This window comes from Myotis nattereri, assembly GCF_964212035.1.
Source record: "Myotis nattereri genome assembly, chromosome: 18".
Taxonomy (NCBI): Eukaryota; Metazoa; Chordata; class Mammalia; order Chiroptera; family Vespertilionidae; genus Myotis; species Myotis nattereri.
In genome coordinates this window covers 39,254,617-39,325,914 of record NC_138093.1, presented here as the reverse complement: position 1 = coordinate 39,325,914, position 71,298 = coordinate 39,254,617, and the positions used below count along the sequence as shown (strand labels likewise).

General features: G+C 52.5%; 1 protein-coding gene across 1 annotated transcript; it reads right to left on the bottom strand.

Moving 5' to 3' along the window:
• Window positions 1-17,189: 17,189 nt before the first annotated feature.
• Window positions 17,190-45,498, bottom strand: DPT (dermatopontin; the record flags this gene model as incomplete). Its single annotated transcript, XM_081112894.1, has 4 exons — window positions 17,190-18,230; window positions 20,871-20,978; window positions 34,377-34,502; window positions 45,194-45,498. 4 exons carry the CDS (start codon window positions 45,496-45,498, stop codon window positions 18,164-18,166), a joined length of 606 nt encoding a protein of 201 aa, XP_080969020.1. The 3' UTR covers window positions 17,190-18,163.
• Window positions 45,499-71,298: the final 25,800 nt, after the last annotated feature.

Below are 71,298 nucleotides of genomic sequence, written 5' to 3'. Positions count from 1 at the left end.
CGCTCAGCCCTCACCCGTGAAGCGCTCTTCTTACTTGGTCTGTGTCGCCAGCCTGTCTTCCGACCTCTCTCACCCCTTCCCGTTCCTCTGGCAGCGTCCTCTTCCCCATCAGCCCCTTTAGTGGCATTCCACAGGGTCTCCGCTTCTGCACTGAGCTCTCTCTCACTCTCGGCGTCTCTAGCACCACCCACGATATTCTGATACTCTGCTTGTTGATCTGTCTCCCTCACCTGTGACTTCCTTAATGGTGAGCACTAACTAGATTGCCAGGACCTCGCATAGCACCTGCCTGTGGTGGGTGTTTAATGAACAGTTGAGGAATGAACAAAACCATTTATTCATTCATTCTCTTGTCCTACACAAACAAGCAAAACCAATCATGCCTGCCATTGCAGGGAAAGGTCATGGTGAGAAAGGACAGGAGGGTGTCCCCTGGGAGAGTATGTCCCGCTAGAGAGGATGACCAGGTACTCAGGATGGTTCCCAGGGCCTCTTTGACTCCAACCAGGGCAATGATTACATTGTTGCAACTGCTTCACATGACGTGTATAACATGGCTACACCGAGAGAATGTGCTTGGAATTCTAAGCCACCAACTCGGAAACCTTTGCTATACAACATTTTCCTAATGAGTAGTCTGTTGTTGGTCTTGCTCTCAGTGCTTTATTTTGCATTAACTCCATTAGTATTTCTTTCATTCAAGTCCTTTACCCATAATCCATGTAATGTGGCAGGTCCTGGATCAAACGTGGAAGAACTGAGATGAAAGGCACCGGCCCGAAAGCACAGCCTTAATGCTCAGAGGCACCGGGAGACCCGAGCAGGTCCCGCGAGGAGGGAGAAGGCGTGGTGGTGGTGGTGGTGGTGGGGGGGGGGGGGGCGGGAGGGCAGAGGAGGAGTAAGCGTTTGCTGGGCAGAGACCCTGTCTACATCCCCTGGAACCCCCCGGAGAGGAGCGACAGATGGCGGAGTCACTGGGAGAGGCAGATGACAAAATGACGCGGAGAGCCGAGGGGGCATCCACAGGCTTGCGCTCGGGTAGAGGTGATGCTGAATGGTTTCGGAGGACGGCTTGCACCAAGCCACCCCGGGAAGGCATGACCTTTACGTAGCTTCTCAGCTCAGCTGGCGGCACCGGGTTCTCTGCCGGCCTCGGTCCAGGAGGAAACCCGTCCTCTCTCGGGAAAACCCTTCTGCTGTGAGAAGCTCGGGTCAGGTGTTGCCGGGGGTGTCAGGTGTCTCCGGAGAAACAGGCTCCTTTTCAGTGCCTCCTGGGCCAGTGCCTGGCGCCCTCCGATGCTCAGCGTGGACCGACTCTTCCTCAAGCGCTAGCCTAGCGTGTGCGTGTGCGCAAGCAGGGTGGGAGGTGGGGTGCCCCTCCCATAGAGACAGGGGACGGGAAAAGTCTGCTTCTCCATCTGCAAGGTGAGTATTCCATGTCGTGCCGATCGTCTGTCCACAATAACTACGTCAGCTTCTGCCAGGTTCCCTCTGTGCAAATGCCACAGAACAGGTAAAACCGTTTCTTTTTCTGCTTTCTCAGAAAATAGACAGTTTATCGCAGGCTCAGAGAGGACATTTTCCTCCGGAGGTTTTCCTCTGTCCCGGCTCTTAGAGGGAGTTCAGCCCTGCCCGTTAGAAGAGAGGAGGGCTGACCTTCCCGAGGCAGGCTGATGCGGGGAGGGGAGGGGGGGTGAGGTGGGGAGGGGGGGAACCTAGGAAGAAGGAGGCCGTGGAGATGCTGAGGGGAGCAGATGCTGAGGGAGCAGGAGGAGGGTGGGAGGAGCTGGCTGAGGCCGCGGTCAGGCAGGCTAACAGCCACGTCCAATGGCTCAGGGGCCGCGGCGCAGAAGGAAAGAGCGGAGGAACCTGCATTCTCAGAAGGCAGGACTGTGGAGGCTGCAGGGCAGATGTTGGCCAGAGGAGAAATCATTCTATCAGGGGAGCTGCCAATTACCCGGCGGCCCCGCCCCCGTGGGAACTCAGGTGGAGCAGGCAGAGCCTTTGACCTGTGGAGCCCAGCTCCCAGCTCGAGCTCTGATGGCCCAGTTTGCTCTGCAGCCCCAGCCCGCTCCCGGGGAGGCTCTCCTGGCCTCTTCCCCCCCAGGCACGGTGCTCGCCTGACGGGCCGGTGGTGATGATTTCTGGGAGCTCCTCCGCCTGTTCTCACGTGGGTGCCCTTCCTGCCCGCCCAGCATGGCCCTGCACAGCCAGCGGGAGGGGAGCGGGCGGCATGAGTGCCTGCAAGTGGGAGCGGAGGCAGCAGGGCCGGGAGAGGTCATCATCGCAGCCCCGTCCTCAGCTGTTTTCCCAGTCCGTCTGGGTTTTACTGTGTGGGCCTCTGTGGACAAAACCCACTCTCTTCTCAGCCGCATGCTGTGTGCTCCGTGCCCAGTGGGTGGCCCGGCCCTGCCCTGCGCCCTGCAGGGTGTTCCTGGCAGGCTGACCGCTCAGGTCCATCCGCTCGCCTGCCCTGCAGGTTGTCAGCGTGTAAACCGCTGGAGTTTCCTGGATGGGCTCCTCCCGCTCGCTCGTCTCCACAGCCCCAGGGGGAGAGCCCGCTGCCACTGGGCCTTCACGGAGGGGAGGTTATCATAGGTCCCTGAGCCCTGGCAGAGAAGGCTCCTGGGTCCCCACATCACCTGGACCCTCCAGTGGGCCAGCACCCCGTGCTGCGTGCACACCTCACCGAGGTCAGATGCTTCGGCCACAGCGTGGACACAGGTGGCTTGTCATTGTATCCACCCTGGCCTGATGCTGGGCAGAGCTGCTGGTTCCCTGTGGCCGCTGCCTGGGGTCCAAGCCCTATTTTGAGTGGACATAGGAAGACTGAGCCCCTGACGTGCCCTTAAGAAAGAGGGCCCAGCCCTGGCCGATGTGGCTCAGTGGATAGAGCATCGGCCTGCGGACTGAGGGGTCCCGGGTTCGATCCCGGTCAAAGGCATGTACCTTGGTTTCAGGCACATCCCCAGTGGGGAGTGTGCAGGAGGCAGCTGATCGATGTTTCTCTCTCATCGATGTTTCTAACTATCCCTCTCCCTTCCTCTCTGTAAAAAATCAATAAAATATATTTTTTTAAAAAAGAAAGAGTGTCCAGGTGTCCGCTCCCGTGACAGCCAGCAGGGGCCCTGCACCATGGAGCCGGCCCCCCTTCCTGAGTCCAGGGCTCGCTCAGTTTCACGCACCTCGACGTCGACCCTCACGCAGTGCAGCAGCTGTTCCAGACGCGACGGCTGCTGGAACGCACCGTCCCTATTTTCGGAAGCAGATGACGCAGAGGAGAGGTAACATGAGAGGGAACTTTTCACCCCTCGTAAGTCACCAGCTCGCATCTTAACCAGCTCACCCTAGATCCACATAGGCACCGGACACAGTTCCACTCCTCCTGGATGTTCTCATAGGATTTGCCTAGAATCATAAAGACTATTTACTAAAAAAAAAAAAAAAAAAAAAAATTACAACATCATCTTCACTACTTTTTGCAATAACACAGAAAAGGCTCAGGGAGGTTAATTCCCCCAAACATCTAGGAAGCACCGTGTTTAAATATTTTCGCCCAGGTCTGTATCGCTGGAGGCTGCATCAGAGGAAGGACACCCAGTCCTGGCCTTCTCGCCCCTTTAACATCTAGGGCCCGTCCTCTCCTCCCCCCCCCCCGCTCCCCCCCTCCCCCTCTGGCCAGCACAGAGATGATGGAATAATTCCCCACAACTGCTTACTTTAGTAAAGGGCTTCCTATCTGAAGCAGCACACAATGCAGGTCTCAGGCTTTCTTCTGGATCATGCCTCCAGCAAGGATCTCTGGCCTTCTGCACGCATGACATCACTCATGATTTTATTTGCTAGGACCTCTCGTGCGCCTCCTCCTGCAAATACTGCGTGAGCAGCTGTGCTGTTGAAGGTGAGTGACTCAGAATGAAATGTTACCATTCGTCCGCCCTAGAGCTTTCTGTATACATCCTGGGAGCTCGCAAAACCAGTGAGTTCAGATGCCTGGTCTATGCCACTGCCCACGGACAGCTTCCCAAAGAAGGCAGGAGGTTACCTATGCAAAGTGTGGAAGTTTGGTTAACAAAACGAACGCAGGGCAGCCCAGCCTGAGTCCAACAAGGAAGATGTGAGTGTAGGTATTTTTAGTGAAAAGGTGGTTTGGACTGTAGACAACACCATCTAAGTATAAGTTATTATTACACATAAACCTCCTTTGGGGGACTTTGCTTGCTTTCATCATCATCCAATGGTCATCAGCTGTCTGATTGGGCCGTGACTAATCATACACCCCGAAACCAGGCTGGAAATAGGGTGTCAGGCTCTGGTAGTGACAGCTAGGTGGCGCTGCCAGCTGCCCAATTACAGTCTGCGATGGAAGAGGTTTCTGGAATAGGAAATTCACCCTGTGCCGCTTGCTTTTCCTCTAAGTTCAGTATAATACAACATAAACCAGAGCGCATTCTCTTCACTATCGTTTTCTCACTCTCACTTTCCCTCTGATACGCCCACGTGTGGGCGGCTGTGTGAAATTTTTCTTGGAATGAATAAGAAATGGGAACCTCTGGGCCTGGCGGCCTGAAGACTTCCTGAGTGACGTACACGCCTCCTACCCTCTGTCCCAGATTCAGCAGTTGTTTTTCCGTGTAATGACGGAGGCGCTGAAGTTTTTATAGGTCGGATGTGAGCTCAGGCCAGGGCCTACTGAACAGCTTGGATCCTGGCAGGAAGGACGCTGGCATCTTTGAGCTGGAAGGAGATGGAGACGTTGGAAGTTTTTCATTGCAACTCACCACTTGGCAATGCGTCCAGCTCATTTCTTTAATTTTGAAAACATTTTATTGGCAGATATTTCAGTCTGTTGGCAAAGGTTAAGAGAGGCCAGGGAAGTTTCTGGTGTAGGGAGGCTGGAGATGGTGCCATGACCGTGAGCTCTTATACCATCACTTAGGACAGGGTGAATGAAACCAAGGGGCCAGGACAGTAACAAAATGGTACCCTCCAAGTGTGGGCTGCTATGTCCCATGGTGTCCGGTAGGGGGAGCTGAGCCACGCAGCACCTTTAGCCGCTGCATTTAAGGCAGTGGGACATTCTGCTTCCCACAGTCACTCTTTCCTCACCCCTCTCCCCACAGCTTTCCAGCTGTATAAATGTCACAAAACCTCACCTACTCTATTTTTTAAAAATATATTTCTTTATTGATTTCAGAGAGGAAGGAAGAGGGAGAGACAGAAACATCAATGATGAGAATCATTGATTGGCTGCCTCCTGCACGCCCCCCACTGGGGATCGAGCCCACAACCCAGGCATGTGCCCTCGGTCAGAATCGAACTTGAGACCCTTCAGTCCGCAGGCCGACGCTCTATCCGCTGAGCCAAACTGGCTAGGGCCTCACCTACTCTTGATACAAGAAAAGCAGACTCTACAGAGCCCAGGAAAGAGAAAGACAACGATGGAAGAGATGATGTGGGCATGCCAGAGGGCCTGTAGGAAAATTTTCTTTCCCACAATTTTTCGTCAATCTACCTCAGGGTCAACACACTGTCCTTAGAAATGAGATTTATTGCCCTCGCCGGTTTGGCTCAGTGGACAGAGCGTCGGCCTGCAGCAGACTGAAAGTTTGCCAGTTTGATTCTGGTCACTGATGTTTCTCTCTCTGTCTCTTCTCCTCCCTTCCACTGTCTTTCAAAAAAAAAAAATCAATGGGAAAATATCCTTGGGTGAGGCTTAACAACAAAAAGAAATGAGATTTTTTTTTGAATTGATGGTCATTGTTATTCCATAGGATCTTACAAAAATGCACATGTGTCTGGTTACACAGCATGACCAGGATTCTTGACAACGATTTAAAAGGAAGTGATAGAAACCAGATAAGCTATTAGAGTGCTGAGGACAGACCCTAAAAAATAGGTGCGAGTCTAGGTGGCTTTGATAGATGTACTGGCTGCAGGTGTAGGTGAGGCCTGGACCTAGGAGTGGAGGCACCTGGGGGGTGGGTGTGTAGGGGAGAAAGGGGACACTGACGTTCTCAGTCAGTCATGTGGTTCTGTCCTCTCAGGAGTCTTTGGTCCAGATGTGCACACATGATGGGTCTGGCCACTGAAACATGAGGAAAGGTGTCTGGGGCTCCTAGAAGAAATTAACTTGTTTTTGAGAAGACACGGGGAGGAAATGGTGTCTCCTAACACGGGATGTTTTTACGTCTGGATGATGTCACAGGTGGAAACTCTATAGAATCTGGTAAACGTGAGAGGAACTACTGTGAGGACAAATAAACCCACCAAAATGGCAGGAGAGAGAGAGGGAGAGAGAGAGAGAGAGAGAGAGAGAGAGAGAGAGAGAGAGAGAGGAGAGAGAGAGAGAACTTGAGTCGTTAGCACTGTTGCTGAGCTATTAAATCCCTGGCCTTGCCCTGGCCAGTGTGGCTCGATTGGTTGGGTGTCGTCCTGCTCACCAAAGGGTTGTCAGTTTGGTTCCCAGTCAGGGAGAATGCCCAGGTTGCAGGATCGATTCCCAGTGGGGGTGTGCAGGAGGCAGCCAGTCAGTGTGCAGTCATATCAATGCTTCCCTTGATATATTTTTATTGATTTCAGAGAGAGGAAGGGAGAAGAAGAGAGAGAGAAACATCAATGATAAGAGAATCATTAATCCGCTGCCTCCTGCCCACCCCCCACTGGGATTGAGCCCTGATTCCTGGGCTCAGTGGTTCATAGGTTGATGCTCAACCACTGAGCCACACTGGCCGGGCAATCAGTAAACTATTTCTTAAAAAATCAACTGACCTAGCTGTCACCCTACCTCTATATATTTTGCTTTGTGGTGAAATGAATTTTTTTATTGTTTAAACTTCATAGAGTTTTTAGAATTTTTTCTCAGGTAAATTTATATACATTAACATACATCCCCTTTTTGTTTATATTTCTGTGAGTTTTGACAAATACATTTTTGTTATTCATTTGTTATGCATTGTGAAAGCATCCTTCTGGATGAACTCATTCATTTTATTCAGGAAATACTTGTTGTGTATTAACTGTACCCACCAGGTTCTGTGAAGAATAGAACATGAGACATGGTCCTTTGCCTCAAGGAAATACTCATTTATTTAATATGAAATATACAAATGAAGGATGAGCTATGCCTTACTTTGAAAAATAAACACGCCAGAATTTTTAGTTTCATTCATTCACCCCTTCGGTAAACATTTGCTGAATGCCTATCACAGGTCTGGCCTTGTAGCTACACAGACGGATAAAGCCCTTGGATCCCTCAGGGGGAGTCAGACACATAAATGAAAACTTAAAAAAAAAAATGCCACCGGTTTCCGGGTGTTAATTTTGTGTCCTGCTACATCATAAATGAAAACGTAAAACACGACATCCCCGCCTCTCAGGGCTCCAATAACGTTTTATGAGCTGTCAGGAGGAGCGTCGATTTCTGCTTTGAGAGGCGGTCCTCTGTGCCTGCCGTTTCTATTCTGGTTCATCAGACCCCTGAGGGAGTTAACAGCCCATCTCTGACTCATCCTTGCATCCCCAGAATAACCCGCTTGCTATCTCGTCTATGGTACATGCTCAGAATAAGCATTTGTTGGATAAATTAAACATCGGTTGGGTAACAGAGTCAACGTTAGTGAGCTTGGAAGGAGGTACCACACTGGCCTCAAACGCCTCGATCCTCGGGCTAATGTAACGTCACCAAAAAATGCCAAAGGCACAAATATCTTTATGAGAAAGATCTTCAGACATAAAGTGGTCTTTAATAGCTAAGCTATTTTTATTGTGGGCTTTCTAACCAGCATTTAGCATAAGTCAAGTGCCCCACCTCTCACTCCGGGCCAGGACAAATGAACTGCTGTCGCACATGGACATCTGAGCAGGTGATGGTGCCGTGATATCCCTGTGACCTCCACTTGGGTGTGAGTTGTCCTAACAGGATCTACTCTTGTCAAACGGCGATGTGTCATTTTCCTAAGTCATTGTACTTGTAGGACCTTTTTGCTCTCATGCTGTTCAGAATCTCCACCTCTGCCCTATGGATCTACCTGGTTGTAACACCTATTCTGAGAGCCTGCTATTACTAGAACATATATACAGTTGGCCTTTGAGCAACGGAGGGGTTAGAGGAACTGACCCCTGTGCAGGTGAAAATCCACGGGTAACTCTGGATTTCCCCAAACTTCAGTTGTTCTTCCTTTGTGGTACATGCGAGCAGACACGGAATGGGCTTTGCTAAATCCTGAGGTGACAAAAGGCTCTAAGTGTCCAACATTCTAAATTCAAGGCTCGGCTCCATCCTTTCCCAGGCCCCAGCTCAGATCCCACTCGCCTGCCACCCCGTGTCTCCTGGGCAATAGGAGAGCCAGACGACTGGAAGCAGAGAGGGGTCACCTTGGGGCGCGCGGTGCTTGGGGAAGAGCACGGGCAGATGAAGAGGAGCGTCCAAGAATCAGAAAAAATTTGTGGTTTTGGCACAGAGAGAAGTTGGTATTTCATTCCTCAACTGGTTTCCGCTTCGCCGGCTGACGGAATCGGGGAGACAGAATTGGGGAAAGTGGTGTGTGGGACAGTCCGCCTGGGAGGGGTGCCAGGTGCCCTTCACGTGCCCGCTTCCCAGGAGCAGAGATGCGTCCGCACCTGCCCACAGAGCTGACCGTGGGGACAGAGGAGACGGGAGCCTGAACATGCTGGGAGCTTCGGGGTTGGAGTTGAGACAAAGGTGTGGGCATCAGGGCCCAGCGCGGGGCCAGGGACTGGGGCTGAGAGCTGGTGGGTGGATCAGAGATGCCTGGTCCAGGGGAGCTGGGGTGGGGCTTGGGGGCAGCATTGTTCCTGACACGGGACCCCATGTGCAGATGTCCCTCAGCGGGAGGGAACACGGCATCTTTGAGGAGCGTGTGGCGTGGCCCAGGAGTAAGCCAGTCACTCATGAACTCTCCCCTGATGTCACTGGGAGGGGCAAACTCCCGTCCCCACCTCAGGGCCACACTGGGAAGTGGTTTCACTCACCTTCTCACTGAACACCTCTCACAAGTATCCCAGGAAACCGCACCCACTGACATCCGCTGGGCAACAGATGTGGGAGGAGGGGACAGGAAGAACGGAGGAGGGACGTGGTCCCTGGCCAGGTGGTGCCAGCTAACGGGTTAGCCACTGACTCCAACGTGCATCGTCTTACCAGGAGTTTGAGGACAGACTCCCGCAGCAAGTCCTTCCAGAACCCAGGCTCAGAGGCTCCTGATGGCTGGCTAGAGCCGTGCGGAGAGCAAGGGGCTCAGGAGGCCTAACTGTCCAGGAAGCAGGGACGGCAGCTGGTTCCTGATTCTGAGCCAAGTTTCCTTCATCAATGACTCAGGGAGGAGAAGGGAGAGAGGGATGGAAAGATCGATATAGCAGCTGTGGGCGTCGCCTCCCTGTCCAGCACCCGCAGTGATCCATCACAACGCCACCCCCACGGAGCCAGGCCGTCGCGCTTTGCCGTCTCCAGAGAGAGGGAGCGCATCCCTGTGCCAGGCAGAGGACGGAATTTCCCCGGAGAAACACTGTAATGAGAGGGCAGTGGTGGTTTTGTTGTAAAACAAAATAAAAGGCCATAGAAAGCTTCCCAGGCCTTTACAAGACTGGCAGGGAGCCTGCGGGTCCCGTGTTTGTGAGACTGTGGGTTGCTCTCGCACTGCAGTCACTTGGGTTCAATGCCAGGCTCGCCCCCGAGGGCTCCTGCTCCCCCTGCCTCTCTCCCACAGGGAGGTGCCCCGCTCTGGAGCCAGGCAGACCTGCACGCAAACCGTGGGCAGCCCTGTAGTTTGGAGGGGAGATCATCTGATGCCCCCCTGGTAGGGATGGGCGGGAATTAGCTGTCCGTGAAGTACTTTGTGTCTGGCTCTCAAATCTCAAACATAAGCTCCATGGCTACTGGCATTAAAATGATTTTTTTTAAAATTTTCAATTACAGTTGACACACAATATAATATTAGTTTTGGGTGTACAAACCCAGTGGCTAGACTTACGTAACTTATGAAGCGATCCCGCGATAAACCTGGCCGGCACCTGGCCCCACCCGCAGTTATTACAATATTATTGACTCTATTCCCGATGCTGCACTTGACCTCCCGGTGACTGTTCTGTAACTGCCAAGCTGTGCTTCTCACTCCCTTCACCTTTTCCACCCAGCACCCCTCCCGCCGGCAACAGTCGAAATAGCCTCTGTCGCTATGAGTGTGTTTCTGTTCTGCTTGCTCGTTTATTTGGTTTCTGAGATTCCGCATATAAGCGAAGTCATGTGGTGCTTGTCTTTCTCTGTCTGGCTTGTTTCACTTAGCACAATACCCTAGGTTAGTGGTGGGCAAACTGCGACAAAATACCACGTGCGGGCGCACATGTACAGTGCAATTGAAACTTCATGGCCCATGCACAGAAGTAGGTATTTTGTGGAAGAGCCACACTCAAGGGGCCAAAGAGCTGCATGTGGCTCTCGAGCCGCAGTTTGCGGACCACGGCCCTAGGTCCATCCATGTCATTGCCAATGGCAAGGCTTCAATCTTTTTTTTTTTTTTTTTTTTTTTTTATGGCCGGGTCATGTTCCAGGGTACACATGCACAGCTTCTTTATCCATCCATCCTTTGATGGACACGTAGGTTGCTTCCATATCTTGGCTGCTGTAAATGACGCTGCATTGAACATAGGGAGGCACGTGTCTTTTCACATCGCGTTTCGGGTTCTTTTGATAAATACCTAGATGTGGAACGGCTGGGTCCTTCTTTGTCCCTTGTGACAGCCCTTTTTACAGTCTATTTTAGAGCCTTTTTCACAGTCTGTTTTGCCTGGTGTAAGTCTTGCTACCCCAGCTTTATTTCCGGTTTCCCTTTCCATGAACTATCTTTCCCCGTCCATTGCCTTCAGTCCGTGTGTCTTTCCGCCTCTCGCAGAGCCTATGGGAGGGCCTGCCACAGGCGTTTCTGTGCCACATTGTTTGCTGCTGCCTCCTTAGCCCCTAAGAAGGTGCCAGGAACAAAGTGATTCTGAATAAGTAGCAGCAAATGAACGGACAGCACATGGTCCTCAATGTGTGACACCCTCTCTCAGAGTCCACGCCCCTCGAGAAGGAAGGCCTCGTCTCTGCAGTGACTGTGGACACCCCAGGAGACCAGGGCCCTGGCATGGAGCCCTTCGGCCGTGAGAGCCTTACCGTGCGGCATAGAGCCCAGACATCAATCCACCTTCCTCGGCAGGTTCCAAATACCTTCACCAGGGTCAACGCGCATAAAAAACAATTTATGTCATTGCATTGGTTGTCACTACTAATTTCTAGCAGTCAGTTTGGTTTCTGTTGGGAAGAGCCCCCAAGAGGAGGTGGCTGCGGCCTGCCGGGTTTCACCCGGAGGGCAGGGTGCATGTGAGGGAGCCTGTCCCCGGGAGAGGGAGCCCGTCCCCGGGGGGAAAGCTTGGAGCACACGGCCCAGGGCCGAGGCCACGAGTCTCGGGGGAGCCGACGCTGTGAGGCTGGGCGCCAGGCCAGCGGCTCTCCCTCCGTGGTCAGAGCTGCTCACTGGGCTCAGCGCGTTCGTGGGCCTGGGGGTTAGTGCAGGAGCCATTTCGGAGCAGGCACAGGGCTGCTGTGACCGCAGGAGACGCTGGCTGCCCTGGGTGATGGGGTGGGGACCGGCTGGAGACCAGGGATAAGTCCAGGAGCTTCCTGACCCCAACAGGCTCCCGCCCACCTCGCGATGCTCCCCTGCCTCCGAGGGCAGCGGTCAGACACTGGGGTGAGCCTGCGGGTCCTTCTCCTCATTGGGCAGCAGGTGGCTTGGAAGCATGAAAGCAGTGAAAACGTTCCCCTGCTCAGTGGAACCCCGACTCCAGGTCACATTGCAGAGAAACTGGGCTTGGGAACGAACAGTCGGGGTTCAAAGTCCCCTTCCGCCAGTGGGGCGACCCTGACGTGGGCAGCAGGGCCTGCTAACCAGAAACCTCCAGACCCGCCCACGTAACTGCACCAGGCGCCAACCAGAGACGCTGCGGGTGCCATGGGAGCCACAGCGCGCGGGGTGCCAGCCCGAGTCCCCTGTCCTGCCCGCTCACTAAACCCCGGACAGGGCCCGGGGGAGACCATCTCCAAGCTCAGACCCCAGAGCCGAATTCTGCCACTCCTCCCGGTGTCCTCGGGCGAGGCATTTCTGTCCAGCCTCTGTGGTGAGAGGTGGAAGTGGGATGCGTGGTCCCCGAGGTTTCCCTTGGGCCTTGGGAGCACCCCACTTCCATGGCTTGCTCAGGCAGGTAGTCCCAACCCCCCACCCCACCCAGGTGCCAACTTCTTCTCGCTGCCCGCAGCCACCCTCCTGCCTGGGCATCACTGGCTGCCCCGGGTCGTAGCTGTCTTCCTTCAAGTATTAAATGTTCTGGATTTTACTTTTTGTCTTCGTATCTGGGACAAAAATCCCCCCCTAGGAAAAGGGTGTGTGTGTGCTTCTTGCCTCCTTCAGTTTGTGCAGGAACAACGTAGGGGTTAATGACACCTCATCGGGTGACAGTCAGCATTATATGCAGAGGCACCGCCGTGGAGATTTGGGGTTAGAACAAGCAGGGGTGCATCCCCCCACCACCCCCACTACCCACCTGCCCCCATGCGGACGCCTGTGGGTTTTCCACCTGTGCACATGGAGCGCCGAGAGCCGCCTCCCTCTGCGTGTCCCTGGGGGAACCCTCCACCCGCCTCGCTCCTTGATGCTGAGCCCTCCGCCCCTGCCCCCCCAGAAGCCCTGGGCCGAGCAACCTGCCCGGCATGGCACTGTCCGGGCAAGGGACAGGCAGCGTGACTCAGAGCGTGTGTGATTTCCAAGAACATGTTTCTGAGGAACAGTGGCTGATGAGCTCACTGCTGAGTCTGCCAATAAAAGGGGCCGAGGGAGTCAGCCACGTCAGCCGAGTCCACGGTCACAGAGAGTCCATGAGTGTCCGCCAGGCACCGCGTGTCAGGAAACACCCAGCTCCGAACAGCGGCCTCGTCGCCCTGCCCCAGGCAGCACCAGCTGACCCGCAAGCAAACTCTCTGTGGTCGTGACAAGGGAAACAAGGGGCATCGAGTCTGTGCGCACAAAGCCACATCGGTGCCAGGGCTTGTCTTGGCGCTCTGCCTTATTCATCATGAAGTAGTTGTTGTGCAGGGGACGTAGCCAACAAAATCACCGCCCCTGTTCCCACACCGGGATGGTATGCTGGTAAAAAACAACAGCGTCCAAATGCGCACAGGGTCACACTGCCCACCCAGTGCCTAGTCCTGGGCTGCCGCTCAGATGTTGGTTTGCTCACAGCCCAGAGGCCATAAACACCCAAATTGGCATTCAGGTACCGAGTATGGTGACATGCACTTTCTGAGCATGTCAGTGGCAATTGTGACGAGGTGGGTGTGTTTTCCAACTCACCCATCATTAGTGAGTAGCTCTTTTTGTTATTATTATTATTATTACTAGAGGCCTAGTGCACAAATTCGTGCATGGGTGGGGTCCCTCGGACTGGCTGGCTACCAGGGCCAATAGGGGCTGGCAGGCTTGGGGGAAGGACTGCGGGAGGTTGGCCAGCCACAGGAGGTTGGCTGTGGTAGTGCACTGACAACCAGGGGGCAGTTCCTGTCCTGAGCATCTGCCCCCAGTGGTCAGTGCACACCATAGCAACCGGTCAACTGGTCATAACAATTGCTTAGGCTTTTATACATATAGATGATGATGATGATTAGTGAGCAGCCCTTTATAGGATGAAGTAAATGATGCTTTACCTACTGGTGCTGGAAAAGGAGAGAGAAAATGGCAATAACTCACCAAAGCCACTGCCTCATCATGACACAGGCCTCTTAACAGAACTTTGTAATTTTCAAAGCACTTACATATTTTTTCAATTAATTATTTAGTGTTTTGATGGATCTTTCCAATATCAATTGAAAACCAATGAAAATTCCCGATTAATTTTTTAAAATTTATTGATGAGAGAGAGAGAGAGAGAGAGGGAGAGAGAGAGAGAAAGAGAGAGATATGGATTTTCTGTTTCACTTACTGATGCATTCATTGGTTGATTCCTGCATGTGCCCTGCCTGGGGATCGAACCTGCAACCTTGGTGTATCAGGATGATGCTCTAATCCACGGAGCTACCCTGCTTGGGCCCAGATTAACTTGTCAACAGTGCCTTGGATGCTCACTGACACCCTGTGAGGCACTAGGAATCTACCGTGAACCAGAGAGACAGGACCCTCCCTCAGGAGAGTGGGACGCAGGCAGAGTCCTGAGGGGGTGCGGGAAGGGCCTGGCCCAGCTTAGAGACGCAGTTCCCCGAGGAAGCTGGTCCCTGCTTGGCCTGAAGGACAAGTAAGCTGGGGTGACTGGAGGAGGAGGCTGGGAGGCTGTGCTCATTGGCCTGTGGCAGAGCGAACATCTGTCCCACCGTCTCTGGGGATGGAGAGGGCGGGAAAGGGTGGGCAGGGCTGCATGTTAAATTATAGCCACCCGGTGGCCAGGGAGAGGAAGGGTCTGGGGATAGCACCTCCTTCTCCCCACGAGGCCACCACATGCTCACCTCTCAGCTGGAGTGAGGTCCCGGGCGGAAATGCTCGCTTGGAGCTGGTGACCGTGTTCCATAAGCTCGAAATCACTTTTCTGTTTCGATTATAAACACAGTCAAGGGCAATTGTCTTTAAAAGGTAAGGGAGGGAGCCCTGGCCGGGTTGCTCAGTGGATAGAGCATCAGCCTTCGGATTGAAGACTCCGGGTTCGATTCCGGTCAAGGGCATGCACATACCTTGGTTGCAGGCTCCTCCCTGGCCTAGGCCCTGGTCTGGGCTCGCGTGGGAGGCAACCAATCGATGTTTCTCTATTCCCCCCTCTCTTGCCTCTCTCTCTAAAAATCAATGGAAAAATGTCCTCAGGTGAGGATTTAAAAAAAAATAAGAGGTAGGGGAGGGAGAAAAGTATAAAAAAGAACAAAATAATTAACAGTAATGCCACAATCCAGAGGATGTCATGATTAGCACTCCAGGCATTGGAGGACGAGAAAGTCCCAATGAGAGACTGCCGGCTTAGCAAGCACAGCAGCATTAATAAGTAGGTCTTAAAATTAATAGGTTTCCAGCTTTTAGGAGAAAAGGATGTTCCACTCTGTGAGAAGTGGTGAGTCCCGTGACAACCTGAGCCGTGTGTAAATGTTTTTGATTATTCTTCTTTAAAAGGACGTTTGAAGTGGGTGTGTGCTCTTATCTCGCTTCGTAAAGGAATAGATTACACGTTAATGGAGGTCCTGGAACTGTTTGCAAAGGGTTTTCCTGGTCCCCGAATGGAAACCAGGCTCAGGTGCCACCCTGAGCGGAGCAGCGGGATTTAACAGAACTAAACAGAAGTGGCTGAATTACTAATAAAACTGGTCCAAGGAGAGTGGATGCCGTTGACACCATTGACACCGTGGCTGCCTGGACCCTCGTGAAGAGGGACACGGGTCTGGGAGGGTGAGAAGGGGGAGCCAGAGTCAGGGCAGCCCCTGCTGCTTGGCGAACAGGAAAGACTGTGGAGGAAGGAAATGTCTCCACGGAAGGTCCTCTTTTTGAGTTAATACCTTCACTGAGGCTCTTGTGAGAATACAGTCTCCTAAAAAATCTAAAAAGAAGTTGACTTCCATGTCTGGCCCAAAGCCGTTGGCCATAAAGATGATATGTGTGGAAGAGCCCGGATGGAGAGGGGACTTCCCGGGCCCTGGTGATGGGGCGAGGGCGGGGGCGGGGGAGTCCTAGTGTCCCTTGGGGCCAAGCACGGCCTGGGCTTCTGCAGGGCCCACATCTTCACTGTCTATCTTCTCACGTCTCCCTGTGAGACTGGGCCCCCTGAGGTGGGACTCACGTCTCCTCTTCCCATTCCACGTGGCTGCCGCCGTGGGAGTTGTTGGGAAGCGGATTCCTGTCCCCACCAGGCAGGTGAGGAGATGGGGCCTGGGACCCGGCCGGGGACACAGCCACCGCGGTCAGAGCAGGGGTGGGCCCAGGCTCTCAGCTCCATCTGGTGTGTCCTCTGGAAGACAACACCTCAGTAAGCCCTGTGTAAATAACTAGGGCTGGATGATGGAGCTCACAGGGTCCAAGGACAGCTAGGAACCAACGACAACCGAGGCAAATGTCCCGGAAAATGCGGAGGTGGCTCGTCTAAGCTGTGGAGCAAGTTGGCGGAAGGATCGGAGCAACGGAGACACTGCGAGGGAGTTTGTGGTCAGAGGTCTGGGGTTTAGCCCTGGTCCGACTTAGCTCTCACGGACTGACTGACCTACCATAGAAAGAACGAGTTCCTCAGGTTTGAACCGAGTGGATCCTGTCTGCACTGTCGTTGTCCTTGGTCCATGTGCAGAGGACAGTTCTCCTCCGAGTGAAAACCTCTCCGTTTGTTCTGCTCGGCACGGCTCTGACTGGGTCGCTCTACTGTTTCCTCTGGGGCTGTGCTGCCCACGGTTTCCTGGGCCGCTCTTCCCAGCGCCCCCTTCCCCGGACCGCCCCCTCCGGCCTCTTGTTCACATCACAGCTGCAAGTCAGCCAGCTGCGTTGCTTCCCCTTCCAGCTGAGCTCGCCCCACACCCAGCGCAGCCCTTTCCTGGCGGGCCCCCGACCCAGGGCTGCAATCACTAAAATATTAACGGCTCCCTTTGCGAAAAATAACTCGGTGAGGCTTGTTGTAAAGTAAGATTGTGAGAGGGGTGGGATCAACGGGGTGGAGACCACACAGCAGCGACGTGGGCTGAGAAAGGACCTCGAGTTAAGGCCAAGGAGGCCATCCTTCCCCTTCACGTGCCGGGATCTCCCGGCCAGGCAGCCCCCCTGGCCAGACCCAGCTTCTTGGCCGTCTGGTGTGTGCGTAACTCGCTGGCTGGCCCCACCTGCTCTTCTGGCTCCACCTGGCTGCCTGCTCTCCTGGTCCACAGGGCAGCACAGATCTGCAAACAAAAGGCTAACTGTGTCTAAAGGAGAGAGGGGCTCGAGCTGCGGCCCCACCCCGTGTCCAATCCTCGATGAACGCGCTCAGCACGCGTTTCCAGACGGGCCCCAGCCACTCCTGTCACTGTCGTCATGGTCTCCCCGGTGCCCTGCACGCCGTGGCACAGGCCCGGCACGAAGCTGTATTTTCTGAAAGGATGGCTGAGTAGCTGGAGAGGGAGGGGGCCGGGGGAGGGGGAGCAAACGCTGGCCCTCACCATCGCAGCACAGGAATGCTCATATTTTTATTCCTTTTATCATGAAGAGAATACAAAGGCTGGGGACAGACACATCACAGGAGGGGGAGATGGTGCCGCCTCTGCCAAAGACACCCCTAAACTAACACTGGGGGGGAGTGGGCCCTCAGGGCAGCCTCTCCCATCCCGAAAATCCGGCCTGTCGGTGAGGGGGCCGGTGGCCTCCCAGGAGTCCTGGCCGAGCCTCCAGGTGCCAGCGACGCAAAGCCGGTCCCTTTCCCAAAGCAACCTCCCCCCCCCCCCCTTCCTAACCGGAGTCCAGCCTCAGGCCTTTCTCTTCTTCCCCTTTCTGTCTGACTGGAGACTGATCCCCGTGCTCCTTGCACTTCCGGGGGCGTGCTGACAGCCTCCTTCCACTCCAGAATCTCCAGTCCTGTCTTTCAGCTCCACCCCAACCCTCCGGTTCCCAATGCGCTTCCCAGTCCCCTCGCCCGGAGCACGGAGCTGTGCCCTGAACCTCCAGGCCAGCGTGTCCCTCAAGGGGAGGTCTGTCCTCCGAGAGGACCCGGCCTCCCACCTGCAGGGACCCCTCCCTGCGGCCTTCCTCAGCCGGCCCTGCGCCCAGCTCCCAGGGACTCTCAGCCCTGGCGCTCCAGAGACCAGGCTCCTGCTCAGGCCTCCGGGAGGTGCGCACAGTAGGTGGTCCGGCTGTGAGCATGCCCAGCATACATGCGGCCTGCGGAAAGCCGTTGTCAGTCCTATAAAACAGTCGCTAGGGACCATGTTGGGAGTGAGAAACGTGGCTTCATTGTGGGTTTGGCTATAAGTGTGATACTTGTCGGAAAGGCTTAGCAAGCTGGCATCGCAGCCACTGGCCAGCTCAGGGAGGAGAAAGAGTGGCAGGAACCTCCCAGGACCCAACTGGAGTTAACACAGGTGGACATCCTCGGCCTCCGGCCCCTCCCCTTCACCCCGATCTGGTCTGCGGCAAATCTAAACATTCGCGAATTCACAGTCATAGTTGGTCATGCGGCACATTATGAACTTCCACTGGCGGTCCCTGTGGAGAGAGAGAGGAGGCGGTGAGAAAGGACTCCATGGGGGGGGGGAGGCATGAAGGCAAAGCCGTGAGCCCCCCAAGGAGCAGGTAGGACCGAAGGGACCTAACCCTCTCCCTCAGAGGACAGGACTGAAAGCCTCCAGAAGACCGGTGGGGGGGGGGGGTGGCCTGTGAGGTCAGGAGTCCTGGGCACTTCCTCACCCAGCCCCGGTGCACCTGCAAGGGACTGACTAGGTGGCTGGCTGTGTGGAGGCTGGTCAGCTCCCGCTGCTCCGTCCCTAACGGCTGGGAGCACTGGCATGTAGGTAACGCCATCCACAGTTCACCCTGAAGAATCGTCTCCCTAACTGGGCCATCCACCTGCTCATTTGTTCTTTCTTTGAGTTCTGACCCTGTGGCACGCCCCTTCGGGAAACACGACTGCAGGGAATGCAGGCGAGGAAACCCCTGGAGCCCAGAAAGGGAAAGGCGGAGGCCCGCCCTTCTTGCCGGCGTGTTTGCTTAGAGGGCGGGCGTGGGTGTGAGAGTGCATGGACTCGCTCAGCCTTGACCGGCGGGGTGTGGAGGGAGTGGGCATTTTAACTGCCCAAATACATTTCTTTTGTAGTAATTTTAGATGGTGTTCTTCCTTTACTGTGATTCCCCTGCCTTCTTACACAGGGATGCAGAACTAACTTTCTTGTTTCCGTGGAGACGTCATTAAAAACACTGAGCACCACTCTCCTCTTACCCAGGTGCCCTTCGGGGCTACGCAGCCGGTGGAACGTCACCGGCTTCTGTGGTCTTTGAGTTCTGAGGTCTTTCCTTCTCTTAGGTGAGCGCATTTGAGAGTGTGTGTGCATGTATGTGCATGCACGCATGTGTGTGCACATGTGTGCATGCATGTGTGTACCTGTGTGTGCATGTATGTGCGTGCATGCATGTACCTGTGTGTGTAGACCTCCTCTTAGGTGAGCGCATTTGAGAGTGTGTGCGTGCATGCATGTGCATGCGTGTGTGCATGCACGTGTGTGCATGCACGTGCGTGCATGCATGTGTGTGCATGTGTGTACCTGTGTGTGTGTGCCTGTGTGTGTGCCTGTGTGTGTGTGTGGTGTGACACCATTCAGCTGTTGCTCCTCCCTGCCGAAGCAAGTTTCATTCTAAGTACTGTCTTCCCTGCGCATTTTTAACTTTGCTGCTTCTAGGAGATAGGTAACTTAACTAGTTCAACTGCATCTAAAATAAAAACGATCCCAACTGAGAACTGAGGGGTCTCTTATGAGTAACATGAACATGTTTGTTCAGGAAGCCTCTTTAGAACTAATTAATGCATATTTGTTTGTTTGTTTGCTTGTTTTTTGTTTTTTTTTTACATTGTGGACCTTATTAAGTAAGTGAGCTTTAGTTAGGTGAGATGTCATTTCGTTTACAAACATCAATATACACAGAAGATAAGTTACACCCAAACCCATCACCATCCACAATTGAATGAGTTGATGTAAGTTTTGTTCTCTTTGCAAAGCATGCATTGCCAACACTTCAGGAACTCGTTTGCTGGGCGAACTGATTCCCACCTGACCACAAGTAGATCACATCTACCTTGAACACCTGCATTATCCACACACCCCGCTCTCTACGTTAGTAGGGAGAAGAATCCTTATTTTCTGCCTATTGTACTGTCTTGATGTATTTAGGTAGCACTGGGAGCTGATGGTGAGAGAAAGGGGATGAACAAGTTAGTGCTTTTATGTCATTAAAACTTCCCCCTCTCGCCGAAACCGGTTTGGCTCAGTGGATAGAGCGTCGGCCTGCGGACTGAAAGGTCCCAGGTTTGATTCCGGTCAAGGGCATGCACCTTGGTTGCGGGCATATCACCAGTAGGAGATGTGCAGGAGGCAGCTGATCGATGTTTCTCTCTCATCGAGGTTTCTAACTCTCTATCTCTCTCCCTTCCTCTCTGTAAAAAATCAATAAAATATATTTAAAAAAAGCAAAACTTCCCCCTCTCATTTCTAAATACGGTTGGTGGGTTGGTGCCCTTCTCTCCAGCCCTTCCCCTTCCATCTTCCCACAGCCCCAGGGGTCGTGTGGAGAAACAGCCTCCCACCGTGGCTGCCCTCTCCTGCTGACGTTTGGCAAGAAGAAGTGCTGTTTGAAATTGAGTGAAGGGAAGAGCTTACAGCAGCCGTGGGCAAACTACGGCCCGCGGGCCTGATCCGGCCCGTTTGAAATGAATAAAACTAAAAAAAACAAAAAGACCGTACCCTTTTATGTCATGATGTTTACTTTGAATTTATATTAGTTCACACAAACACTCCATCCATGCTTTTGTTCCGGCCCTCCGGTCCAGTTTAAGAACCCATTGTGGCCCTCGAGTCAAAAAGTTTGCCCACCCCTGGCTTAGAGCATCATGGGCTACCAAGGAGAGGACGTCCCGCCCCGAGCAGGCTGGACCCCTCGTGACTGGGGTGAGCGGCTCCACGCAATGCATTTGTGAGAATAAGTCAGTTCCCCGTGCCTCCCATCACCCAGCCAGTCTCTCCTGATCCTGGACCAAGTGGGAAACCACAAGAGTGAAACCCCAGCTCGGACTTCCTGCCGTCAGGGCCCTGGCCGGGGGCTCGTGCTGCTCCTCGGCCCTGGCCTGGGGGAGCTCACCTTTCCACCGCGGAGAAGGTGGTGGTCGCGCCGCGCATGTAGTAATCGTAGTCGTAGGACACCATGTCCATGTCCTCGCCGTAGTGGCCGGGGTACTCCGTCGTCATCCTGTGCGGGAGGAGCAGGAGGTGAGAGGGAAGATAGACTCGTCTGACTGCGGGGCCATCGGGCAGGCTGTGCGAAGGGAGGCCTGGGAGCCTGGGAGCCCAGCCCAGAGGTGGGTGGCTCTCGCAAACAGTCCCAGGCTGTGAGCAAAGAGGAACCACCTCCACTCTCACCTTCCTTCTTCCTGCCAGAGACTAGACCAGCCGTGGGCAAACTACGGCCCGCGGGCCGGATCCGGCCCGTTTGAAATGAATAAAACTAAAAAAAATGACCGTACCCTTTTATGTAATGTTTACTTTGAATTTATATTAGTTCACACAAACACTCCATCCATGCTTTTGTTCCGGCCCTCCGGTCCAGTTTAAGAACCCATTGTGGCCCTCGAGTCAAAAAGTTTGCCCACCCCTGGACTAGACTCTGAAAAAGATGTCGATACCTCCCCAGGCCTTGGAGAAATGCTAATATCAACATTAGTTCATTCCATTCAAGTCAAATAGAACCGTGTTTTCAAACCGGATAGCGACTCATTAGGGATCATGAAATCAATGTGATTGGGTATTGCCAAATGTGCTTTTAAAAAGGGCGAGATAGAATAGGAAACATCAGTGAATTCAGTGCACACACGAAGGGTAAGTTCTTGGGTATGTGTGTAAAAACTTTGTTTCACATGTATGTATGTGTGTGTTTTATGATGCATGTATTGTGTGGTAGTTTAAATGTATGTATGTGTGTGTGTTATGATGCATGTATTGTGTGGTAGTTTAATCTGTACTGTTTACTGTGAGTCACGATAAGAAAGTGCTTGAAAAAATGAAAGGAAATGTAAGCTCCCCCGGGGGTGGTTGCCTTGGCCAACGCTGCTTCTGGCACGTGGCGAGTAGCTGCTGAATCAATGAGGCTGTGGGAGGGTCACTTCATCTCAGCCTCCTGGTCTGAAGGAGAGTGAGCGCTCCCTGACAGGCTCGGCAGTGGGAGGAAGACAAATACGTGCGAGAGGCTGGTATGTGGGAGGGGCTGAATGCGAGTGGTTCTGCTTCTTCTCCTTCCTCCTCCAAGATTAAGTCAACCCCGGGCCTCTGGGTGACTCTAGGATCTAGCTCTCACAAGGGCTTTGCCACTGGGGATCTGCAGGACCCTAATAGTTCTTCCAGTAGGAACTAGCCCCCAAAGTCTCATCTGCACCCCAAGGGCAGCGTTCACCGGGTCTGGGTTCACCAGGTCCTGTATGTTGACAATAGGAAGTTCTTCCGCTACGTAGACGTCACACTGCAAGGACTGTCACCACATCTTGGAAAGACTGATTGATAAGCTGGAAGGTCTCGTAGGAGGATCTCAGGGCTTAGGGGCAGCAAGACCCATGGTTATCAGGATAAGTGAGCCCGCAGCCCACTCCCTGGGCTCGTAGTCTTTCCTTTCCCCGCACCGAGCCGCTGTCCTGGGGCTGGGATGCTCCTCTCAGGACATGACTGTGCTCTGTCAGCGTTCCAGGCCCAGCTCAGTGGGGGTTACATGTGTTTCTGCTCAATGTGCTCATGCGGGAAGTAAGGCTCTGCCGAGTCAGAAATCTGCTCTGTGCGTCTACAGAGACCCGGGCAAGGACGTCCTCTTCCTAATGAAGACGCTCAATGACTGATGAGTGGACCTAACAGCGCCTCGCTCGGACCCCATTGGTTTGTGATCCCTGAAGGTTCGAACAAATAGTAACTAACCTTGGCCCAACGAAATGGGGTTTTGTTGCGAATGTGAATAATGCACATTGGGGTTGAGAGAGATGGGGTGGGAGGCGTTTTCCTCACTTGCTGGGAACATCACATCTTTTCCAGAGCTCCTGAAGCACTCCCTGGATACGATGCATAAAAGCTAATTGCCAGCCATTTTTTCATGGGCTAAGGCAGACTCTCCTTGTGGCTAAATGCAATTGCCAAAACTACCTATTTAACGAATAATAACCAGGACAGGATTTTTCTTTTTCTAATTTTTTTACGGATCCGCCTTCAGATTAGTCAGAGAGTTAAATACATTTGAATAAAGTGGGAGAGAGAGGTTTGCATTTTAAAAAATGATGACTTTTTAGCTTCCAAGGGGAAAGTTACCATATTCTTCCTTTCTCTCTCTCTCTCTCTCTCTCTCTCTCTCTCTCTCTCTCTCTCTCTCTCTTTTGTTAATCCTCACCCGAGGATATTTTCCCATTGATTTCTTAGAGAGAGTGGAGGGGAGGGGGAGAGACAGAGGAAGAGGAACATCGATGTGAAAGCGACATATTGATTGTATCCCCCCTATGCCACTAACTAGGGCTGGGGATCGAGCCTGCAGCTGAGGTACATGCCCTTGAGTGGAATCGAACCCGGGACGCTTCAGTCCACAGGCCGGCTCGAACTGGCTAGGGCTACCCAGTGCGCTCTTTAACAAGCGTCTCTATTGCTTTGTTTTGGGTCGTGACCAGACACAGGGCCCCGTGTAACTGGACAGTTTGTCTGGGAGGCCTGATGTCTGGTGAGGCTCTAGAACAGCGGTTCTCAACCTGTGGGTCACGACCCCTTTGGGGGTCGAACGACCCTTTCACAGGGGTCACCTAAGACCATCGGAAAACATATATAATTACATATTGTTCTTGTGATTAATCACTATGCTTTAACTATATTCAATTTGTAACAATGAAATTGGGGGTCACCACACATGAGGAACTGCATTGAAGGGCCGCGGCATTAGGAAGGCTGAGAACCACTGCTCTAGAAGGACCTGGAAAAGGTGTACTGTGTGCTCCTTGGTCCATCTCCATCTCAGTCCCAGGCAGGTTCTTCATTTTACTTCATTTTCTGTTGTTGTTTTGTTTTATTTTTGTTATAAAACTGTGAGAGTTCCTTGGCTGGTTTAGCTCAGTGGATAGAGTGTAGGCCTGCAGATTGAAGGGTCCCAGGTTTGATTCTGGTCAAGAGCATGCACCTCGGTTGCAGGCTTGATCCCTGGCCCTGGTCGGGTGCGTGTGGGAGGCAACCAATTGATGTCTCTCTCTCACATCAATGTTTCCCTTTGTCTCTCCCCCTCCCTTCCACTCTCTCTAAAAATCAATGGGAAAAATATATCCATGGGTGAGGATTCACAAAAACACACACAGAAAAACGCCATGAGATCAAGTTTAGTCTATTTCACAGAGATCTAAGGGGCAGGGAAGGAGTGTGGACAGTGATAGAAATTACCCCCAGGTGATCACGTGTTCCTGCTTTCACTGTCATTTGAGCTACAATTCCTCACCTCCCAACACTGTTTGTTGTCTACAGGCAAGATGGTAACGGCTCCTCAGAGAGAGGAGAATTGGTTGATTCTTGCATGTGCCCTGACTGGGAACTGAACCCACAGCCTTGGTGTATGGGAGAGACATTCCAATCAACTGAGCTGCCCACCAGGGCCTGGCATCCCAGGGTCTTAAAGCCCTGAAATGAGCCACAGACGCAGCTGGAGTCAGCACCCGACGCTGACCAGTGCGGCCACACACTGAGCTGGGAGCTGTGGGACCGGACGAGCACAGAACCGAGGGTGTCACACACTCGTGTTAAAGGGGGGAGTGGGGTGCGATTCACTTAGATAAACGCGCCGGGTTTGCTTATGTCACAGGTTTGGCTGAGGACTGATTAGAGTTTTAGCAAAGGAGCGGGTTGGAGCCTTTCTCAACAGAAAGCGACTCAGTATACGATTTCATCAAACGCCGCCTCTGCTCTTGGCGGCTGAGCGGCCGAGCCTGAATGAGGCTCCGCAGCAGCGGGTCTGTCTGCCCCACGCCTGGCCGTGGCACTCGGGACGACAGACGCATGTGGAGCCCCCTGGTCACACGGTCACACGGCCCACAGTGCGCAACAGCCATGGGCTCACCAGGCCCCGCACCAGCCACCGCCTCACCCTCCACTGACCCCGTGGTGGGAAACTGGAACATACATCACCTTCACCACGCACCCCTGCTACTCACACGTTAACAAGCCAGAGCGGGGTGCCCAGGGAGCCGCCCGGCAGCTCCTATTGAAACAAGAGTGAGCTGAGAGCTCCCCAGCCTGCGTCAGGCTCGGCCTGCTCAGCACCAGAGCGGGGCTGCCTCGGGTGCACCCCATTCCCCCCACTTCCCCGTCTTGCTGGCACCACCTCATTCGCATTTGGCTAAAAAGCCAGCATCTGGTGTGGCACCCGGCTTCGTGAAGCTGGCCAATGAGAGAGTCCCTGGAGGGGGCATCTGGGTGCACTGGCACCTGGCGGCACGCACACCTGTGACCGCTCAGGGCTGGACATGGGGGGTGGAAGTGGGGGTCAGGTCAGCTCCTGTGGACTCGAGGTGTTGAGGTTGGCCTGCATTCTCCACCCAGCCACAGAGGATTCCCTTTCTGGCAGGCAGACCACCGAGAAGTTCCTTCACAAACCAAGCAGTCTGTGATCCTTACGCACCTGCTCTCCCAGGTCACCTACAGGGCACGCGCATGCTTCAGGTTAGACAGCAGTGCTGCATTGGAGCTGTCTGAATTATTCTTGCAAAGATGAGACCATAACCCCTGAATGCAGTTACACACAGAGGAACGCCCCCTCAAGGGGACAGCCAGCTTGGCTTCCCCCCAGGAGCTGGGGAAATCTGCCAAATGGGACTGAACGGCCATCATTTACCGCCACCGAAGTGCCCTTCCCGGGGAGAGACCCTGCACCCGGGGCGTGAGAAAGACCATCCGTGTTCACGTCTTCCTCATGCGGCCTTCTGGAGATTGAAATTTCAACAGCTCAACTGTGTATCACAACACAGGGAACACAGTTCCGGAGACATCAGTGGCTTAAATTAGCAGAGGAAAGTCCCTGAGCCTTTTCCAAATTGCGGTCTTGGCACGGAGTGTCCAGCTCACCGCCCACGCCCACAGCCGGTCAGCAAGCACAGTTGTTTGGACTCAGCTTGGCTTTCATCAGTCACATCCATCTTGGTCGCCCTGGTTTTGACCTTGGCGGGGACAACTCCCCCCCACCTCCCCTCCAGCTGATATAACTACTCTCCTCCCTGTTTTCACAGGAGATGCTGGCTGTGCCGTCACCTGCCACTTCCTCTAGGTTGGTCTGATTTCCTCATCGAGATTGAGAGCTCAGTGCTGTGCAAAGAGCGTAGGGTTTGGAGGCAGCTGGGCCTGTTTGAATTGAGTTTGGACCCTTGAACAAGTCACAGCTTCTGCACTCAGCTCCCTCTGTATGTAATATGTATAATTCTACATGATACTCTGTAGCAGTGTCATAATTTCCGCGTGTGAGAACTGAATGAGCTAACATGAGTGTGGGATAGATGCTCAATAAATAGAAGTTATTATCATCTTTATTGGGAGCTGACTCAAAGTCTATGAATTGTAGTTATTTTGTATCCATTCACTGGCTGACACAATCCTATCTAATAAAATAGAAACATGGTAATTAGGGTACGTCCTCTACCCTTCCCATTGGCTAATCAGCGAGATATGCAAATTAACTGCCAGCCAAGATGGTGGCCGGCAGCCAGGCAGCTTGAAGCTAACATGAGGCTTGCTTGCTTCAGTGACGGAGGAAACCAACGTTCCCCATGCCTTGCCGGCCTCTAAGCTTGCAGTTTGAAACATTGTTACAAATATAGAAGCTAAACAAAACCCCAGAAACCTGCTTTCAGCCCGCCAGGGATCTCAGAGCTGGAGTTGATACAGAGTTTCCATTATAGAACCCAAACAAACCAGATACTTGCTCTCAGCAGCAGAAGCCTCAGAGCTGGAGCCAGAGCTAAAGCTGGCCCAGAATAAAAAAAAGAAAAAGAAAAAAAGGAGCAGTTGGGAGCTTCAGTCACCCGCCAGCCTGAAAACAGCCCTCAGCCCCTCACCCAGACTGGCCAGGCACCCCAGTGGGGACCCCCACCCTGAAAGGTGTGTGACCAGCTGCAAACAGCCATCATCCCCTCACCCAGGCTGGCCAGGCACCCCAGTGGGGACCCCCACCCTGATCAGGACACCCTTCAGGGCAAATCAGCCGGCCCCCACCTGTGCACCAGGCCTCTATCCTATATAGTAAAAGGGTAATATGCCTCCCAGGACTGGGATCAGCGGAGGCGCAAGGCCTCCCAGCACCGGGATCAGCGGAGCTGAGAGGCCTCCCGGCACTGGGATCAGCATGACAGGGGGCAGCGCCCAAACCCCCTGATCGCCCTGTGGCTCTGTGTGTGACAGGGGGCGGGGCCACAACCTCCCTATCCGCCCTGCTCTGTTCATGACAGGGGAAGGCGCCTCAACCCCCTGATCAGCCCTGCTCTGTGCCTGATAGGGGGGAGCTCCCCAACCCCCTGATCGCCCTGCGGCTCTGTGTGTGACAGGGTGCAGCACCCCAACCTCCCCCCCTCCATGGGCCCTGCTCTGTGTGTGATGGGGTAGAGCCATAACCTCCACATTGGCCCCGCCCTGGGTGTGACAGGGTGTGGCGCCCCAACCCCTGATCTGCCCTGCTCTGTGAGTGACAGGGGGTAGCTCCCCAACCCCTTGATGAGCCCTGCTCTGTGTGTGACAGGGCGCAGCGCCCCAACCCCCTGATTGGCCCTGCTCTGTGGGTGACAGGAGGTGGCGCCGCTACCTCCCCATCGACCCTGCCTTGAGTGTGACAGGGGGGGGTGCCCCAACCGCTCAATCAGCCCTACCCTGAGCGTGACTGAGGGTGGCATCGCAACCTCCCGATCGCCCTGCTCTGTGCATGACGGGGGCAGCGCCCCAACTCCCCAATCGGCCCTGCTCTGTGCCCGACCAGGGGCTGCACCTAGGGATTGGGCCTGCCCTCTGCCACCCAGGAGCAGGCCTAAGCCAGCAGGTCGTTATCTCCCGAGGGGTCCCAGACTGGGAGAGGGCACAGGCCTGGCTGAGGGTCCCCCGTGCCCCCCCGAGTGCACAAATTTTTGTGCACCAGGTCTCTAGTCTTATATAATAAAAGGGTAATATGCAAATTGACCCTAATGGCAGAATGACTGGTCACTATGATGTGCAGTGACCACCAGGGGGCAGACGCTCAATGCAGGAGCTGCCCAATGGTGGTCAGTGTGCTTCCACAGGGGGAGCAATGCTCAGCCAGAAGCCGGCTCATGGCTGGTCAGCGCAGTGGTGGTGGGGGGAGCCTCTCCTGCCTCTGCGGCAGCACTAAGGATGTCTGACTAATGGCTTAGGCCCACTTCCCCCTGCCAGAGGGATGTCTGGCTGCCAGCTTAAGCCTGATCCCCTGGGGAGTGGGCCTAAGCCATCAGTCAGACATCCCCTGAGGGGTCCCGGACTGCGAAAGGGCACATGCCAAGCTGAGGAACCCCACCCACTGAGTGTATGAATTTTCATGCCCTGGGCCTCTAGTGAATTAATGAATGGTAGAATGAATGATCGCTTCTAGAATCCAGTAAAGGGGATACGAGAGAACCAAGGGAGACAATGGTGTGAAGCAACAAATTTGGTCGGTAACTGCAATTTGCTTTGTTCTCAGTGGCTGGGAGGGCCTGGCCTTGGGTTAGACAATACTTACTAAGCAACCAGCCACATTTCTGAAATGTCTGCTTTGAAGAGCTGAGTGTAGGGGGGGAGGCATCACTGATATGCAGATGGCCAATTCCTTCGTAAATAATAAATACGGCACCATTAACGGGACTGCCACTCGGACCGATGAACGGAACGATTGGTTTCGCTCAAGCTCAGAGGTGCTGTTGCCAACCCCCACCCCCTACACTCAATGCAAACGGCTTGCAAATATAGCTTCCAATCCTGTTTTCTCACAGCATGGGCCTCTCATCTCCATACTAACAGCCTCCAACTCGTTCAGAGGACCCAGCGTGGCAGCCGGGCTTCCCAGCAGCCTCTGGGAGCATGCCACAGCAGGCACCTGAGCGGCGAGGGACACCAGCCACCAGATGCTAGCAGGTGGTTCTCGTCCCTGCCAGGGTTTCGTGGGGAAAGGCTGTGCAAACACTCCCCATCTGTGTTAAAATGTGAGCAGTGGAGTGGCAGTTAAAGATTAGCTTTGATCCGGGGCTTTGGAGTGGAGAGAGAAGAAGCATGTTCTGGTTTTGTTGTCGTGCTGGTGAGCTGGAGCGGTCTGGGAACTATGCAAATCTATTCTCTGGGTTGTAACTTCAGCGCAAGGGAGAGAGGAGCTGGGCATGGAGAAGGCGGCATTTGAGAGTCTGAGAATCTCAGGTGGAGGGAGAAACGAAAGGTCAGTTGTGTTGATTCTGAGGATGGATTACTTTTTGGGTCAAAACATGTAATCTAGTGAAACAAATGAAAAGCCTTGGATCTGAAAAAACCTTTAGAATAGAAAATAGATGCTCAGCCCCAGCTGGTTTGGCTCAGTGGATAGAGCATCGGCCTGCAGACTGAAGAGTCCTAGGTTTGATTCCAGTCAAGGGCACATGCCAGGGTTGCAGCTCAATCCCCAGTGTGGGGCATGCAGGAGGCAGCCGATCAACGATTCTCTCATCATTGATGTTTTGTTTGTTTTTTCTCTCTCTCTCTCTTCCTCTCCCGTCCTCTCTGAAATCAATAAAAATATATTTAAAAAGAAAAGAAAATTGATGCTCAGTGTGAAACGGTGAGTTCCTGGCCCCCGAGGGCTCTGCCTAGACAACCTTGGCATGCTGGTGGGGGTGGGGATGGGGGTGGGGGTGTCTGGCATGTGCATGCAGTGGCTGGCGCTGTATGGAGACTGGGAGTGGTCACACGTGGTCTCCGAAGGTTGTGGCTTCCTCAGCAACATGTGTTTGTGGTTTGCAGATGACGGGCTGGGCTAGGAATTCAAATTGTAAACACTACGTGTAAATTGACACGTGTCCAACCCGGTGGGGCTAATGGTGACGGTGTGTCCGCATCTGTCAGGAATTCGCCTTCTTGCCAGAGTGCAGTGAGGCTGCCACACCTGGAGAACGGCACCCACCGAGGTGAGAGCAGCACCTTGGTCCCGCCAAGCAATGAACGCGCTCCTGTGGGAGCTGGCTGGCTGGCTCATCGCACAGCGGGGAGCTAATGCTGAGCCCCAAATGCTCCAGGCAGACACAGGCCGCACTCAGCCAGCTCCCAGCACGGGGCTTCGCGCTGCAGAGCAGCTTTCCAGGGGGAACAGAAAAATGCCCTGGCTCCCTGGGAGGTCATCAAAGCCAGTGAACAGGCGAAAGGGGAGCTTTCACAGGGAGGCTCCTGGGCAACTTTCACAGCGGGAAGTGTGGGAAAACAGTTTGCACTCAGAGGGTCGTCAGGAAGGTCAAAGAAAACAGTGCCTGCGAAAGAAATCCTTTTCAGGACAAAGCAACGTCGTCTCCGTGTCAGGGTCACCATGGTTACTGTTCCTAGGAAACTGCCACCGCCTTACTCACTGCAGATATTTACGAAGGGGCTACCCGGTGCCAGGCAGCACGCTGAGATGCTGAAGAAATAGGCCTAATTGATGCCTCGAGGCTTCGTTCAATTAGAAAGACATGAAACGTCAGGACTCAGGCCGTCTGAAGAGGCCGCTGAAATGTCTAGACAGCAGGGGGACGGAGGGTCAGGCACTGCGCACAGGGTGCCGCTGCCACCCGTTCCGCTGCGCCTCCAAGCTGCCCTTTGAGAAAGTACCATCCTCTCCGGTAACCATGGCAGCGTCCAGCTCTGACACCACACACCCAGGAAGAGGCAGCAGGTAGAGCCCTCCTGAGGGGCACGCGCTTCAAAGGGGCTTCTGTGCCTGTCTAAATAGCCCCCCCCACCCCCCGGCCCCATCCTTTGGCTCTTGACCATTAGTGACCTGCCTGGGCGCTGGGCAGGCTGACCAAGGTGGGGAGGGGGTGCGGGTGAGGGTGGGCAGACCATGGCAGACCAAAGCCAGAGTTGTCATCTGAGACCGAGGGTCTCAGGCGACTTAAGAGAAGTTGCTCATCCCTCGGCCAGCCTGTGCGCCCCGGGCTGTTCCCGCACTCAGAGCTCCATGTTCATTCCGTCCTTAGCGTCTTGCTTCGTGGGCTGCCCGTCGGGAACTTGACCAGTGGTTTCTGAAGGATGGCCCCGGCCCAGCCCAGGGACCCTGAAGCCTGGGGCATCATGGGAAAGTTGTGGAATGTGGAGACATGAAGACCTGGGGGTCTTTTAGGCCCAGCCTCCAAACAAACAGGAGCAGCTCCTGCAGGGGCAGCGGGGCTCGGGGTAGGGACACGGATCGCAGGAGCCACAGAATGCAGCGCTCTGGGGGGTGTGGACAACACAGTGCTCGACAACTTTCCTAACACCCTGGCCTCAGTGTCCCGCCTGCCTTGTCACCAAAGCCTTGGGCCTAAATCCACTCCCTGTTTTCTCCTTGGCCAGGAGCCAGTGGCCAGCCAGTGACAGTGCGACGCTCAGGGGGCCGGCTCTCCCATGGGTCTGGGCAGAGGCCTCACGCCTCGCAGGCATGACCGTGCAGCTGCCCCAGCCCCCCTCCTCTGCCTGGGAGGGGTGTCAGGACACCCCAGCACACTGTCCAGTGGACGGTTTCTTATTCCTCTATATAACCAGCTCTGCTTCCTGCAAGGTCATCTGACTCCTGACCCCTCGAAAGGCCTGTTAGTAGGTGAGGAGCTGGGTCTTGCAGCAGCTGGGAGGGGAGGGGCCTCGGCCGCCAGAAGGCCAGCGCTGCGCCCCCTTAGCCAGGGGCAGCACCAGGCAGATGGGATCTCATTTCATCCCCACAACAAAACTGGGGAGCAGGCTGAAGTCACTCATCCATCCACTCACAGATGCTGCGTGCCCGCTATGTGCCTGCGCTACTTAGGGACTCTGCCTGTGCGACTGACATTCTAGGGCTAAGAGGGGCGGGGGAGGCAGACTTAATAAGTAAGTGATGCATTTCGGGGCCTCCTCGCCTTTTTCTGCCTCCTCCAGCCCCCAAGCATTGGCTCGAACATCCATCCAATGCTTACCAAGCAGACACTGCGTTCTGGGCCCTGATTAGGCCCTGATTAGGCACTGCGGACATGATCAAGGTCCCCGTGTCCTCCCACCACACCCAGTGCAGGTGGGCAGGACCTGCACATGCACCGTCCAAGGGGGTGTACTCAGTGCTGTGGCCCAGGCACCCACCAGGGGCAGCGGACAGGCCCCAGCCCAACCCTCCCGCTGCCCCGGGGCATCCCCTCCTTGCTCTAGGCTGACTTCTCTTTCACCCCTGCTCTCCCAGAACACCCCCCCTGGACGGCCCAGGGTACCCCACCCTGCGGATCCCTTTGGAGCCCGACTAAGGGGGAGTTTTCCTAACATGGTGATGGATTAACTGACTGAGTGCTTGTTTGTGTCTTATTTTCCAGACAGTTTGTTTACATGCAAACTGTGTTTAGTGCCTGGTAACAAAGGGAGGCTGACCTCACTGTGGGAGGACTGCTGCTCGCCTAGCCCTGGGGCAGGGCAGGGAGGACAAGGTTCTGGAAGGCCTAGCCACTGAGGTCACAGGCTCCTCCTCCTCCCTCTCAAAGGCCTGGTCCTCAGGACCTTCATCCTGACGTACGACAGACTGGGTGTCTGGCTGGCCCTGGCAAAGGCTCCTTTGGGGTCACGACATTTTAGGGCGCAATACAACCTCCACGGTCTCCTAGTCCTGGGGTGTCAGCGTGGGCCCAAGCATGCCCTGAAACTCTGTGAACGAGTGTGAGTGTGCTCTGGTGCATTCCCTTTTTCCTGAAGACTCTGTAGCTCTCTTCAGGTTCTTACGGCCAGACAGGTGGCCGCCATTTTATGTGATGGACTTGAGGCCCCTTAGAAAGGAAAGTGACTTCCTAGAGACAAGCCAGGTACGAGGGGAGAGGAGGAAGCAAGGGAAGGAGGGGAGGGGAGAGGGGAGGGGTCCAGGCTCGGTGGTGCCCCTGCCACTGTGCCCGCCTCAGGAAATCCCTGTCTCTGATGCAGGACATCTATCTGATTGGCAGTTCTAGCCTACACACGGCCTCACCTGCTCTGTGGCCCTGTGGGCAAGGCAGCTTTGTGGAAGCACCTTGGAGAGCTGGAGGCGGCCCCTGCTCCATCATCCAGCTGCTCCACCCAGCCCCTCCATCACCCAGCCACTCCATCAACCCAGCCCCTCCATCACCCAGCACCTCCATCACCCAGCCACTCCATCATCCAGCCACTCCATCACCCAGCCACTCTATCATCCAGCCACTCCATCACCCAGCCCCTCCATCACCCAGCCCCTCCATCACCCAGCCACTCTATCACCCAGCACCTCCATCACCCAGCCACTCCATCACCCAGCCACTGCATCATCCAGCCACTCCATCACCCAGCCACTCTATCATCTAGCCACTCCATTACCCAGCCCCTCCATCACCCAGCCCCTCCATCACCCAGCACCTCCATCACCCAGCCACTGCATCACCCAGCCCCTCCATCACCCAGCACCTCCATCACCTAGCTGCTCCATCACCCAGCCACTCCATCATCTAGCCACCCCATCATCTAGCCCCAGCACTGACTCAGCTACCTTGGGCTCTGAATTTACCAGAAACATGCTCAGCTTTTGGGGCTGCCTGTGCCCGGGACATTGTGCCCCTTGGGACCCTGGAGCAAGGCAGTCTGGTCTCAGAGAACACGCATCACCTGCGAGGCTGCCCCTGCAAGCACCCGCATAGAGATAGACCACTGGAGTGAGCCACCGTCCCATGCTGACCTGCGGCTCCCCTGGTCCAAGGCAGACATGCCTGGCTTGTCTGCACACTGGAGGCCTCGGGACAAGTTGCGCTGTCAACACCCAGGGTCGGTTGTCAGGGAAATTAAATGCACACGCCTTCTCCCCGCAGGGTGGTGCTGGTGCGGGACATTGGCACCAGCCCAGGGAGCGAGGAAGAAACAAGGCCTCAGACTGGAATTGCAGATTGATCCAGAAAACACCAACCTCTTTTCTGGTCTGTACTTATGTACGATGTTTGCAGATCTGACCTGTGATCTGCGGGAAAACTCGGCTCTCGGGCAGGTCCACAGCCTCTGTATGATGGGACCTCGGTGTGACAGAGGGAGAGGCACTGGGGCAGAGTTCATGGCCACCCCTCCCCCATACTTCCCTCCACCCCCTCCAGAGGCCCCCAGGCAGCAGCCAGGTGACTTCCTTGCTCTATTGTTCTGTTTGTTTCTTTTTCTACCAAAAGAGGGTTGTAGGAGCATTGGGTGGGTGACTTGTGAGGCCCTTTCCAGTGTGAATGTTCTTCTAGCCTTTTCATTGGTTAGTTGGTTGGTTGATTGATTGGTTGGTTCGTTCATTCACTCATTCATCCATCCACCCATTCTATATGCTAGCTGTTGCATTTGAAGTCTGTTTGTGGCTTATCTGGAGGCAGAGACCTAGAGCAGAGAACCCCCCCCCCCTACGCTCCCCTCGAGCCCCAGGAGTCAGGAGGGGCTGTGTTGGGCCCCAGCTCACCAGCAGGAATAGGGGCACCTCTTGCTATAGCGACAGCAGTAGAACTGCCACTCCCGATCCAGCACCGACTCGAAGTAGCGGCTCTGGAAGCCGGCCACCAGCCCGTTGTTGGAGCAAGTCTGGTACCTGGAGAGGAAGGAAAACCAGTGAACTAGCGACAGTGACACGCCAGCAGCCCCTTCCGGGCCCGGCTCCCACCGAGGCCGAGTCAGCGCTCTCTCACTGACCTGGATTCCTAACAATTTATTCCATTTTTATGCAAATAATAAAGACTTTCCTGTATTTGCAGAAATGACATATGCTCACCATTAAAATTCAAATGATTCAGACTCTTTCAACTGAAGGAAACTGGGGGACGCTGCCCCTGATAGCCCTCAATGAATACATTGTTAGGTGGAAGAATGCATAAATGGGTGGATGGAGAGGCATCTAGAATTTACAAATGCAAGATTGTCTTATTATTCATGTCATTTAAAATAAAAGATAATATGCTTCATTTTGCTTGACAGTAGAGTTAAAAGGAGACAAAGAGAAAGGCAGTGAATGGGTGACCTTCACATGAACTTTTCTTCTGCTCAAGAGCAGAGCCTGGAGCACAGGGTGCCCCTGCCCTGGCCCCGAGCAGCAGGCAAAGCTCCCAGAGAGCGCTGGGCAGGGGCGGCCCGTGGGGAGCTGGGAACACACCCCAGGGGTTCCTACTTACCCAGGAGTCTCCTCGCTACCGACTCAAGTCTGAGTCTTCAGAGAAGGTCACCCCTGCTCTCTGGTCCACAGCCCTCCCTGTGGCCCATGAACTCTCACTGTGCTGCTCGGGCTGGGCCGCTGCGGGTCTAGGAATCGGCCCCCTGGATCGTCCCAGCTCCTCCCTGACTACATGCTGGCTTCCAACAGTGTGCTCACTTCTTCCTTCTTCTGTTTCCAAAATGACTCCCTCCTTCTCCTGCCCCAGTCCCACTGGTACCATGATGTTTGCTACTTTTCCATGAGAAGAGGGTGCTGCTCTCAGGAGCCTGGGGGACCCGCCCCACCTGGCGCATGAGGTCTCACAGCCCTTCCAGATGAACAGGCCTTCAGCCCTCTGGTCCTCAGCGCTCCTGCCCACCTGGCCACCGGCCGCGGCCCCTCTTGTGTGTGTCACCCTCTTGCACAGCATCTCAGATAACGCTGCCCATGAAGACTGGACACAGGCCCGGGCCTGAGAACTTGTGGGGAGTTGGATAAATGAAGAGAACTCCCTTCCTGCTCTGGTCCTTGCCTTCACATGTTGTACTGAGTTGCCCTGGAGTTTGGTAGTGGCCAACACAATGAAATTATTCCTTCTAGAATGGATCTTTGAGGGGGTCTGTTTCCACACCCCACTATGTGGGAGCAGCGTAGCAGAGCAGGTAAGAGCATGGACTACGCTGCTGGACTGGAGCGCCAACCACTCCCGTCTAGGTCACTTTGGCAGGTTTCGTGCCCTCTAATAGCCTCAGTTTCTCATATGTAAAATGGGGATAATAATAGCACATCTATACATATAAAAGGCTAAGTGACTGACCATCCATCAATGCAACCATCCAACTGACCGACCGGCCAGTACATATGACATGCACTGGCAACTTAAAAATAAACATTGACTCGCGCATGCATGATACATATAAAGCCCTTGCTGGTGCCAATTGCACACGTGTGTTTCGACATGTCATTGTCCATCGTGACTTTGGCTGACACTTCTATTATAGAGAAAGGGCAAATAATGATATTAAAATATTTCTTCTAATTAACTTCCTTTCAATGTGAACAAATCCATGCACTGGGCCACTAGTACTTAGTAAGGTTATTTTGAAGACCAGACATACAATTCTGGAGACAGTGTCTTTTAAGGCTTAGTAAGTTCTCTACTATTGTGACTTTTCGTTTAGTCCACATGAACTGTGCTCGTGAGTATGCTCTGTGAATGCCACCTTTGGCTCTCAGTCTGCAGTGAGCGGAGAACTGTGGGCTCAGGGCATTCCTGAGAGGTGTTCCTTAAAACAAGCTCTCGGCGTTGGCTGCCTCAGGGGCTGACACACACCTGCTCTGTGACATACATGCTCCAGTGTGACGTGTGGCTCCCGGGAGACAGTGAAGTCCATGAGGGGGAAAGATCTTCAGTCTGCATTCCCCACAGAGCCTGGCACTGGGGTCCAGTAAATCTTTAATTGAAGAATGAAAGAATGAGCGAGAAATCCGGGCCTCATCCGTTATCAGAGGCAGAACTGACTTTGAGGAGCTCATCACTTGTGGAGAGTGGCTCCCAGGTGGCTGAGTGATACGGGCTGTGGGAGGTGCAGCAAGTAAACAGAGCTTGATCAGGTGCATGTAACTGAGTAGATTCGAAACCCACGAGAACGTTGTAAACATCTTGACCACGCCCTTACTTTGCCTTGTGGAATCCGGCTATAAAATAAAGACTCGGCTTGCAGGCCATGGCACTGTCTCTCTAATCAGCGGGTAGTGTCCCACCTAGCCCCAGCTTTATTCTCTTGTCTGTCTTCTTTAATCCTTCATCACCACCTCCCCACCCCTCCAGGTTCACCCATGGCTGTGCTGGTGCAGCACAATCACTCACATCCAGGAAGGACCCTGAAACTCACTCCAAGGAGTTTCCAGGGGCTCAGTGAGGGATCCATCTTCTGCCGCCACCTTCTCCCTCTGGACAAAGCCTGCCCTGGGACGGGGCTGCAGCATGAATACAGCTCTGGCCATTCTCTCCTCAGGTCCCCTCCCTTCCAATCAACCCCCACTTTTTTTAAAGCATCTTATTTAACAAGACTCCCCTAAACGTTCAGGCACCAGCTGCAGGATTGCACACACAGGTGCCAGGCAGGCAAGAGCCGTGAGGGCACCTGTGAGTGGGAGGGGACTCAGGCAGCCTGGGGGGCTTGCACTGCTCACATGATTCAAAGCCAAGTTTTAAAAGGAGCCCCTGTGGGGAGCCAGCAGACATGTCCCAGCCCTACTTAACGGGCCGTGTGGGGTCTCACCTCAGGCACCATGAGGGCTCAGGGAAGTGAGGGCCGTGATAAGAAGGGCCAGGAGTCAAGCTCAGATTTTTCTGGGGCCAGAGCTCCCATCCACGAGCTCTCGGGGAGCACAGAAGGCTGCCCCGAGATTGTCCCGCTTGTGGCCCACCCTCGGCCACGCTGTCTCCCTGTGTTCTGCGTTCCTCGTTGAGTCTGGGCTGCTGGTCAGGCCGAGGGTTGGAGGCCAGGACGGTGTGCACACACCTGGTTTTGTTGGTGAGGTCCTCTGGGGAATGATAGTCTCCCCTCCAGTTTCTGCTGGTCTCCATCCAAACATACCGAAAGCCCAAACTCTTAGCAAGTTCGGGGTGGTGCTGGGGGCGGGCATAGGACGGGGTGGAGGAAGTCAGAGCCGTCTTGGTCGAGAGCTTTCCTAACCCCACAGGTGGGCGGGCTGCTCTCTTTTTCCAGCTCCACACACAGATGTGTCTGTGCCAGGGCTGCTGGCCCATCCCCAACCCACTGCGGAGGTGGTGCAAGAGCAGCTTTGCCCATCGTCCAGCCCAGCGAGGGACCCCTGTGTGGGGGGGACCATGTTGCGTAGCCTCCCTTACCCCCAAGGTTTCCCCCCGCCCGGCTTGATGAGAGCTTGAATTCCACTCAGAGATTCATTCTTTTAAGGAATTCATTGGCTGCTGTTAATTCTGTTTCCCCCAGAATAATACTGTGGGTTTCTTTCAGGCATGAAGAACTTGGCCCACAGTCTCAGGATGGTTGACTCTTTCGACACATGTTCATCGGAACCTCCTCTCTGCCCGGCGCTGTGCTTGGTCTGGAAGCCTTTCCTGAGGCCTGTATGTGAGCAACGCCACGGCGACACGGGGATTGGAGAGAAGTCTATTGGTACTAAAGACAGAGGCCAGAGTAAGAGGGTGGCGGGGGGAGGGGGTGGGGGGGAGGGGGTGTGGCAGGGGAGTGACAACCCATAGAGACAAACCCAGCCGGGGGCAAGTCTGCCCAGTCTCAGGGCTCTGAAAGTCCTGGATTCTGGTCTTGAGCTGAACAAAATGACTCCATGCCCATCGCATCCTTTCCGCTGACATGGATGCCACTTCTGCAAAATCAGGGTTACAATTCCTAGCCTGAGAGTTCCACGAGAAGGTTCAACAGATGCTGTATGTCAAGTGTCAACCACAGAGCCCAGCGCTAAACATGTTACTCCAAGGTGGGCGGAATAGTGGTTCTTATTATATTATCGTAAATAGTTATAATTAAATAGAAAGAGAAGCCACATCCTCGTCTCCAAAAGCCACTTTCTGCCGGGGCCTGCAGAGAAATGGTCAAGGTCAAACCCTCCCTGTGGGACAACGGGCTGAGCCCCAGAAAGTCGCATCAGAGGATAAAACACCTGGAGGCCTCGCTTCTCGCGAGGTCTTTCTGCCTTGACCATCCAACTCATCCTGGTTTTCTTCCTCATGTCAAGGTGTTACCCTCACACATGGTCTCTAACCTGCACGATCACTGAACCTTCTAACCGTGTGACACGCAGGCGTTGTCCTCCTACCCATGGCGGGAGCTGAGCACCCCTGTGATAATGCTGCCTGGTGGGCACTCTGCTCGCCCCTGCCCGCGTCTGGGTAAGAGCTGTGCTCCCTTCTCCATGTCCAGGCTTTAAGTCTGCTGTCTGTCTACCAGGTTTCAAGAGGGGGAAGCAGGAACAACCTGGAAGGAAGGACATAGAACAGGACAGAGAGAAATAGAAATTCTCCCAGCACCAGCTCCTGGCCTGAGATGCAGTGGAGGCTGCCCGAAGGCCCCGTGAAGGTCCAGACGATCTTGGGAGAGGCATGTAAGTCCCGAGGGCATCCCTGGCTGTGCAGGGCCACAGGCTCATCCGCTGGAGCTCCTGGGCATCGATTACCCCAATCTTTGTTGAAACAAAGAGGTGTAACCCACCTCGGCGTCTCCCTGAAAATAGGAGAGCTGTTCAAGACACTCCTAATGCTCACGTAATATTTATAGATCGTAATGGAATTGCATGTTCCCAAGACAAAACACTGCACGTTGGGGGCCTACAATCCAGCAATTTGTATTTCCACTCCAGCCCTATGCCTTTCCAGTGCTGTCGTAGTTATCTCTTTGAGTTTCAGTTCCCACAGCGTCGTCATGCTAGAAGGTAAGCAGCTTTATCGAGAACTCACCATGTGCCAGGCCCTGTATGTACACTCATTAATTTCATCAACAAAACAGTTACACAGAACAGGCTCAGCTAGTCCGTTCTCCACCCCCAGCACCATTTGATACTCAGGACACTCGGGTTTGGAGAGGTCAGTAAGCCCCTGAAGGACCCAGAGCAGTGATGCATAGCTTAGCTATCACCTCATTGAACCTCACAGTCCCGGGGACAGGTCTTTGCAGAGGCAGCAACTTAGAGAGTTGACATGACTTGCCTACAGTGGGGCTGCCTTTGGGAATTGTTCTGTTTGACTCCAAAATTCATAATCTTTCCATTATGTCAGTATACAGTTCTTCAAAGAAACACACACACACACACACACACACACACACACACACACACACACACGTATCCTGGCTCTGGCAGTCCCTAACTGATTGGGAAGATTGTGTCTGACAAGCACCCAGACAGGAACAAATCCCCTCAAATCCCCTTCTGGAGCCGAGAGCCTCAGCCATCCTCGTGGGCACAGCCAGGATCCATGTTTGCGGAGCTCTCCCAGGCAACTGATTCCTGTCCTCAGGGGAGGGGCGTGGAGGGGAAGCTGGCTGCTCTGCCGCACTCAGCCTCCTGGTCCTCAGGGGTCACCCTGCATGCACATGATGCCTTCTTTAGCGCAGCACCCACTATGGGATCCAAGAGTAACAATAACCTCTGCCCGCAGCGCTGTGGCCCCAGCCGCCGGCCTGGGCTTCGCGGGTTGTGCTGTGAGCAGGGAGCCCCAACACTTCTGAGCCCGGCCCCTCGCCCCTAGTACCAAACACATGGAAAACAGCAGTGCCTGCCCCCAGGACGGCTGCAAAGATCAAATGCGATTTGACTGTGAGTGACTCTGCAGAGACTGTATGTCCCTCATCTTCACTGCCCTGGGGTCTGGCAGTTTGAGAGAATAAGCATCTGGGAGTGAACGAAGGGGCAGAGGAACGCGTGAAGGAGGAATATTTAATGACTCTGAAGCACCACGGAAATGAGGGCTGGGGTACTAGCACCTCTAGTTAACATGACATTCCACTGGTTTTCCAATGGCTTCGCTCTCTTGGCCTTAAATACTAGTCTATGGGCACCACTCAGCTCCAGGCTGGAATTAGATCCACGGGCTTTTCCACTAATGCCCCTTCTGCTCCAGGACACGCACCAGGACACCACACGGCACTTCGCCCTTCTGATTTTGAAATAAGAGGTTTACTAAGTGGAGTTTAAGCTCAGTGGGACAGTGACATTGCAGGGCTCACAGAAACCTAATAACAGGGTGCCAGCCATGCTCTGTGCATGGTTCAGAGGCTCTGGGGGGTCTAACAAGCCCAACCCACCCAGTGGTAACGCAACAAGCAAGGGTGAGGTGTGAGCATAAGGCTGAGCACTCATTGTAGACACTGGAACCCTGAGACCAAAGGCGTGGCAAAGTGGTGTCCCCACAGGAGGATGGCAGGACGGGACCCCCTGAAGCTCCCACTGGCCTGGCCTGGTCTTCACTGTGCATTTGAGGGACCCGCCACGAGACAGCATTATCCTACACACTGGGGGAGTATCCACACAGGGCGAATGAGACAGAGTTCCTAACTTCACCAGGCTTCTGTGTGGAAGGAGACAAACAGTACACAAAACCAAGCAGGACATGACAGGGGACCCCCAGGAAACATCGAGCAGGTGTGTGTGGGGGGGTGTTGAGAGGAGGTGGCCTGGATGGAGGGCACCTGTCGTTCCACCTATACCTCTCCTTGGTCTCAGAGCTGCCATCGAATTGCCTCTGGCGATTCTCTAAAGCCCAGGGGAAAGGCGGTGCCTTCAGACAGGACACGGTCCCTCCATCACTGAGACCCTGGAAGCCGCTGGGCCCAGTCAGCCTCCTCCAATCCCGGGTTCCCTGAGCCTGCCTTCCTGCCCGTGAGGGGCCAGGTATCTGATTGATTGATTGATTTTTATTTACTCAATATTTACCAGTTTCTCTGGAGCAGATACCTGTTAGTGACTTCTACAGCATTCATTGTGCTTGTTTTCAGCCTTGAAAATATAAGGAAATTAAAACTATCTCTTTTTAAATTGAATTTATTGGGGTGACATCTACATATATAAAAGGCTAAGTGACTGACCATACATATGTCCAACTGGCCCACAGGCCAGTCCATATGACACACACTGGCAATTTAAAAATAAACGTTGACTCGCACATATGCGATACATATAAAGCTCTCTCTGGCATCAATTGCATGAATGCTTTAATTTTATAATTCTATATTATATATACTATTTTGACATGTAATTTTTTCGCAGTAATGTAATTACGGCACGAATCTTTCTTCTAATTAATTTCCTTTCGATGAGCACGAATTTGTGCACCAGGCTGCTAGTTGGTTGATGAAATCATGTAGGTTCAGGGAGGCTATTCTATAACACAACACCTGTGTGTTGCACTGTGTACTCACTGCCCCAAGTTAAGTCTCCTTGCATCACCGTTTATCGCCCCTGCACCCTCTTCGACCTTCCCCACCTCTTTCCCTCGGGCAGTCAGCACACTGCGTCTGTGCTATGAGGGTTTTGTTTTTGTTTTGATGGATCCCTTCATGGGCACCTAGTTCAGATCGGGGCTTATTTTAGGGCTCTGCTCTTTCTCCTGCGAGCGTCCCAGCAGCAGCCTAACAGCTTCTCAAGTGGTGCCACACCTTTCTTGATTTCTGGACCGAGGAACCAACTGCCCACAGCCACAGAGCCACTCGGTGCTGGAAACAGGGGCTGTGAAGCTAGGTTTCCTGATTCTAAGTCCAGAGCTTAACCTCCTAGAAAATCCCAGCCCCATCTTGTTCCACACAGGTCCACATGTCCCACAGCCTGTGCCTCTCGAGCTAGAGAAGATTCCAGACAACTGCCGAGGCACATCTGGGACCTAGGAAAGCCTCCTGCCACATCAGAGCTGAGCAGCCTGCACACTTCAGGATCCTGTCTCAGCCGAGCAGCCGAGGCAAGCAGCCGCGTGGGCCCTCAGCCGCTGTGGGAGCACCATTAGAGCTCTGCCCACTCAGCCAGTGTCCTCAGCAAACCCTGTGCACTGTCGTCCAAGCTGAGAAAAAAGCGGTCAGACTGCCTGTCCCAGAAGGCTCCCCGCCTCCAGGGCCTTGAGCTCTGCTTGGCCCTGGAAACGCACTTGGATTTTTCTTGCTGGAGTTTGAGACTCCTCTCCCCTCTTAACGTAAACCCCGCAGGCTAATTTAGTTATACGAGGCAGCCAAATTGCACAGAATCATCCGTTCTTCCCCCCGAACAGATTATGAGCCTGGACGGGAGAGATAATTGCTTCCCAGCCACTGAGCAGTCCTTCCCTCCAGACTTTCTACTGAGACTGGAGTCTGAAGTCAAAGCAATAATTATCTCTAGACAAAGAGCCTGTGGGTGGCGGGTGTCCGTCCTGAGAGCTGTTTCAGGTTTGTGCATTCTGTGCTCTGTGATTAGCGAGGGGGGCTCCCCAGGGAAGCAGGGGGGACCCTCTAACTCTGCACACTCAATGTGAAGAGGGAACGGAGGGGAAGGGAGAGCCTGCCAGCCAGCGTCTCACTTGCCAAATGAAATGATGTTATCAGCACTCCCTTTTCTGCAAGGCATTTGGGAGTTAATGACAAACCAGTCACAAGTTGTCAAGCTGAAAAGCAAACATCGCTTGCCTTCTCTAAACAGAAAGACAAACAAGAACAGCAGAGGCAAAAAAATCCAAGTGCCTGTCAGGGCCCAGCAGAGCCAGGGTGGGGTTGTGCCCTCCCAGGCCTGCATCTGGACGTTCATTTTCCAAGTGAGCAGGCAGCTGAGGGAGCTGAACCCCAGGCCCAAAGTCACCAGCAAATTGTCTTCAGAACCAGGATCCTGACCCAGGCCTCCTGACTCAGCGCCCCGGGTGCCCCCTTCGGAGGTAAGGAGCCATCTCTGGGTGCAGCTCTGCTGTGGCTCTAAGAGGGCCCCTTTCATAGGACACCCCTGGGTGGGCGACTAGAGGGACAGTTTAACTAGGCCTTCCCCAGGCTCCATGCCAGTGACGGGCCCTGCTTCCGGGAGTCCCTGGAGATGCCAGTCTCTGAGGCAGGCAGTGGTCAAAAGGGGTTTCGGATAATTACGCCTGCTCACCACAGGCAGTGGGGTGGAGGACGAAGGCCCAGTAAATGGTCCCCCACCTTCCACTGCCTGTGTGACCCTCTCCCCACTCTTCCACCAGCTGGCTGAGCCCCTCCTCAGTCATGGTAACCAAGCTGGTCCTCAACCTTCCAGAGCTGTGCTTGGCTGTGACCTTGAGATCCCGGCCTCCCCAGGATAAAAACTTCAGCCTTGAGTCCAGTCCTGCAGTCCTGAGTCCAGCCCTGTGGCTCTGATCTTGTCCCACGGCCCTGATCGACCTTGTCCTGTGGCCCTGAGTCCAGTCCTGAGTCCAGTCCTGAGGTTCTGACCTTGTCCCGTGGCCCTGACCTTGTCCTGTAGCCCTGACCTTGTCCTGTGGCCCTGAGTCCAGCCCTGTGGTCCTGACCTTGTCCCATGGCCCTGGCTCTGGGGCAGGCCAGAGGCCCTCAGTGGCCCAGCACTGTGGTTAAGCACCAACGCTTTGGAGTTAAGACTCCTGGAACCCAAATCCTGGCTCTGCCACTTTCCTGAGGAAACCCCTGATCTCTAGACCTCAGTCCGTCCACCAAAGTCACCTGCAGATTTGCTCTGAGCATTAAGTAAGAGAGTTGTGGTGCCGCTCAGGGTACACGCTCAGTAAACGGCCGCTGTGTGTATGACTCAGTGGTCCCCTTTCTTGCCTGGCTCCTCCACCCATCAGCATCTTCCACCCCAATGGCCCATCATTTTCGGTCTGCTGGTAGTGTGACCCCCCTCCCTGCAAGGGTATTATGCTTGACCTCCCCCAAACCCACTGCACCACATGACATGTCAGCCAGGCTTCCTCCTCCCTGGGCAGGGTCCCCCACCCTCCATCCATCCGCACACCTGCCTCCATCCAGGTTGCCATGAGTTACCAGCCTCACACCTAGTAGCTTCTGGGATGGGCTCCTGACTGAGCCCGGCGCTGGGCCAGTCACACCCACAGGGAGTGAAGCACAGGCTGGGACCATGCCCGGGCCGTTGCCTGGGGCAGAGCCCAGTCAGGTGGGAGCAGCAGCTCCCCTAGAAGCCTTTGGTGACCTGCTCTCCAGTCATGGACGGGGCAGGCCCTCCATCCCAGTAACTGAGAGCACGTGTAACGGGGCAGCAGGGAGCCACGGTTTCACTTCTCTTTGCCTGGTTCTTGTCCCCTTGCCCCTACCCATTGCTCTACATCAGTGTTTCTCAAACTGTCTGGTGAGGGTTCAGTTGTCTATTTCCCCAAACTGCAGTGGACTACAGCCTGGCAAACCCACCCAGAGCTCCAGTGATGAGGTTCCTATAGGACTTGCCCAGGCTTCAGTGGGTGCTGTTACTGAGGGTCAGGCAGCCCCCAGGGGAGGGACATGCTGAGATAGTCCCAGGCCAAGTGCAGGGGGCATCCCTTACCCAAGTGCAGGAGCATCCCTTACCCAAGTGCAGGGGCATCCCTTACCCAAGTGCGGCCAGGCAACCCCTTGGTCCCCTGCACCCCTTACCATTCCATGCCGGCCCTGTTGATCTCCTCCCACCAGCACTCCGTAGGCTCCCCCAGGCTTTGGCTGGTGGGCATGCAGGCGTAGTTCCACTGTCTGTCCGAACCTTCCTTCTTGCTAAAGATGCTCCTCACGGCCACCACCACCTGCCCATGGGGACACTGGTAGCTGAAGCCCTGCCGGTTCAGGTTCACCCACGCATCGTCGCTGTAGTCGTGGTACTGTTGGTACGGGTACCCGTAGCCACCATACTGGCCCCAGGCCACGGCGACCAGGGGCAGAAACACCCACAGAAGAGCGAGGCTCATGCTGTCTGGGCTCCTGGCAAGAAGTGTCACCCCAGGTCTGCTGGGCCGGCCGTTTTATGCAGCTGCCGCCGACATGTGGCTTCCAGATGTGCGGGGCCGGCTCCAACTGCAATCCGTCATCGTCTCAGCAAAGCTCTGCGCGGCGCTGGCCTTAATGCGTCCAGCGCATTTTAAGGTGGAATTCTAGGAAAATGTCGGGAACACACAAATGGAAGGAGCTCTTTGGAGAAAGAACAGACTTGCAGATGGATCATAAAAGCGAGGGCTTCACACTCCTTAGAAACACTCACCTGAGGAAGCAGTCCATCGGGCCCCTTACCCCCCTCCCCTCTCTCTGCCTCACCGACTCCCACCAGCACGCCCTGGTATTTGTTCTTCCAAGTAGCCTCCCAGGACCGCACAGGTGTCCAGAGTAATTTCAAGCACCAAGAGGACCGAGGAAGGGACAGAGCCATGCGATCTGGGCAAGGCTGGAAGCCTGGTGGCTGATGGGCGTGGCCCCCGGGGTGCAGGGCTGCTCTGCTAATGCTCAAGTCACCTTCGGAAGGATGTGGGCCCGTGAGACGCCAATGGACCATTTTCTCTCAACACAACCCCTTCCAAGCTGCCAGACACACACCCAGCTCCCTAGGAACTGGGCTCGGCTCTCAAATACTTAATGAGTTTAATCTGAGTGAAGCCATTTTTTATCCTTCCGTGTGATCTCTTTTCCTTCACGTTAAGCTCCCCCTCCCCCCAGGTATGATATATCTTTTTAAATGTTTAGCATACAGTCATGTAACGAGCACCATAAAAACACAGAGAACAATTCCATCAGCTCCCCAAGCCCACTTATGCCCCTTGGCGGTCATATCATCCCCCATACCCAGCCCCTGGTCATTCCTCATCTACTTCCTGTCACTATGGTCTTGCCTTTTCCAGAACGTCAAATCAATGGGATCGGACAATACGTAGTCTTTTGTGTCTGACTCCTCTCACAGAGAAGAATGCTTTAGAGATCCATCCACATTGTTACAGTTGGTTCTTCGTTCCTTCTGTGGTGAGCGCATGGTATGGTGTGGCTGTATTACAGGTGTTAACTGCTTACCTGTTGAAAGACATTTGGGCTTTCCCAGTGTTTGGTAATTATGGATAAGGCTGCTAAAAACATCCATGTATGCATTTTTAATACTTAAACTTCATATATTTTTGTTTTACTGAGAAATAATTGTCATCCATTACTGTATAAGTTTAGGGCATATCACATGATGGTTTGATTTATGTATACGGTGAAATGGTTACCACAATAGGCTTAGCCAACATCCATCTTCTCATACCTATATATATATAAGGCTAATATGAAAAGTGTCTCCTCAGGAGTTCAGCCGAGAGACCAGAAGTTTGCTCGCTCGCTATGATGTGCACTGACCACCAGGAGGTGGCACGGAATGAAGGAAGGCCCCAGCCAAGCAGCTGGAAGGCCCCAATTGGCCCTGATCGCCAGCCAGACCTAGGGACCCTACCCTGCACAAATTTTATGCACCAGGCCTCTAGTAGATACAATAAAAAGAAGAGAAAAGGGGGAAAAATTTCTCCCTGTGATGGGAAATGTTAGGATTACTCTCTTAACAACTTTCCTATTCATCATTCAGCACTTCACTATAGTCACCATGCTGTACATCAAGCATGTCAAACTCATATCCCATGGGCCACATGCCTTGTTTATTTGGCCCACATTAGCCTTTGAGTTTGATATGCTTGCTGTACATTACATCCCTAGTACTTATTTATCTTTTATATAATAACTGGACGTTTGTAACCCTTTGACCACTAAAATCTAAAAAAAGAGATCAGATGCGTGGTTACCAGAAGCAGAGGGTTGGCGGAGGAGGATTAGAGGAACATGAACAGGCTTTTGTATGAACAAATTTTTATGTCATGTGGGCAAATACCTGGGAGCAGAATTGCTGGGTGATAAGGTAAGTGTATATTTAACTTTTTAAGCAACTGTCTGATATCTTTAGAGGCTGAGCCATTGTGTTTCCCTACCAAAATTGTCATAATCTCTTTTTAAATTTTAGTCATTTAAAAGTTAATAGTTTTTTTAAATGGTATTTCAATGAGGTTTTGGTTTGCATTTCCATAATGACTAATGATTTGGGGCATCTTTTCATGTGTGTCTGTTAGACAACTATATGTCTTTGGCTGTTTAATCTTTTGAGTTTTTTGGGCGTCTCCTAAGTCTGAGTCATTTCCATTTTTCATCAGGGGTGTCCTTGAGGAAGTCTACTAGTATGGTGGTGGTAGATCAATTACAGTCAAATCCCATTTCTCAAATGTCTCCCATTTCAAACAATTCAGTTCTTGACCAAATTGTTCATAGAAAAAATGTTGGTGTCTCCGTTGTCAAACTAAACTTTGGTTTTCAACCGGACAACGCTTTCTTCCTGATACCTCAGCATGACAAAAAGTGTCTTTTCAGGCAACAAAGGAGAGGATGCTTTTGTTGCTGGGGAAATCAAGGGTTAGCACAATTTAAAAACATAGAGACCATCAAGAGCGCTAATGTTGCTAAGGGTGTGGAAGAAGCAATGGTCACAGGCAATGGAAGAGGTCGAAAGTCTGTTGTTGATTTGGATAAAGGAGAAGCAGTGAGCAGGTGACAGCGTTTCTGAGGCAGTGATATGTGAACAAGCAAAGATGCTGCATGCTGGCCTGAGAGACACCCCTGGAATGGGCGCTGGAAACGAGTCCTGTGAGGCCGGTAGGGGTGGTTCCATCAGTTTAAGAAAAGAAGTGTTTGTTCATAGATTAAACAGTCCATTAGACATGTACTGCATATAAGGAAGGTTAACAGGAATCATTTGGGGGTCTGGAATAGATTAATTCAATTTGTGTTATTTCTAATGGGAAAAATGGTTTGGCTTTTGAACAAATCGCTTCTCGAACAGCCTTCCTGAATGATTAAAGTTCGAGAACTGAGGTCCCCTGTTTCTTAAACATTTAAGAAGCTGGTTAAAGTGCTGACTCTTGGGCTCCACTCCAGACCCACTAAATCGGACCTCGGAGGGATGCCCAGGTGTCTGCAATTAAAAAAAAAAGTTTTCCAGGTGATTCTTATTCACACCAAAGTTTAAAAACTGATTTTCAAAGGGATTGTGGAACGGGGATGGGGATGGGGGAATCCCACTATCAATCCCACCCTTTGCCCAACCTCTCTCTCTAAAAATTAATTTTTAAAAATCTTAAAAAAAAAGAATGACCTGGGGAGCTTTGGCAAAACACCAGTGTCTGAGGCCCAGCCAGACCCACCAGAGGAGCAGCAGTGGAGCAGGGCCCGGACAAGGAGACCCTAAAACAGCCGTGGGCAAACTACGGCCCGCGGGCCGGATCCGGCCCGTTTGAAATGAATAAAACTAAAAAAAAAAAAAGACTGTACCCTTTTATGTAATGATGTTTACTTTGAATTTATATTAGTTCACACAAACACTCCATCCATGCTTTTGTTCCAGCCCTCCGGTCCAGTTTAAGAACCCATTGTGGCCCTCCAGTCAAAAAGTTTGCCCCCCCCGGCCTAAAACCTGCCTGTGGTTCTCACATGCAGCCCCCGCGGAGACCCACTGCTCTGGGGTTTAAAATGCATGGACCTATGGAAGACAGTATGGAGTTTCCTCAAAAAACTGAAAATGGAACTCCCATTTGACCCTGTGATCCCACTTCTAGGAATATATCCCAAGAAACCAGAAACACCAATCAGAAAGGATATATGCACCCCTATGTTCATAGCAGCACAATTCACCATAGCTAAGATCTGGAAACAGCCTAAGTGCCCATCAGTAGATGAATGGTTTAGAAAACTGTGGTACATCTACACAATGGAATACTATGCTGCGGTAAAAAGGAAGGAACTCTTACCATTTGCAACAGCATGGATGGAACTGGAGAGCATTATGCTAAGTGAAATAAGCCAGTCAATGAAGGAAAAATACCACATGATCTCACTCATTCATGGAAAATACAGACCATTATAAACTTTTGAACAATAATAGATACAGAGGCAGAGCTGCCTCAAACAGATTGTCAAACTGCAGTGGGAAGGCCGGGGAGGGTTGGGGGGCAGGAGGGAGGGGGGTAAGAGATCAACCTAAGGGCTTGTATGCATGCATATAAGCATAACCAATGGACATAAGACACTGGGGGATAGGGGAGGCTAGGGGACTGTCAAGGGCGGGGGGGGAAAAAAAGGACACATATGTAATACCCTTTGTAATACTTGAAGCAATAAAAAATAAAATATGCATGGACCTGAGGCTCCCCAGCTAGTTACATGCTGCGTCCTGGGTCTGGCTCTGAGTCATCTTAACCTTAAAGAGCTCCAAGAGACAATGCAAATGATCGTAAACACCGTCTCGATTACACATTCATTTCCCAGCAACGCCCTGGCCCTGTCTGTCCCGTTCCCTGCAGACCTCTCATCTTACAGCCGAGCGCCCCGGTGGCTGGACGCCCGGTAATGTGCAGAGGAAGCATCTTGGTCGTCGAAGCTGGTTTGGGTGCAGGTTCCCGTGACGTAGAGCGGAACGCGCGCTCACTCAGGCAGCGTCTCAGGGCCCAGAACTCTGAGGCCTGGGGAGAGCTGCCGAGGCCCCACAGAGCACGGCTCCCCAAGCGGACACCGTCACAATTTACTCTGCGTTTCCAACTGGCTCGCCGTGGTCTCTTTCTCACGCCCTTGTAATGTCCATCAGTGGCGCATGACTGGGATGTGACTTTTTTGGCTCAAATTCTTAGAGCTGGAAGGGTATGAGCCCAGCTCTTCCGATTCCTATTCTGCGATTTCTCTCATCACATCATCAAAACTGCCATCACGAATTATAACAATTTAGAAACAATTGCCCAATAAACTATGTATAAGGGGATCTATGGTAACACACGCGCGTAGCTGATTCGCAGTGTGGATTTCTGCTGTTGTTCTCAGGTTGCTCGAGAGGCCCTGGGCCTTTAAGAACTAAGGTTTAATCCGTCGTTTTCAAAGTGCTTCTAGGACCCGAACATCAGCATCACCTGGGGGTGTGTTGCAAATGCTGGGCGTTGAGAAAACCAAAGACGATGGGCCAGGGCAGGTAAGAGCTGATTCACGTCAGGAACATGGAGACCAAGGAACCTTGTGCTGAGGTGGGGTGTGGAGGGCGGGGAGGGAGCAGGAGAATGCGGAGGAACCCCAGAGAACGTCCAGGGCAACCCCCCCCCCGCCCCCCAATCATTCCAATTGGTGAGGAAGTCCTGCTGCGCCTCTCCTCTCAGGGTGGCAGTTACTTTATTTTGAAAACTTTGCACATGGGAGGCAGGGAAAATGCTTGTGGAACGAAAGAAATTATCCCCAACACCCTGAGCCATCTGATAGCGAAGTTAAAAGTCCTTCTTCTTAGAGCAGTTCTGATGCGGACGCCCGAACAGCGGTGCCTTTGCCGCGCCACAGAGCGGCCACCTGTCTGGATGCCGAAGGCCATTCCCCAAACTCTCACCCCAAGGACCACGTTGATAATGTCACTTTTCTACCACTCATTACACTGGGGGAAATTTTTCCATTTTTATTCATTTCATTGGGGTGACAGTGGTTAACAAAATTATCCATCTCCCTCCACCCCACCTCGCAGTCACCACTCTGTTATCCATGTCCGGGAGCTTTTTCTTCTTTTCTTTTTAAATCAACCCCTTCTCCACTCCTCCCCTGCCCCCAGCTTGGGGGTAAAAAGGACCTCTTACCCTTTGCCACAGCATGGATGGCCTGGGGGGCACTGTGCTAAGTGAAATGAGCCAGTCAGAGAAAGACAAGTACCGTATGATCTCACTCATGTGGAATCTAAGGAACAAAATGAACTACCAAGCAAAATAGTGACAGACTCCTAGATGAGAGCAGGCTGCCAGCGGCCCGGTGGGTGGGGTGGGGGCCGGTGGTGGCATTTGTGGAGCGTCTAACGGTGCCAGGCATTAGGGAAAGTGGGTTTGTTCCCGGCATCGGGACTACAGGAACGTGATTGCCAACTACTGCTGGGCTGTTGGAATCAGGGGTCCGGTGAGCTAAGCAGGAGAGCTGGTCCCCGGTCCCGGTGTGCATCTCAAAGTCAGGCTCCCGGGCCCTGCGCTGTGCCGGAGGGCACTCAGTCAAGGTCATTGGCAACATTAACTGCAAATTACAGGAGAACTCAAGGCTCCCGAGGAATAATAAACGCTGGGGCCCTGGTGCCCTTGGGCTCCATTCAGTTTGAAATTGTAATCTCTCCGTCTTCTGAAGCTGCCCCCGAGGGCCGCTGCTCACCAGGCAGAAACACGGAGGTGAGCTGTCCGGCAGGGGTGGGTGCCCTACTCAAAGGCGGGGTGAGCTACGGAAAGTCTAAGGCCTCAGGAGACCGTGAGAGGCATGCACCTGCTCTCACACCCTCTCTGGGTACCTGGGGGCCTGCGAGCCCCCCTGCAGGCTGTGGTCCCCAGGCAGAGCGGGGCTGCTGGTGCCGCCCCCCGGGGCGGATCTTCCCTCCAGCAGGTCCTGTACTCACTGCCTCCTCCTTCTAAGCTGCCTGGTGGAAACCGCCTCGCCCCAGCCGGCCAGCCAGAGCCATGTCCCTGTTCCTTCCCGCAAGGCAATCCCGTAACGGCAAGGCCCGGCTGGCGCTGGTGACGCTAAACCAGCCGGGGCCGCCCTGGGTCAGTCAGCCTCCCGGAGACTCAGCTTGGCTGTCTGCGTCCCAGCCATTCCAGAGCCGCAAGGTCAAAACTCCTGCTTCTTGCTTAACATGTTAACCAGACATGCTCAGTGAACCTCCATCCTGCTGCTGTGACTGACAGAGAATCCTGGTTTCCTGACCGGGGAGCTGTGGCGGGCCAGGTGAAGGGACCTCACCCAAGGCACACCTGGAGAGTGTCCGGCTGGGACTTAGCCTCCTGGTCCGGCTGGGGAGAGGGTGCTCCAGCCTCTCCCTCCTGCTCCCCTCTGCATGACGCTCCCCTGGAAAGTCGCATCACCCACATCCTAAGAGAGGCCCCTTAGGATGGACCCTCTCACGGTACATTCCCGAGTCAGAGCAGGACCCCTAAGCTCTCCCCTCAGCACCCACTTCCCACTGCAGCTTAATCATGCTCCTTAAAGTAGCAACACCTGCCTTTGTAGCAGCGTTCACCGAGGCCAGAGGCCCCTTCAGCCCTGTGCTGAGCACTGGTCTCCGAAATCTGGAAACTTGACTCACATCTTTCAGAAGCCAGTGTCCTTTCCCCACTCCCAGGGGGTCTTCTGGGCCATGGATCAGAATGTCAGGGTTTGGACTCTGGGATCAGACAGGCTGGTCCCAAATGCTGTTGCTTAATCACTGTGTGACCTTAAACAAGTTGCTTAACCTCTCTGAACCTTAGTTTGCTAATATTTGCCTCCCAGGGTAAATGTGAGGATTATCGATGTTGATAACAGGCCTGACAGTGGGAGGAAATGGTAGATTCTTGATAATCTGGAGCTATTTTTTTTATCATGTCCACCGCATTGGTATGTGGCTTATGAGGAATTTTATGGCTTTGCCATGCCTCAGTTTCCCCCTCTGTAGAATGAGAGTAATCTGAGTCCCCTGCATGTCTTACCCATTCTTTAAAAAGCTTTATAAAATATTGTGCCCAATTACTGTAAAATATTGAGTTCCCTCAATGACTAAGGAGAAAGAGTCTGGCCACCCAATCACCCACAACCATTATGTTATTATACAACTTTTTTTTTTTACCTCCAGAGCCTAGTGTCCTTGGCAAGCATTCACTGATTCATTTTCTCATCTTCCCTTTTTGTACCATACACCGAGGACTTTGCTAAGCTGTCCTGTCTCTCATTAGACCCACGGCGAGTGTGGGATGCTGCCAATTATCCCAAATGCATCAGGTCACACCTAAGCCCACTTTTGTTGATCTAATAAAAAACTTACCTATTTATTTTGGGTTGGTTTAGGGGTTCATGAATATTTATTGAGCACCTGTGAGCTAGTAGTTGTTTTATAGGTATGGAGATATAGATGATTTAGATTTGGATTTAGATATAGATATAGATATAGATACATGAGATATAATAAGGTCTAATGGAGAAACATGGGATAATTGTTAAATAATAAGAACACTTTCATGATAATATGAACAGTTTTATGCCAGAGGAACAGTAAATTCTGCCACGTGAGTGGGAGGACGGAACATCATAGAAGAAGAAGGATAGATATTTGCCAAGACGCTTCCCAAGCTCCAGGAAAGCACCAGCATATGCTATGGTCTATCTTCGCAGATACTCACCCAGTCTTCTGCAGTGGGCATTATCGTTATTGTCACTCCAACTTTAAAAAGAAGGACTGAGGCTCAGGGAAATTGAGTGCACTGTCCGAGCTCCCATGTCTGAGCCCCCACTTGTCAGCAGTGAACTCTGCTGGCTCCCCAGGGGCAGTGACAATTGTGCACCTACATAGAATTTGAAAAGCATCACAGCGGTTCCTATCTCTTTATTACCTCATTAGAGGCCCAGTGCACAAAAACTTGAGGATCCCCTCAGCCTGGCCTGTGCCCTCTCACAGTCTGGGACCCCTCTGGGGATGACCACCTGCTGGCTTAGGACCGCTCCCCAGGGGACTGGGCCTAAGCTGGCAGTCAGACATCCCTCTGGGAGCCTGGGAGCCCTCAGGGGATGTCCACTTGCTAGCCGGGAGCAGACCTAAGCTGCAGTTGGACATCCTTAGTGCTGCTGAGGAGGCGGGAGTGGCTTCTGCCATCACTGCTGTGCTGGCAGCCATCAGCCTGGCTTGTGGCTGAGCAGAGCTCCCCCTGTGGGAGCGCAGTGACCACCAGGGGGCAGCTCCTGCATTGAACATTGCCCCCTGGTGGCCAGTGTGTGTCATAGTGACCAGTCATTCCCAGTCGTTCTGCTGTTAGGGTCAATTTGCATATTACCCTTTTATTATATAGGATAGTGTTTAAAAAATCAGTCATCCCTTCAAAAATTATATTGAGAACCTATTATTTGCAAACCACTATGCTTAATGTCATGGAACATAAAATATACAAGAAAAGATACTTCTCCAGAAGGGAAAATAATAATACCACCATTATCACTACCACAATCACCACCACCATTATCACCTCCACCACCATCACCACCAACACCACCATCACCACCACCATCACCACCATCACCAACACCAACACCACCACCACCACCATCACCACCATCACCACCAACACCACCATCACCACCACCACCACTATCATCACCATCACCAACACCATCATCACTACCACCATCATCACCACCACCATTACCACCATCACCACTATCACTACCTCCAACTTTACCATCACCACCAACATCGCCATCACCACCACCACCACCACTACCACCACCACCATCACCACCACCTTCACCCCACCACCACCATCATCACCATTACCATTACTACCACCACCACCATCACCACCACTACTATCATCACCACCAACACCACCATCACTTCTACCACTTCCACCATCACCATCACCACCATTACCACCACTACCACCACTATCACCACCTTCACCACCATCACCACCACTATTCCTGACACATAACAATGACAAAGTATAGGCTCCTTCTCAGCAGAATCAATCCTTGGGTGGACTTAGAGGTGATGAGAAGGAATCAGAACCTTCAGGATGCTTCAGGACTGTCAGCCTCGGCTGGAAAATGGCACAGAGAACAGCCCTGTATGAACAGAGAGGCCTGACCTTTGTAGCGCTTGGAAAAATAGGCCATGTTTCCCTTGGAGACTGCCATGTCACTCCTGCGGAGTGCCTTTGACCCCCTCTCCTAGAATCCTGGTCTCTGGTGTCCCGCCTTCTGTCCCCCACATTCCTCTGTGCACCTCATGCAAGACAGGAGGAAAGGGGAGGAGTTTGTACTGACCGGCCTCTCCTGTGCGCTGGGCACTATTCTGTCCTCCTTACGTGCTGAGTGGTCCGAGGGCAGGAGCTTTACAATGTTCCTGTGCTTTGTTCCTTCCAGGCCACATCTGCCTAATTTTGATCAATCAATACTACTGAGGCCATGGGAATGACTTAGTTTCCCATCTGCTGCTTGAAATGCATCTGTATCTTCACAGAGGCTCATATCCCAACCCTGAAATGGTGGAAGGCTGTGCACGTGGACCCATGTGGGCCTGGCTTGGTCGGCTGTATTCTAGCTGTCACCCCGGCAAGGCAGGCACCTCCCTGAAACCATTCTTTACTTGCAAACTAGGAATGCTACTTAGCAGTTTTGTTAAAATTAAGAGATTTTATTTACAAACTAGAGGACTGGTGCATGAAATTCATGCATGGGTGGGATCCCTAGGCCTGGCCGGCGATCAAGGTAGGGTCAGAAGAGGAGGTGACGGTCGCTGGGCCGGGCGCAGAAGGAACAGACACCAGATGCCAACTCCACCATCGGCACCCCGCCACCCCATGGTTCCCTGCCTCCCCCGCTCCTCCCCTCACCACCGCACCGCCACTGGGGCCTGCCGGCTGGGGGGCAGGGACAGGACCTGCTGGCCAGGGGGAGGGACCATGGGAGGCTAGCCACCTTCTCCCCTCCTCCATCCCTCGCTACCTGCCACATGGCAGGCCAATTGGGGCCTGCCAGCCAGGGGAAGGGACATGGTAGGGACCGTGGGAGGTTGGCCGCTGGCCCCAAGGAGGGAGCCGGCCCTCGGCCCCCTACCCCAGTTCCCCATCCTGGCCCAGGGCCTGGCTGTGGGGAAGGACCCTGGGAGGTTGGCTGGCTGGGGGGAGGTTGGCTGTGGGAGCGCATTGACCACCAGGGGGCAGCTCCTGCATTGAGTGTCTGCCCCCAGGCTTTTATATAGATAGATAGCTTACAACACCATAGATACGAACATGGTAGATTTACCATCCAGAAGAATCATGGGACTTCTGTTAAGTGAGACTAGAAGGCCCCTTACCACCTTATGAAGAAACCCACTGGCTTTGTCCCTGCATGGTGGTTCTCCCACCCTGAAAAGAGACACCTGTCAGTCCTTTCATGAACACAGTACTCATGAGGCAAATGCGACCCAACTAATCTTCATATCCAGTTTGGGTTTGAAACACAAACATACCTATCCCACAATGCTTCACCTCTTGCTCCTGAAATCCTCAGAAACCCCTGGGCGTCCTGTAACAGGAACCAGAGGCAAAGCACAGCCAGCACACAGCCTGGAGGCCGCTGAGGGCTCCCAGCCCCTTCCCCTCTGCCACTTGCAAAGGCTTCAAGACGCGTGGTCTCTGGGTCCTCCTTAAAGTTTGGGGCTCTTCAGCTGTGGAATCCAAATGAGTCTTCTGGAAGGTGGCCCGGAGCAAAGCTCTGCTTCAGATCGCCTGGCCGGCGGCCATGGTAGAGACATCTGCTACCGCCAGCATGTGGATGAGAAACATGGAAAATGCGGCTCAGGCGAGAACACAATCGCGAGTTTCCAGGCTACGCGCTGGGAGGAAGCTTTGTCATGACTCCCTCCCCAGTTGGCGCGTCACCACGCACAGTGCAGGAGGGACAGGGACGCGGGGAGGTGGAGCACAGACTGGAGAACCGCAGTTCATGAATTTAAGAACAGCCTCCATCTGCTTTTCCTGCCTGCGGGCTCCTGAGGTACCCTGCGCTTGGGAAGCACCTCCGGGCCTGGTGTGCCTCTGGGAACTCCCCGTTCCATATTGTGTACGCTTTGTTTTAACTTCTTGCAATCTAAGCACAGAGTTTGGATTGAATCGAACACCCCCTTCAATGTACGGCACACTGTCATGTTTGTCCCCACAGGCCCCTTTCTTGTTACATTTCAGTTTTCCCCTACACACCCCCCATTTTCTTTATTTTTTTCAAATTCCCATCCCCACCTCTCCTCCCCTTTGGCAACCATTTATTTCTGTTTTGTTTATCCATTTGTTGTATGTTGTTGTTGCTTTTAATCTCACCTATGAGTGAAATCACATAGTTTTTGTCTTTGTCTGACTTATTTCATGTGGCATAATGCCTCCATGTTGTTGTGAATGGCAAGATTTCTTTCTTTTTTATTTCTGAGTAATAGTCCGTATATACACCATATGGTCTTTGTCCATTCATCTGTTGATGGTTATCTACGTTGCTTCCATATCTTGGCTGTTCCTGGTAATGCTGCAGTGATCCTAGGCCCTAGGACCTAGGGTGTGTGTATCTTTTCATTAGTGTGTTTGTTTTCTTTGGATAGATCCCCAGAGGCGGAATTGCTAGATTGTATGGCAGCTCTACTTTTAATTTTTTGAGGAAATCCGTACTGTTTTCCATAGTGGCCCCTTTGCTAGGAGCTGAGGTGGCTCAGGTAATGTGTCATGTCCGGAACTTGCTGTGGCAACCTTGCAGCCGGGCCAGGGCGCCTGGAGCGAGCCCTGCCGGCCCGTGGAGATGGAGGGACGGAAGCTCACTGCCCCTCAGGTGAGAGGGGGCTCCCACTGCTTCCCAGCCTTCTCCACTCAGCCTCTTTCTCTTTCCTGTTGTTCAGAAGCTGCTCATTCAGCCCGGGTGAGAGTCCCCAGGCCTATATTCCCTGTCGGGTACACGGCCACGCATCCCCCATGCCTGGGCCAGGCCCCTCTCCCACCAGCCACGCATGTGGATTCCTGTCTCCCACAAGTTGCTGAAAACGTGGGAGTCCTCTCATTTTGAAGGCTTTCCAACTGGTGGATATTACGTGGCATAAAGCTGTTGTTTAACTTTTTATGTCTCTTATAGGTATGGGTGAAGTTGAGAATCTCTAACTTTCGGCATTGAAGTTTCTCATTTTGGGCATTGACTGTGCATATCCTTGACTCATTTTCCTACTTTTTCACTGATTTATAGGCATTCCTGTTATAATCTAATGTGGACCTGGAGAGCATTATGCTAAGTAAAATAAGCCAGTCAGAGAAAGACAAGTACCATATGATTTCACTCATATGTGGAATCTAAGGAACAGAATGAACTAACAAAATAGTGACAGACTCATAGAGAGAAGGCTGACAACTGTTGGGAGGGGGGACTTTGGGGGGGAGTGGGTGGAGGGATTGAGCCCCCCCCAAAAAAACAGAGAAAAAATTCATGACACAGAACAGTATGGTGATTGCCTAGGGGGGAGGGCTGGAGGGAGGTGAGGGAGGAAGGCGGAGGGGATAAATGGTGATGGACAGAGACTTGACTTGGGGTGGTAAGCACACAATATAGTGCACAGATGATGTGTTGTGGAATTGTGTACATGAAACCTGTATAATTTTGTTAACCAGTGTCATCCTAATAAACTCAATTTAAAAGGAAAAATGCCCATTGATTTTAAACTTTGAAGAAACCTTGTTTTAGCCTTAACTGGTTTGTCTCAGTGGATAGAGCGTGTGCCTGAAGACTGAAGGGTCCTGGATTCAATTCCAGTCAAGGGCACATGCCCGGGTTGCGGGTTTGATCCCCAGTAGGGGGCGTGCAGGAGGCAACCGGTCAATGATTCTCTCTCATCATTGATGTTTCTAGCTCTCTCTCCCTCTCCCTTCTTCACTGAAATCAATTCTATATAATAAAAGCCTAATATGCTAAGTGTCCAATTGTCCAATTGTCCATTCAACCAATCAACGTGTAATATGCTAATGATATACTAAGGCCACTCAAATCACTCGCTATGATGTGCACTGACCACCAGTGGGCAGACAGTTGACCTGTCAACCAGTTGCTATGATGTGCACTGACCACCAGGGGGCAGACGCTCTGGTTGGCTAGCTTGCTGCTGTGGTCTGGCCGATTGGGACTGAGCGAGATGAACTGGACACACCTTGGAGCACTCCCATGGCCCCTCCCCCTAGCTGGCCCCACCCCCAATGGACCCCCATCGGGAGTGGGGCCAGCCAGATCCCACCCGTGCACGAATTTGTGCACCAGGCCTCTAGTAAAAATACATTTTAAAAAAAGAAACCTTGTCTTAGTATGGTACACATCCGTCACCACTGCCTGCTGTGCCCGTGCTGAAGAGAGATCTTTAATATTTATGTAGTCAGAACCAACATTTTTCTACCTGTGCTTGTGCTTATGGAGTCTTGTTTACAAAACTCCTTTTCCACAGTTGACATGGAAATGAAATGTTCTTATTAAGAATACTGAAGTATCTGAATGCAGTTTGAAATTCCTAAGGGTGGGCGCAGGTGAGCTTGTGATGAGATGCATCATCGAATCTGAGAAGGAACATGTGATGTCTGTAGACGACTACAGACTTCTAAGAAACATTTAAGATCAGGTCACATCTCTTAGAACATGTTGCTTCTGATAGATTATTCAACAGGATGGGCAAGTCAATGAATTTGCATTCTGGTTGCTTAAAAAAAAAAAAGATCTGGCTGTGTTGTTGTTTTGTTAATCCTCACCCAAGAATATTTTTTCCATTGATTTTTGGAAAGAGAGGAAGAGAGGGAGGGAAATAGGGTGGGAGAAAGAAAGAGAGAAAGATCAGTGTGAGACATCAAACCTGCAATCCAGGTACACGCCCTTGACCAGGAATCAAACCCGAGATCCTTCCGTCCATGGGCCAACACTCTAACCACTGAGCCACTGGCTAGGGCATGTGACCATGTTTCAAGCCTAATAATTAGGAGAGCCAGCTGCAGTAATGTGGCTTTTATTGGCATTTGGATATGAAGTTTCTTGTATGTCACTTGCACAAAGATTTTTATAGCAGCCTTATTTATCCGGCTCATGGAAACATCCAAATATTTAACAATAGGAGAGCTTTTCGCAGGCCAGCTTCATAAGTGTATGGCATGAGCTTTAAAAATAAGTAAGCAGAATAGACCCATATGTCGCTACGGTGCTGGGAAAGGGTGCTGGGTGCCACACAGGGAAACTGCAGCACATACACACGTGAGAACTGCGTGAAATGTGCTCGCATGTTCAGGGAAGGAGCTGGGATGGAGCCAGAGGGAACTTACTGTGCTTTTTATTTGTAAGGTTATGATTTTAAATTACTGGAAAGTACATGAGTGCAGTTTACGTAAATGTAGGAGCCTTTGTAACTCTCAGATAGCGGCCATAGGGAACACATGAACACAGAAGAAAGCAGTGTTTTTTGTTGTTGTTTTTTTATTTTTTATTTTTATTTATTTATTTATTTTTTTTGTAGGAAACCACTTTATTTACTTCAGCTTCTTGACTGGCTCCCGTGCACTGCACTTGGTTTACCCTGACATGGCGAGCCGGGGTGGGAACCACTGCTTGGGCTCTAGAAAGCGTGGAGCTACGTCTGTGGCCTTGCAGAGGTCGCTCAAAAACGAATGCATTCCCCCCCATGACAGAGGATCTTCATTGATCGTGCAAAAAAAAAAGAGTATAAATCCTGTTCGGATGGTGCTGATATCTGTAAACTTGTACACACGGAGCCCCTCCGCTGTCAGAAGTGCTTGTGCCTGTGGCTCTCCTGGGCGAGGTCTGCAGGGCCCAGGGTGTGCGCGGAGTGGACTTGTCCCTGGAACCCTGACGCCAACCCCCTGGCCTGGGGTCAGCGAGAATGTGAGGCACCAGAGGGCCGGTCCCCTCAGTGGGGCCAGGGAGACGTGGTTCTAGAGGCGGGCAGGGCCGACTCCTGTTCACCTGGCCGCGCTCCCCCGGCCACATGCTGAATCCCTCTCGCAGCCATCACTCCACACACCTGTCCTGGCAGCTCCGCCCGGACACCTGGGGGAGGCGTGGCCAGAGCAGGAGCCCAGCCAACCACCCCGCCCAGGCCCCTCAGTTCGAGTCCTTGGGCAGCACTGTGCCCGTGGGATTGGGCGTGATGATGATGTTGGGCACCTCCAGGTTCTGGTCCGAAGGGTCCTCTTTGCTGCTGCCCACACACAGGTTAAAGCCTTTCGGACAGCACAGCTTCAGCCCCATGTCGGCGCCTCTGAGGGCACTTTTTTGGGGGCGCACGGGGCACTGGTGTTCGCAGCAAAGAGCCTGGTCCCCTGTGACCCCGGTGACCTTGGTCGTCCCTTTGCACCCCAGCAAGTGGGCTTCTCTCCCCGACTCTGCAGGTGGCTGAGGCCTGGAGAGACCTTCCCTGGTCGGCTCAGCCTGGGGCCCTGGACAGGCAGCTGGGAGCCCCCGGGGGCGGGAGGCTCTGTTGTTGTTTTTTTAAATAAACCTTTATTGTTCAGATTATTACAGTTGTTCCTCTTTTTCCCCCCATAGCTCCCCTCCACCCGGTTCCCACCCCACCCTCTGCCCTTACCCCCCGACACTGTCCTCATCCATAGGTGTACGATTTTTGTCCAGTCTCTTCCCACACCCCCACACCCCTTCCCCCCCCGAGAATTGTCAGTCCACTCCCTTTCTATGCCCGATTCTATTATATTCACCAGTTTACTCTGTTCATCAGATTTTTTATTCACTTGATTTTTAGATTCACTTGTTGATAGACATGTATTTGTTGTTCATAATTTTTATCTTTACCTTTTTCTTCTTCCTCTTCTTAAAGAATACCTTTCAGCATTTCAAATAATGCTGGTTTGGTGGTGGTAAACTCCTTTAGCTTTTTCTTATCTGTGAAGCTCTTTATCTGATCTTCAATTCTGAATGATAGCTTTGCTGGGTAAAGTAATCTTGGTTGTAGGTTCATGCTATTCATCACTTTGAATATTTCTTGCCACTCCCTTCTGGCCTGCAAAGTTTCTGTTGAGAAATCAGCTGACAGTCATATGGGTACTCCCTTGTAGGTAACTGACTTTCTTTCTCTTGCTGCTTTTAAGATTTTCTCTCTGTCTTTTGTCCTTGGCATTTTAATTATGATTTGTCTTGGTGTGGTCCTCTTTGGACTCCTTTTGTTTGGGGTTCTCTGCGCTTCCTGGACTTATAAGTCTATTTCTTTTACCAGATAGGGGAAGTTTTCTGTCATTATTTCTTCAAATAGGTTTTCAATATCTTGTTCTCTCTCTTCTTCTGGCACCCTATAATTCGGATGTTGGTGTGCTTGAAGCTGTCCCAGAGGCTCCTTACACTATCTTGATATTTTTGGATTCTTTTTTCTTTTTGCTTTTCCGGTTGGGTGTTTTTTACTTCTTCGTATTTCAAATCTTTGACTTGATTCTTGGGATCCTCTTGTCTGCTGTTGGATCTCTGTATAATATTCTTTATTTCAGTCAGTGTATATGCTTAATTTCTAGTTGGTCTTTTTTCATATCCTCGAGGGTCTCACTAAATTTATCTGCGGTTTCTAGAAAATTCTTGAAAAACCTTATAACCGTAGTTTTGAACTCTATATCCAGTCGTTTGCTTTTAAAAGGTTATGTGGATCAGGGGTGAGCAGCCCTCCCGCCTGCGCCTGCTCAGAGGGAAAGGTTGACAGGCACAGCCGCTCAGCCTCGGCCGGCTGTGGCTGCTTCCCCGCCACCAGGACAGGGTGGGGTCTTGCAACAGAGGCTGGGTGGCTGGAACCCTCACAGATCTGCTCGTGGCCTTTTACGGAAAAAGTGCGGACTCGACTCCGTATCGGGTGTTGCTTCGGGAGAGGGAATAGGTCTATTCTCATTCATGGGGCTCCCACTCCAATAGCAGATCCCAAACCACTTAGTGACTCAGGTCTCAGTCTGCAGAAGTGGGACTGACTGACTCCGGCCAAGGAGCCGCTGCTGCCGGGGCCGAGACATTTAGAGGCAGACCTGAAATCCTGAGCCAGAGGCCACCATGAGTGCCCGGCTGCGACTGAGTGGGGGGCGGGGGGGAGTGAGTGAGCTGAGCCTCCCTCTCGGGCCGCAGCCGGGAGGCCGGCTTGGAGCTCAGCAGGCTGTAGGCAGAGGGGCACACGCTGATCCTAAGGCGGCATCAGATAAAGAAAGAGAAACTGCCGAACCGGTTTGGCTCAGTGGATAGAGCGTCAGTCTACGGACTCAAGGGTCCCAGGTTCGATTCCGGTCAAGGGCATGTACCTTGGTTGCGGGCACATCCCCAGTAGGGGGTGTGCAGGAGGCAGCTGGTTGATCTCTCTCATCGATGTTTCTGACTCTCTGTCCCTCTCCCTTCTTCTCTGTAAAAAATCAATAAAATATGTTTAAAAAAAAAAAAAGAGAAACTGGACTGGGAGCTCCTGAGGTGTCAGAGCTCGGCTGAGCCTCGGGAAGCTGTTGTGAGCAAGCAGGGCCGCTGCGCCTGCTCCAGGTCTGATTTTCTGCCCCATCATCCCACTCCTTCCTCCCCCCTCCTCACCCCCAAGAGGCGGTTTTCTCCTGGGCTGCAGGCAAGTGGCTGTTGCAAACGGATTTACGTTTTGCACCGTGCTGTGCTGTGCGTTCCTCCACTCAGACCTCTGGGGAGAGCCGGTCAGTGGGGACCGCCATGTGTACCGAAGCTGGTGAACCCATAGAACCATCCCTGCAGGGGCCGTCCCTGAGCAGGCGCAGCTCAGGACCAAAGCAGGAGCCAGGGAGGGAGGGGAGAGGGGCTGGAGGGCCAGGGCGCTGGAGGGAGAGGGTGGGGTCAGGGCTGGGTCAAGGCCAAACCCCAAGGTGGGGTTTATGTGGGGCCCTCATTTTCCTTAAACTTTACTGAGCCCTCAAACTGGAGTCCCTTCCCAGGGCTACCCTGGCCGCCCGCCTTGGCCCAGGGCCTCTGACCCCGGCCTCCCGAAGAGGCCTGTGCTGATGTGACCTTCACCAGCCCACTCACTTCTCTTTCTCTAAGAAGAGTCTGTGCTAAGGATGTAGTGAGTAATGCAAATCGACGGGCTGACTTTCTCAAAGAAAATATGTGTATTTTAAAAAGAGCCAAAGAAAAGGTAGAGTTTCAAAGGAAGCGCCCCAAAATCGTCCCCCCAGTCCCCCCCGCCCACGGCGTGGAGCTAAAGAAACTCCTGGCCTTAGGCTGATCCTGCTGGGAATATCCCTGTCTTCCTCTTGGGATCTTTATTTAAAAATATTTTTATTGATTTCAGACATAGGGAGAGGGAGAGAGAGAGATAGAAACATCAATGATGAGAGAGAATCATGAATCTGCTGCCTCCTGCACACCCCCCACTGGGGATTGAGCCCACCACTTGTGCATGTGCCCTGACGGGGAATGGAACTGTGACCTCCTGGTTCATAGGTCGATGCTCAACCACTGAGCCACACCAGCCAGGCTCGGGATCTTTTTAGGGACCACAGTGCTTTAGGGCCACAGAAACGATATATTATCTCCGTGTGCACATGTATGAAGAACACGCAGTTACCTGTTCGGTAACTCCAAGCTGGAGTGTCGTGTTTGGTCTCTGCCTGGGTCTCTGCCCGGCCTCGCTAAAGCACACAGTGTGTGAGTTAGTGGTGAGGTGAGCCGGGGAGTGACGCAGGGAAAGAATCTGTGATGGTTGGGTTTTCCTAAAAACGTCTCCTGCACTCAAGTTTGGGGGGATCAGTGGTCTCATCTTCTCTTACTTACCGAGGGTGGCTGCTATAGGAAGCCCAGGTGCCTGCTGCTTCTCTCCCAGCCACCACCCTGTTGGGGCATCGCCGCTGCGCCCACCGCTGCTTCCCAGGAAGAGGCGAGCCTGGCCCCTGGGGACATGTGGGTGAACACTTGGATATTTCTTGCCGCAGTGGAAAGAGCCTTCAAAGGGGCTGAAGTTCAGTGTGAGACTCACGCCTGCACCCGATCTCAGACTCACCCCCACGGAGGGAGATGGTGTGAGCTCTTTCTACATCTGTCTGGAGGTTAGGAGCGGGGCACACAGTTATTTCAACGGGGAGAAACGTTAGTAACTTATGGGGCCTGTGTTATAATCATGATCACAGCAGTGACACACATATCCAAACATGCAGAGAGGCACGGAGCCACGAGGGGCTGCGCTGAGCCTGCCCAGAGCCCCTGCTCCCCTCCGGCCTCTGAGCCGGCCCTGAGGGCCTCCGGGTTGGCAGGCAGCCGGTCAGAGAAGTGCTCCTCGTGCGTAGCACAGCGTGAAGGAGGCTGGTGTTAACAATTACACAGCATGCTTAGCATATTTGCAAATGACTCACTGGAATGAAACAAACCTTTGTTGATTTTTCCGTATGACCTGAGGTTTCTGTTTGTCCTTCGGAGGCAGACCTGCCCCGTCCTGTGAAACACTCGGGCCGGTGCCCTGAGGCTCAGTGTGGATAAAGCCCAGAGAAGAGGGGTTGCTGTCATCTACCTTCAGGACGAGAGAGAGACGGGAATAAGGCCGGCATGGCTTCCCCCTGGAGAGAGGGAGAAAATGCAGTTATTAAACATCAGAAATCTTTTGAGCACTTCCTCAGCGCCCCCGGGGGTCAAGCCACCTGCAGAAGGCCAGCCCACCGCCGCCTTTGAAAGCTGCCTCTTGGCAAAGGGGATCTCCGCCTGCTGTGGCGTCTTGAGTCTGCTGGGTAGCTTCTTGCTCAGCAGCAGGCCGGGAATTACAAAGGAAGAGTGAGTGGCACAGGCTCTTTCTCAAGGTCTTTCCTTGATCTACCCGCTTCTATTAGCTGCAAGTTGTCTGAATTTTAGAGCCTCTGGTCGCTGCCATTTTTGCATAACAGCCACGGAAATCTGCATTGCCGTGTATTTATAGTCAAGCCCTAGTCCATTGATTAATTCATGCATCAGTTTAACAAGTCATTCAGTAAAGAGAGATTAAATCACACTTGTGCGGTAAGGATGCAAGAATTGAGTAAGACGTTGTGAAGTGGATACTGGTGTTGGTTGTCCAATGTGGTGACTGTGATTCTTGCCACTGAATTGTGTGTCTGAAGAAGGTTAAAAAGATAGTCTAGCTGGTTTGGCTCAGTGGATAGAGAGGGCTGAAGGGTCCCGGGTTCGATTCCGGTCAAGGGCACATGCCCAGGTTGCAGGCTCAATCCTCAGTGAGGGGCGTGCAGGAGGCAGCCGGTCAGTGATTCTTTCTCATCATTGATGTTTCTATCTCTCTCTCCCTCTCCCTTCCTCTCTGAAATCAATAAAAATATATATTTTTTAAAAAGATGGTTAAAAAGGGAAGGTTTATGTGACAGATCTTACTGTAACATTTTTTCTCTGTATTCATATCTCTATCAAGTTCAACATGATACAAGATGTCCACAAAAAATGTATACGCACTTTTAATGATTGTAAAGTCAGGGTTTATTAACATACAGTTCATTTTTAAAATGTAAAAGAATCTATAGAAATTAGTAAATTTTTTGGTCAAAAACTGATGACCATTCTGGTCCAGGCACTGCCGATAATGTGAAGCAATGGAATCGCAAACATCAAGAATCCTTTTGTTTGGTGTTTGTGTGCTCACAATTTGTCTACTGTTGCCAGTTTCATACTATAAACGTTATCTTTTATGTATCCCCATTAAAAAAAAAGTCTAGTGGCACTTTAGGATAAGTTTTCTTTGTTCAAAGCTTAGTCTGGCTTCACCCATTATTTCAAATCAGTTAAACCTGAAAAGGAGTGAAAAGTAAGTGAGTTACCAGCTGTTAAAGGGTGTGTACATTTTGGGGGAACACCCTAATTTACATTTCTCTCAAGAGACAGGGTTATGCTTGAGTTTATAGTCTCTGTGCATGGCAATTTTTGACTCAGCGAATAAAATAAATGAATAAACGAATGAAAGGAATGTGCATACATACATGACCTCACATGTATGTCTCTTTATTAACTTAATCTAAAACTCAGCACAAAATTAGCTACACATCAAGTATGATAAAGTCTGAAAGCTGCAGGCATCCTGTAACTTTTAACTGGGAAGTGACCATGTAGTCAATGTAGTCGGGTCGATGGTCAAAAACAGATGAGCCATCGAGTCGGACTGTCGGGGTCAGCTCAGCTGATGGCTGTTTGATGCTCTCCATGTCCGTGCAGAACCAGCCAGCGGGTACTCCAGGGACTCGTGGCAGTGGGCTCAAGGTTCCAACGCTGTTCATGCCTGCGAGTTCCACTGGGCACGGATTAATGGGACCCCAGGCGCCACATTCCATCCACCACGCAATGTTAATTTTAAGTGGAAAAGGAAAGATAATCTGTGTACCATTTGTTCTTAGTTATAAAAGGGTTGGGAATAAACAGGATTTCCTATGTCAAATTGTCAAACAAAATTAAATAAATCACTAAATCTAGATGAAATTCACCCAAGAATTTGAAGGAATTTAAGGGCGACATTGCGAAACTATGGTCTTCCCCCAAAATCATCACCCACAGTTCCAATAGCAGAACCTTGCCTCCCGTTAAGTTCTCCAGCAAGGGACTGAAGACTTGACTAATTTCCATTTTGAGGAGGGATAGAGGGTCTGTGATAAATGAGAAGGACTCCAGAGACTGAAGCATGACTTCCTGAGAGGACGCTGCACTGTTTACTGAGAGGAGGAACCTTGGCTAACGAATTTATTTAAAATGTTTTTTGGCCCTGGCCAGTGTTTCTCAGTGGTTAGAGCATTGGGCCAAGCAATGAAGGGTCACAGGTTAGATTCCTGGTCAAGAGCACGGGCCTAGGTTGCAGGTTTGATCCCCGCCCTGGTGGGGGCCAGGGCTGGAGGCAACCAATTGATGAGTCTCTCTGCCCTCCCTCCATCCCTTCCACGCTCTCTATAAATACACTGAGTGGCCAGATTACTATGACCACCCCATCAGTACTTCATTGACACTTCCAAAAATACTGAATATTGAAAACTTCCTATGCAAATACTCTCAAGGTTTTATTATTATTATTTGCATAACTAGTTCACTTCATTGTACTGATGGGGTGGTCATAATCATCTGGCCACTCAGTGTAAGTAAGTAAGTAAGTAAATAAATAAAACGCCCTTGGGTGAGGATTAATAAAACACAAACAAGCAAACAAACTTTTTTGAATGGTAAATTGAAAGGCAGAAAAAAAATAACCAAAAGGCATATTCTAATTAAAGTTTCCACCAAAAGCACCCATTTTCACAGTTCTGAAAATTAATAAAATAAGTGATATTATTGGAGGAGCTCAGGGAAAGTGACCGCCAACAGAAAATAATCACCCCGAATCCTCATTTACCCCCATGAGGATTTTCTTACTAAAACCTGAGTCTGATTGTGCCTCTTCCCGGGTTAAGCCCCTCAGCAGGTTTCCGTTGTTGGCAGAATAAAGTGCAAGTGTCTTCACATCGACGAGTCTTCAATGTGTGAGCTCTGCTCTTCCAGCCGCGGCTCCTGCCCGCGTTGGAATGGTTGTATTTTTTATTTTAATTTTTGTGTTTTGGTTAATCCTCCCCCGAGGATATTTTCCCATTGATTTTTAGGGAGAGTGGAAGAGAGAGGGAAAGACAGAGAAAAACACATCGATTGGTTGCCTCCTGCACGAGTCCCGACCAGGGCCCGGGCCTGGGAGGCACCTGCAACCAAGGTAGGTGCCTTTGACCAGAATCAAACCTGGGACCCTTCAGTCTGCAGGCCGACGACCTGTCCACTGAGCCGAACCGGCTGGGGCAGAAGCGTTGTCTTTTGATAAACTTGCCGTGTTCTCTTCCCTCCAAGGTTTTACACCTGCAGCTTCCTCTGCCCGGAAAGTCGTCCGTCCTTCCTCCTGGGAACAAACTCCCGGCCGCCTCTCGGCACCGGTTAGACGGCGGCTCCTCCATCAGCCTGCTCGGCCCCGGCTTCAGCTCTGATGACCCTTGAGCAGAGCCCCTGTGCTCGGCTGAACTTACCCCCCGAGGGACAGCCCAGACCCTGTCCAAGGACCCTCTGGACACAGAAGTCTAACAGGACTGCGAGGGCAAAGGGACAGCGTGAGGTCTCCTGACCTCTGGCTGCGTCACGTTATCCAACCGTCCTCATGCCAATTCCTTTCCTAAGCGCCTGGCAGCTTTCCTGTGACCAGAGAGACCAGGAGACACAAGTAGAGCATCAAGTCCATGGCAAACCGGGTTATAAAGACCCAAATACAGAGCAAAAGGAATATGCTAACAGTTGGTTACTTTAGAGAGTAAACGTGTCCAAAGTGTAAAAATCGGCCACATGAAAACGGAATGTATTCTGTGCTGTTTGATCCTCTTCTTGCTACGTTCATTCATGGAGGCTGGGTGTGTGTGTGTGTGTGTGTGTGTGTATGCGTGTGTGTGTGTGTGTGTGAGAAAACGGGAAAGAATGGGAAGAAAACAAGGAAGGAAGCAGCATCCCTGGAATTCCAGCATCTGCACGTGCCCCTCTTCCCTACCTTGTTCCATTTGACCTTCAAAAGCTTATGGTGGATCCAGGAGGCCATCTGGTCAATAAGAGCACCTTCCCTCCGTGGTTAGAAGATACACATCTGACACCCCCTTTAGCCCCCTCTCGAGAGCCGGCCTGCGGGTCCACCCTGGCCCCCGCTCCGCCCCTCTGCTCCCTCCTGGCACTAAACCCCGTGGGATAATGGACTGCGAGGCCGGAGCCTGAGACAGAGTGTGCGTCTGGTGTGGGCTGCTGTTCTGGTTCAGTGAGGACTGGCTGTCTCCTGACTGTCTGTAATCTCATTTGATGAATTATGTTAGTTCCTTGCTCGCAGGCTTTGAACATGTGTCACTTATCAGGGGAGATGCTGCCCTCTTTCTCCTTGGAGAACCGTCTTTGGGCGCAGAGAAGGAAAGGCTCAGTGTTTGGGCTGTTTCGGTGGGAGCTCTCTGTGGACTTAGTGTGAGATGGACATTGGCTCTCTGTGGAAAGAAGGGCCTTTGCTGTCCCTTTGCTCCTACACACACTCGATCTCACTCATTCTCACGTGTGCCCAGCCCAGGGCAAGTTACAAGGCCAGGAGCACAGCCTTCGCTCCCCCAGGATTTCTGAAACCAGGTCAGGTGCAGGGGCCTCTGACCAGGAACTACAGTACAAGGCAGACCCAGGGAAGAGCATCCAGAGATAATCATGCCTCTCACTTGTGTATCCAGCTCCGGCTCCGGCTCCAGTATTGGAGCTTGGTATTCTTGGTTAGAGTCATGGATAACCAAGCTCAGAGACAGTAAACTCCTTCCCTGGTTCCCACAGCTGGTGATCGACACACGGGTCTCTTAAATCCCAGGCCTGTGCCGAGAAGGACGGGAGGGGGTGGGTGACTTACACGGAAGCAATAAGAGGCAATCTGGAGGAGGTGAGGTCGAAGCTGAGCCTCTCCCTTCTGGATAGGGGCGAAAGGAAAAGGAATTCCAGACAGAGAAGATGCAACCTGTGGAGGAGGGGGATCGGAAGGACCTGGGTACCTGCCACCTTCCAGTGATCCGATCAGAATTGATGGAATAACTATAAATCCAACGCGGCATTAAGTACTTTACATAATTCAAAAGAAAACTGACATGGCCCCCGAGGACCATGCAGCTTGAGGGAAAACGAGCACAAAACAAATGAGGTGGGTACAAGAGAACACCTAAGTGCAGGGCCTCCCCCCGAATGTATGCACACAGTGTCTGTAGGTTCTACTACCTTTTGAAAATGAAATTATTTTAACAAACAATGCCTTTATAATCATTCAAAGTGTGTATACATTTTTGGGACACCCTGTAGTAGCCCTACTGTGAGATACATAGACGTACTGTAGAAGTAGAGTTTGCTTTTTATTTATAATTTAACTAGAGGCCCAGTGCATGAAATTCATGCACCTGGGGGGGGGGGTGGTGCGGTCCTTCAGCCCAGATTGCGAGAGGGCACAGGCCAGGCCGAGGGACCCCACCGCACCGGTGCATGATCAGGGCTGGGGAGGTACATGGGAGGTTGGCCAGGTAGGGAGGGACTGTGGGAGGGCTCTAGGGCGTGTCCTGCCTGTCTCCCTCATTCCCAATCAACCAGACCCCAGCAGCAAGCTAACCTACTGGTCAGAGCATCTGCCCCCTGGTGGTCAGTGC